Below are 72089 nucleotides of genomic sequence, written 5' to 3'. Positions count from 1 at the left end.
CAGGTGTCCTGCCTGTCCTTCAGCATGAACAAGGACCCTCAGCCCAACAGAGGTGATGCTGGTATTTTAATAAGGATTTAGGATCTTTTTCCTGACCATGTTTAGAATATTTTTGCAATTTTGAGACTTGGTGGCAACAAAATAATTAATAATAATCACCCAACCATAAATAATGGAATCTATTAACAGGCCATATGAATAAACATCTGCAGTTATAGATCATGTCCTCTGGGACAATCTATTTTGTCTTCAGATTTTTCTCATGATGAGTTGAAAATAAATGTTTTCCAGAAGTGTCCATATGTAAGTCTTGCTATCTCCTCAGGAATACCACAAAGAAATTTTCTTCTAAATACCTGAAGACTGTGCTCATGCTCCCTCAATCCCAAGTCCTGGATCTATTCCTTATTTTGAGCTCCTTCTCCATCCTGGTCACTATGGGAGAGGGAGGCAGATAAACAAATGAGAGCAACAGAAGGGAATCAGTGGTGCTATTTACAGGGGTTTACAGATGTACACAGGAAAGGACAGCCACACCGACCAGAAGCGTGATTTCAGATCAATTATTATAGAAAGGCAGCCTGTGAGCCCCAGTCATTCTGACAACCATCTCAGGATGTCAGTCTTTACCTTCTCCCACCCAGGAAGCATACGTCAGTGACTCTTACCTGTGAGTTCAGCCCCACCCAGTTCTAAAGCCAATCCTGCATGAGATAGGTGCACATTAAAAACCTTGTCCCGCCAAGAGTAACTGAAATGGGTCTTCCTGGAAAATATCTATCCCATTATTATGGTGGTAGACACCTGATTGACTTAGTATCCTATTAGCTCTTCAGATCATCCTTTGATTATGCACACCCCAGATAGACAGAGTAATTATTTCATGCCATTTTTTTCTCTTAGGGACTCTAAAGTCTCTATCCCCCAGCCCATACAAGACAATGTGGACATGATGGACAAGAGATATGTTTCTTTCTCTTTAAATTAATTAATTAATTAATTATATTTTTGGCTTCATTGGGTCTTCGTTATTGTGTGTGGACTTTCTCTAGTTGTGGCAAGCAGGGGCTACTCTTTGTTGTGGTGCACTGGCTTCTCCTTGTGGTGGCTTCTCTTGTTACGGAGCACGGGCTCTAGGCATGTGTGCTTCAATAGGTGTGGTGCGTGGACTCAGTAGTTGTGGCTCATGGGCTCTAGAGTGCAGGCTCAGTAGTTGTGGCACATGGGCTTAGTTGCTCCACGGCATGTGGGATCTTCCCAGACCAGGGATCGAACCCATGTCCCCTGCATTGGCAGGAGGATTCTTAACCACTGAGCCACCAGGGAAGTCCCGAGACGATGTTTCTTATGGTTCTAACTGCTCAGTGATGTTCTTTGCCTGATAATATAATCATTTATTCATTCACAGAGTCAACAATCATTTATTCCATGTCAAACACTGGGAATGCAAGGGGAACAACTCAGATGGTTTCCTATTCTCACAGAGACCACTAATAATTGACGTATTCAGTTATTTGTCAGAGGGATTTCACCTTGATGCTAAACCAGCAGAGCATGTAGCTCATCCTTCATTACAGTATCCCAGAGAGGGTCTTCTATGTTCTTACGTGTGTTATATACTGATGTTCTTCAGACAATTATCTACTTCCACTGCTTTGGGCTTACCACTCCCTGCATCCCACCCCATCTTCTTCACCTGGATAAGCCTCCTACTGATAACCCCTTCTCAATTCCCTAAACTTCTCAGCTTCTGAAACTTCTACCTTCATTCTCTTTCAGTTCCCTGACTTGGGACTTGTCATTGCCCAGAACTGCTTCTCCTCTAAAACCCTAACCACTCCTCTCGAAATCTCTGAACAACTTTCCATCACTTGAACTTTCTATCACTTTCCTTTTCCCCAGCCCTTCCTCAGTAAGATCCTCTTTCCTACCACTTATTTCTGTTTTCACTTTTTATCAACCCATTTCCTGATCTCTAAGTCTTGCCAGCCACTTGAGTTGCTTTCTCATCTCAAACTCCCTGACTCTGTCAGGCTCCCAACACACTTTTCTTACAAGGCTCCAACTTTGAATCGGTCAGGCTGATGATCTCACACTGACCTCTTGATTGTAGCTTGACAGGGCACATTGGTGCCGCTTAGCAAATGCAGGTTTTCAATCCAGTGCTTGTCTTTATCCAGGGTCTCCTTCCCTCTCAGTGATTATTTCAGACCCTTACCATTTTTCAGAAGCTTCCTCTCCAATCCAGACTCCCTGACTCCTGTTAAGCAACTTATCCTCCATTTCACCCCCAAAACACTATGAGGTGTAGTGCCCTATTTTCTACCTACCGTAGCTGACATTTATTTTTATTTTCACCTTCTGTCACATTTTTTCCTTCCAGAAATCTGGGAATCATCTTAAATGACTACTTACTCCTTATGGTCACATCCAAAGAGCAAAGTCTTCTTATAGATTCTACAATTAACTCTCTCTCATATCCATCCCCTCCCCTGGACACCCTTTGGCACCCTGACAGTTTAGACTCTCTTTTGCTCTCTCTGGACTGGTGCAGTGGTCTCTTCATGAATCTCCCTGACTCCAGACTTCCCCCATTCTAATTCCTCCTTCAGGCTGCAGTCAGAATGCATGCTCTAAAATGCATACCATCCTTCAATGGTTTTTTTGTTCCCTTAGCATAATGCTCTTTCTGATTGAAAAAGCTTCCTTTTCCTTTCTTCATGTTCTTGACTCTGTTAATAAAATACTATAGTTGGGAGAAAGCTTTTGTCTTTATTTTTTTCTCTCCTTTTCTTTCACTTAATCTTCTACATTATATGTGGAGAAATATATCTCAATCTTGAAGCCTGAGCTCTCTGGTGGATTTGTCTGCCCACAGGCCACATGAAGTCTTTTCTCCTCCACGGGTAAACTCAGTAGGGCAGGTCTGACTTCTGAAGGCTGAAGGTAAAAACATAGGATCTTGGATCCCAGTTGCAAACTAATCTAGATTCCTCAAAGTAAAGCTGATGTTTTGAGCCTTTTCTGAATTCTGTGTCTCTTACTGCAACATTTCAGAATCTGCAGAGGGTGGAATGTGAGTAATTAGCATTTACAAAACATTTATAATGGACTCTCCATCATCTGGATCCTACTGATACCTTCATATCACCTAGTGTCTTCACATTTCAACACCAATATCTCCTGACACCTGACCACCAAGCAGGCTGTGACCAGCCATATCAAACTACCTGTCATTGCTTAAATAAGTAATACTGTTTCATTTGTCTGCATATGCACAGCAAAGTCTTTTCCCATTCTGATTCTCCATGCTACTCATCCTTTAATTCCTGTTCAAGTGTCATCATCTCTCTAAAGTCTATTATTTGCACCAAGTCAAGGTGACCATTTCCTCCACTGTGTTCCCAAAGTTTCTTATACTTTCGTCTCTTACAGCTGTTTTTACGTGTTATTACAATTACTAGACCATATCATTTTGCAGCACCAAACTCTCCCTTATTCATCAATGTACCCCCTTGACCCATCGCATTCACCTAACACACATGGCAGCTAAAGAATTTCTACTGAATATAATAATATGGAAGTTATAGGAAGAAAAACAGGATTAAAAATAAATACCTATAATGAACCAATCTTTGTATAGAGTGATCCAAATATTACAAAGAAGCTAAGATGTTTCATTAGAGAGACAAAATTACCCTGTTTGAAATAGTAGGGAGTGATGTTAGCATATGTAGTTGAGTTCTTGAGTAGTCTAGAGTTGAATAGCTCTTGAAGCAAAGCTACACTTAAGGGCTTCCCTGGTGGTGCAGTGGTTGAGAGTTTGCCTGCCGATGCAGGGGACACGGGTTCATGACCCGGTCCGGGAAGATCCCACATGCTGTGGAGCGGCTAGGCCCGTGAGCCATGGCCACTGAGCCTGCGCATCCGGAGCCTGTGCTCCGCAACGAGAGAGGCCACAACAATGAGAGGCCCACGTACCGCAAAAACAAAAACAAAAACAAAAAAGCTATACTTAATAGCAAGGCAGGGGGACCTGGGAATACTGAGGGTCTTGCTACTCAATCCCTGCCCACCATATCTTAGACTTAAGAACAACTTGATTTCATTACCATAAGGACCTGTTTCCCTTCAACTTCCAAAGATGGGCATAAATGAGGACAAGCATAGAAGAAAAGCAGACCCAAGTCCTAGGTCCTCTGCTTAACACTGGAAAAGCTGGTTTGAAGGAAATAAATCCAGCCCTATTTGCAGAGACTGACACCTTGACTCTGGATTACCATCTTGACTCTGGATCATGGTGCCCACAAGGGCAACTCTGGAGTTGTTCTGTGATCTCTGGCTTCTATATTTTCTGGTCGCTTCCACCTGGAAGGAGAGAATTGAAAATGGCCTATTGCCCCCCACACACCATACCTGGGGGACAAGCATTGCTTGATATTCTAATGTGAAGTGACCCCATTCTTGGTACTTGCCTTTCCTTATGGGAGTTGTTTCCCGTGTTTACATAGTGAAGGGACTGAAGCAGAGACTGATGGAGCTGGGATTACAGCTGAACCAAATCATAACAGCTTGGGAATATTTTGTTTGTTTTCTTTGGTTTTCAGCATCTTTCTGCCAGTTCCGGCCACCTCCCTTTCTCTGGGGACATGCTGAATTCAGCAAGTCCAGCTCTATCAGTTCTGCCCCCTGAGCCCATTGGTTTCTGGTCATATGATAAAGCCTTTGGTGCAGGCAGGACCTTCCTCCTTCCCTCCTCCCAGCACACTTGCAACCAAAGCTGAATATTGCTGTTCTGGGGCTTCCTGCCAGCCTTACGATTCAGCTCACCATCTCCAGCTACCTGGGTCATGGCTTTGCTATTCTTCTTGATCCTTGGTGAGTATTTCTGCTCCTTTTGGTCTAGGCTTCAGAATACTCTGGAACTTTGATTGGGGGAATCCTCTCCTTGCCCATCTGGTGCAGATCTATGTATCATTCAAGGAAAGGCTCTTCCTTGCTCTCCTCCTTTCTCTATACCTGGCAATTATTCTAAATCCCCAAAGCCACTTAATCTATACCCAATTTATAATCCACCTTGATTACCAGAAAATTTCCTATTTCCCTATATTTGCACTAACAAATTTGTACATAAATTTTCCTAAATGCACTATTTATAAAAAGACAAATAAATGGACCAAGGTTAGCAGCAGATAAAGCAAGAAAAGGAAGTAGAACTGCAGGACAAACAACTTTCATTTATCATATTGTGTTTCATTTATCAAATGTGTTTCATATAATGTTTCCCTAGTTTTTCCCAGTTTCTTATTGCTTAGATTAATTTAGAGTAAATGGGGATTTTGGAATCAAAGAGATCTGAGTTTCAATCCTTGCTCTTTGATTTCTTAGCTGTCTGAATTTTAAAGTTACTGTATCTCTCTGAAATCTCATTCTCATCTATGAAATAAAGATAATGGTATGTTCCTCAGACGTTTGTTAGGCACGTTTTCACAAGATAACAGTGCCTTCTAGGTCCCTTCCCTAATCAATCACATCCATTTTAATTATCTTGTTGATCCAGTACATCACTGAAGCCCACACTGGTTTCTCAGTTGGACACTTGTGTGCTCTATGCAGGGTGCTGGCCACATGCTTAAACATCTATATACCCCTTATATCACCTAACAGATAGTCCCACCCATTATGAAGGTGCTGTTGAATTTCTCAGACTTACCTTCAGTCACACCTCCTTCATGAAGCTTTCCTTATCTGTGACACCCATAGTCATCCACCCTGCTACAGAGTATTCAAGTCACTTTTGGGCTATGTCACTTTCACACCTACATATCAGGTTCATCACATTCAGTTTCCTTTGCATGTACACATGTTTTGTGTTCTTTATTAGACATGTAGGGTGTTATGTATAATATAATTTTGAGTTTTAGACAATTGCACACAAGGTCTCGTTGTGTCTGGGAGTGGCCATATCCTGAAAACTAAGGACATGGGGTTATTAAGAAATTATTTGGAAAGCAAGTATTTGGAAGAAAATATTCCAGGACAAGCCAATGAAATACATAGATTTACCTAAAAAGCTCTAGGCTGGAAGTCCAAAGATATTGACTCCTTCAGAAAGATCCTATAAGATGGGATGGCAGGCGGGGTTGGGAATGATGAGTTCTGCAGTTCAAAGGCCACTGACATGCAACAGGTTTCAGGACTCTCTCTACAGCATTAGGAGGGAGCCTAATGAATAGAAGAGTCTGATCATGTAGACATCCTGTAGGGAGAAACTCTGGTGGTTCAAAGATGTGCTGGTGCTTAAACCTGGAAGTTTGGAACTCAATGTAGAACTGCTTTCTGACCTATTAATCAGGGTTCAGCAAACTACAGCCTGCAAACTAAGAATGGATTTTACATTTTTAAATGGTGGAAAAAAATCAAAAGAAGAATAATATTTTGTGACACATGAAAATATGTCAATTTCATTGTCCATAAATAAAGGTTTATTGGAACACGGCCATGCTCATTCATTTATATATATATGGCTGCACTAATTCTACAATGACAGAGTCGAGTAGTTAAAACAGACTATATGGCCCACAAAGCCTAAAATATTTACAATCTGTCCCTTTACAGAAGAAGTTTGCTGACCCTGGTCTAAATGCTGTGTCAGTGAACACAGACATATCCTGCCATTTTTCCCTATGCTCTGTGCTGTTTCCTATGACATTTTTATCTTCCCCAACCAGTGTGTCTGCCCGGAGACCTCTAGCATGCTTTCCTTTTGAGCCCAGATGCTGCATCACCACACTTTTACTTTAGGTGGTAATCACCAATCAGTCTAATTGACTAGAATAGAAAACCAAATCCATCCATGCCTGGGGTAGAGCCAACATCAGATGTAAAGGGAACATGATGGGTCAGTTAGCTATGGTAGAACTGGTTTAGTGGTTCCTAGTCAGTGTCCATGTGTCCTTTGAGACTGGTCATTCCAGGAAGAAAAGGTCCCAACAAGGACTAACTTTGGAAGCTGTGTATTTACCACCCTAACTGTCCCACAAAGTTTGGCAAAGACTTTCTAGAGAGTTGCATTTTTGAACAAAGCCTTGGAAATTGACTACATGATCTCATTCACTTCTATCTTTTTTCCTCAGCCTTTTGTACTGGACTTGGCCTCTCAGGTAAGATTTTTGGGTTCCTAAGAGGGAGGACTTTAAGCTCTGGAGAGTGGAAATTCTGAAACTTCTCTGGGCCATGGAGAGAGCCTCTGGTTCAAAAAAGCCCAAGTAGATTTCCTTTCTGGTTTCCCAACCCACCCACTCAGTCTTATGTGGGTAGATTTCCACATAAGAAAAAAGTTGGGTGGTTTATCTTGCAAAGGGATTCCTTTCCACTTGGCTTCTGTGACCCAAGGCTCTCGGCCACATCTAAGTAGCAGATGGCTTTGTTTCAGGCTCAGAAGACACCTCACCCCCTGGGAAACAAACTTCCTTTTGCCCTGCTGAATTCTACCATTTCCAGTTCTCTCTGCTAGCTTTAATGGTACAATTGAACTAGAAATGCATCAGCTTCTGTGCAGCATATGGCTTCACCAGCAAAGTGCAGGTTGGATTTCAGCCACCACTGGCCATTTCTGTGAGGAGTCTTTGGGCGGAGCACAAACAGCTCAACTGAGGAGAGAAAGGGGCTGCACAGAGAGAATTAGTCTGTGGGAGAGGAAGGCTCTGATGGTCCAAAATCAAGGGGATTGGCTGTGGATTATGAGTTTCTTTGACATTCCCTTCAGCCTAGTCTTTCTCTTGATAGTAGAGGCTTTACCAGAGAGGGGCAGCTACAAACTCCTCTATGAATGTGGAGGATTTTATACCCTGATAGATGCAGTTTGATTCCTTAAAGGAGTGCTGCTTCTGGGTTTCAGTCCAATACTCAGATTACTCGGTCCTTCTTCTCTGACCTCCAGGGCTATCCCTTACTGCAAGTGCCGGGAGACACCTGCTCTCTTTATAGCCTTCTCACATCCTAAGATGTTTCTCCTCCACCCCTGGGTCCCTCTTTCAAGACCTCAGCTAATAAAGTAAGCTAACACACTGCCTAGGACACACTGCCCTGACGAGCCCCTCTGTTCTTCTCTCTAGCTTTCAAGTCTTTTCTCAGACCTTCTCTCCCCTCAAGCTGGATTTCTTTTATACTTATTCTGTGTTCCTCTCTCTCTCTCTCACACTGTCTCTCTGTCTATTTTTAAAAACATATTTCTTCTTTCTTAGGAGGTGTTCTAGTCCTCCACTTCATGAAAATGAACATTTATTTAAAACCAGAGTTTTATCATTCAAAATAAAATGAAATAACATATGCATGATTCTGATAGCTAATATTTGCTGGAGTACACAATAATGCCTATCCAAGCTCTAATCTTAGTTACAATGACCCAAAAATTATTCCTAGATGACTCTTCTTGAATTATATTTGTACTCAGATATACATGCCTTAAACTTTGGTGTGCAAAAATGGAGACTTTTCTTAGTTTTTATAGTTTTATTTTAATTTCTATCTCTAACCTCCATTCTTCATATTGCTTCCCTCAAGAAATTATGGAAGAAAAGGAGAAGAACAAAAACAAATGAACAAACCAAACATAAACTTCCCAGTGTGATTTAAAATCATGTCAGACTTTTTTCACTCAACAGCTTCTTCTGGGGTTGATGCCAAGTTCTAGGGAGTTTATGCAGAGTTGAGACAAGGTAGGCAGTGGAAAATCTTGTCCTGAGAAATTGTATTCCATTTTTTGCAGGGATCTGGGTCATTCCATGTGGCCCATGTTGTCACATGTTATACTGTTCATATTCTAACAGATCACAGACCACCAGTCTGAATGTGGCCCCTCCAGGTTCAACAGACCTCTCCATGGATGCATGGCAAATTTAGTTTTTTTTCTCACTCTATCACTCTGGGGCTGAGAGGACTTGGCGGGATTGCCTCAAGCCTATTAAATATAATCTCTTTGAGGGCAACAATGCTAACTATCTTGTCATCACTATTCTCTGAGTTCATAAAACAATACCTGGAATGTAGTATCCAGAAGTTTATTTCCTGGTGGGCTCTTCCCTGGGCTCCCTACACAACCATCTCTACTCCATGTCTAAGTCTTAGTAGAAAAGAAAGAATTTCTATTAGTCTTTTCTACCTCACAGTTGTAGTCAAGAAGCAGAAACACATCCTGGATTCCTCAGAAATTATCTGGAGGCTCTGTGAAGCATATCTCCTACTCCCAACCCCTTGAATCCTCTAGACTCAGTTTTGGGGCCCTGAGACTCTGAGGCTCTGATTCTTCCTTTGCCCAGTATTCTCTGTATTTCTTCTGAGCTGGGTTCTTGGACATGGGAAAATGTCATAGAAGTAGCAAGGATGAGTGGTGGTGGATCATTGATACTGGGAGAGAGAGTTAGGTTGTTCAGCGCAAATTATATCCAGACATCTTGCCTCAATCTAGCTGCCATGGGGGGAGACAGAGTCATGAGGAAGAAAGGACGAAAACAGATATCATCTCTACACTCCTGTTCTGACCTGGGTTTTCCACTATTTGACAGTGTGGCCATATGACCTTGAATTTCATGAGGATCATTTTCTTCATCAGTGAAATGGTGGGGTAGACTTGATGATCTCTATAGGTCCTTCTTATCCTGACCGCCAGCGATTCTAAAAACTCTGCTGGATGTTCAACCAACCTCTTTCTCTTAATCTTCAAACACCTAGATATGACCGCTGGTTTTCAAAAACTAGCAGTCATATCTAGGTGTCTTGAAATGGAGTTTCTTGGTAGGGTACAATTAAGAGTGTAGCAGGGCTAGAACTCAGAGATGGAGTTCTGAAGCTCCTCTTCCCTTTTGGCCCCTCCTTTCTCATCCCTCAATTTTCCATGCACTGGAAGTGGTGGAAGAATTCTAAGAAGACTGCATACATGCCTGAGTACTCTCTGGGCTCCTCCCAGATCTCCAGCCAATATCTCATTTCTTTGCAGAGTCTTCATCCAGAACGCGACTGGTGGGAGGTCGCCATCGCTGTGAAGGGCGGGTGGAAGTGGAACGGGACGGCCAGTGGGGCACCGTGTGTGATGACGGCTGGGACATGAAAGATGTGGAAGTGGTGTGCCGGGAGCTGGGCTGTGGAGCAGCCACAGGGACACCCAGTGGTACTTTATATAAGCCATTGGCAGAAAAAGACCAAAAAGTCCTCATCCAAGCGGTCAACTGCAGTGGGATGGAAAGTAAACTGATTCATTGTGATCAAGAGGAAGATGTTTTTGATTGCTCCCACAATGAGGATGCAGGGGCTATGTGTGAAAGTGAGTATGGCAGGGCTCAAGAACTATCTGCCAGCTGCCCACACCCCACATGACCACTCTTTGTCCTTATTCTCCACCATGAACTAATGGCTAATTGGCTCCTTGTCCTTCACATCTTACACTTCCTCAGTTGTGGACACTGGAGACAAACATTATCCTCAGGTAGAATTGCTACTCATCCTTGGTTGAGCTAATGATTTTCTCTTAGTTTCAATCTATATGAGAACCTGTTTCTCTTCTTCACACACACAAACATGTACAAATCCAACAACCACTAAACATTTGCATCTAGAGCTCAGGTGGAGTTATGGGGAAGAAATGAGCTCCCAAAGTATAATGCATGCTTTTTCAGTTCTCAAGGAGTCCACCATCTAGCTAGGTAGACAGGAGACACTCATAGGAAACCAACACACAACAACTGTGTGTATATCTATCTAGCTATATATATACACACACATACATATATATGTGAATATATATATATATATATAATTGTTGTTGTTGTTGTATTCCTTTGCTCCATTCATATATTTGCTTTTCTATGTATTAATAATTTCTCTCTCTGTGTCTATCTCCTCCTCCATTAGACTGTGATTTGGCTAAAGGACTAGTTCATGTCTTCTCTTTGTTACCCCACAGTTTGTTATCAGATAAACAATCACTAAATGCTTGCGCCCTGATACTGAGGTCTCATTCTTATTTCTTAGAAAAATTCAGTGTTAGGAGGCCCGTTTTCTGGGAAAGATGTGTTCTTACAAAGAGCAGACGCTTCATCTTTCTTTTCCCATAGTTCCAGAGACTGTGCGGCTGGTTGGTGGCCCTGGTCGCTGCAAAGGGCGAGTGGAGGTGAAGCACCGAGAGCAATGGGGCACCGTGTGCAAAGCAGGCTGGAATCTCTCAGCCGCGAAGGTGGTGTGCCGGCAGCTGGGGTGTGGGAGGGCCACACTGACCCAAAGATGCTGCAACAAGGATACACAGGGCCAAGGGCCCATCTGGCTGAGCGAGGTGTCATGCTCAGGACAAGAAGGAAACCTTCATGATTGCCCTTCTGGGCTCTGGGGGAACAATAACTGCACCCATGATGAGGACACATGGGTCGAATGCGAAGGTAATGCCTATAAGTCCAGCGACTAGGTTCATTCATGAATTTGATTAAATGGAATTCTATTCAACCAATGTTTACAGAGAACTACTCATGCATCACATAACCATGGCAAAGTTATTTAAGTGTGCTGCTCATCAATTGTCTTGTTTTTAAAATGGAGATAATGATACTTACCTTTGTATATGAAAATGCTTTAAATGATATTAAGCGATGTATTAATATGAACTATTATTATATTGAATTCTATATAATAGGAAAAGGACACACCATTCCATGTACTTGTTGAAGTCTCCAATTTTAAAAAACGACTAGAAAGTCATTCATAAATATTAGATTTTTATAAAATAAATGGGAAAGTGAAAAGATCTTAGTTAAGGAAACAGTCCTGGGCCACATGGATTGGAACCTAGAGCAAGGGCTATAATCACAGAAACTAATCATATAATCACAGAAACACAGGTAAAGAGTTTCAAAAGTGCTGATGGGATTTGAATGAGGATGTAGATGATGTTATTTTTTCTTCTTTCCATGCCTCTCTCCATCCCCTGACCCTGCAGATCCCTTTGAGTTGAGGCTGGTAGGAGGAGACACCCGCTGCTCTGGGAGACTGGAGGTGCTGCACAAGGGCGAATGGGGCTCTGTCTGTGATGATGGCTGGGGAGAAAAGGAGGAACAGGTGGTGTGCAAGCAACTGGGCTGTGGGGAGTCAATCTTTCTATCTGCCAAAGCCCGGAGAAACTTTGGCCTTGGAGCTGGCCACATCTGGCTAGATGATGTTCATTGCTCAGGGAAGGAGCAGTCCCTGGAGCAATGTCGGCACAGGTTCTGGGGGCATCACAACTGCAACCACAAGGAAGATGTGGCCGTGACCTGTTTAGGTAAGTCCTGTAGATGGAACCCAAGGGGACTGACATTGAGGGAGTTGAAGAAGAGTGTGGTGGGGGTGAACTCTGAGGATAAGGGTTATTCTACCAGTGCCATACAGCTGCCCATAATTGTCACCTACTTTGTGTGTTCTTCAAGGAATTTAATTGAGACATTCTAGTAGTGAATAGAATGATAATAATAATAATAAACCCCATACCATAGAGTTATTGAATATGAGAACAAAAAGCATTTTGAAAATTATTGAATTAACACTTTTATGTTAAACATGAAGAAAGTAAGAGTCAGTCAGTAAGTAACTTTCCAAAATCATAAAAATTGTTTTCAAATGATAGGGCAGAACTAAAATGACCAGTATTGATTCTTAACTCAGAATTAGTTGTCTTAGATGTCCTCAAACTCTAAGTTTAAACTATAGAAAATTGTCCCATCTCATTCTACCTATTGTCACTCCCCAGATATTAAGTTAACCTGTGGGAATGGGGCTGGGCTGGGGGGCTCTTTGGGAATGCCCATGAGTGTCTTTCTAGAGAAGCCAGGATACTAACCCTGAACTGTAGACCTCTATGGGGGAGTGAAGGAAGAGATCCTGTCCCCGATGTGAGTCCGGAAATGCAAGCATAGCCATTGGGTGACTGACTCAAGAGAGTCACAGTTCTGAAGCCCAGCTTTTTAATCAGGGTGGGAAACTGGCATGCAGGGCTGCCTGGTTAAATGCTCAGCTATGGAACTGGGTAAGAGCTGATAGTGGACCAAAGATATGAAGAGCAGCTAGTGCCCAGAAAAGGAGGGCTTTAGTGACAGAAGACTAGGGTTTGAGCCTTGCTGCTGCCATTCTGAGGCTAGTTAATCTTAGATAGTCACTTAACTACTCAAGACCTCAGTATTTTCACTGTTAAAAAGGGAGACACTTGTCCCATTCCTCTTGAAGAGTTTTGTGATTGTGTGAGGGTGAGAAGTGTTAATATATGTGAATACTGTTTGTGACTCATAGGGGAGCTGGTTGAATTAAGTGCCTGGGACACTGTACCAGATTCTGACATGGTCCACATCAGTGTGAGATATGTGTGTGATTAGGTCTGGGAGGGTCTCTGTTTCCTATTCTGGAACCCAGTCTTCTTTCTTGGCCTCTTTGGGTCTGAATGAAATAATCCCCTCTTGGCATGTCCCCATCCTTACTGTACATTCTTCTTCTCTTTACAGAACCGTAGCCTGGCCTTCTTGATGCTTGACCTGATCCCTGCAGGATCCCTGTGTCTTTTGCTTTCTTCTGGGCCAGAATGGCCTGGCATGAGCCCTGAGACTGCAGGCTTAGCTACCACTCCCTCAGCCCCTCAGCAGGAATCTGAACACTCTGCTTATACTTTGCTCTCAGAGCCAAGCACCCCTATCATTGCCTGGAGATATGAGTTGTTGAATTCTCTCTTGCTGGGGAAGATGAGCTCCCAGTCGCCCTCTCCTCACTGCTGACCCTTTGGCATTGGTTCTGGCCTCTCCTGCTTCTTCTCAACCAGCCTGGCATCCCCAGGCCTGTTACTTTGACCACTACAGGCCCTTTTCAAGACAAGATCTATGTCTGTAAAGAACATGAATGGAATGAGACAACAAAAGAACATTTGAAGGGGAATATGGGTTAACAATTACATGAAAGTTGAGGGAAAGCTTAGAGTCTTTTTGAACGCTTTTTCTTAACCTTCAGGGGATCACAACAATTAACATCTGAATATCCTCCTATTCTTTGATGAGAGTAGACCATTCTTTCAAGAGCAGTGCAGTATCCTGTAATCCTAGACCTTTTCACTACACTTGGAAAAAAAGATCACACTCCCTGAATGCCCATAATAAAATATCTTTGTTGACCATCCATATACATCTTGCCAACATGGTGTACATTGAACAAGAAGAATCTCATAAATTCACTATAATTTTTCCAAGGAAAAATGTATTGGCTATGGAGCTGCCACTAGGAGAAGGGAAAGGAAGAGATGCAGAAAGAGTTTAGGGAGGTCCAGAGTCAGGCCTCATGCCAACCAGATGATATAATTTTAATTCTGTCAACTCGGACTTTAGGATCTGCAAGTCTGAGGCAAGATAGAATGCTACTAAGGAGAGAATCATGACTTAATTCTAAAAACTGACAACTTTAGATTCTGAGGCCAAGTCGAGTACCTGTAATATGCCTACCTTTATGCTTTCTAATAAAGTAGTTCTCACAGTCTCAACAGTTGCCTCTCTCTGTGATATACTCTTTCTACCCAAGAGGAAGCAGGTGTCTCAGCTTTACAGGGATGACCTTTTAGGCAGGATTAGGTAGAAGATGCAATCTGCCAGCAGATGCAATCTTATGTGTAATATAGCTTTCTCCTCTGGATGGAGAACTTTCTCCCTGTCTATTTCCTATAATGGGAAAATATGTAAAGAAACCTAGCTTCATAGAAGAGAAGAAAATGCCTTAACAGACATTTTGAGATCTATCCTGTCTACTCAAAGAGATTTTGCCTTTAACTGATCAGTTATCTCAGGTCCTCCTGGTTTTCCCTACAGACTAGTATCATGTTCCCTAAACCACACAGTATTACATCTAGAATCTAGAGACCTGCTGAACTGCCTTGATTGAGTCATTGGAAAGCTCTTTTATCCTAAGTAGAGTAGAACAGGGTTGGCATTTCACAAAAGGAAATTTGATTTCCCCTTAATTTCTACACTAAAATTTCTTTTGTAAAATTCCTACTTAACAAGACCCCTGAGAACAAATTAGATAAAAATAATACCTCTTAGAGGAGGCCGGGTGATCCAACGCAGAAAGCAAGACATGACAGTAGCCTAACAGGTAGCATTGGACATCTAATACGAATGTGTCACTTAAATAGAGGAAACTGAGAAGCTGAAAGTCAAAGTTGACACTAGCCTATTAGCACTGTCCAGGAGAAAGTTGTTCCCTGACCCAAGAATATGGCTGTTTATCTTGATTTCCAAAGTGGACATGGATGAAATAGTATATCAGAGCCTGAAGAAGTTAGCATAGTGACAGTGACTGACAGTGCTCACAAATATTCATGTTTGTTTCTTCTTCCTGGACATGCCACTAGTCTATCCCAAGTTTGTCTTATAGAAGATACCCCAATCAGACTCCTGCCCCAACCCTAGCAAAGAAGTGCAGTAAACTGGAGCTCTTCATTCAATGAGAATTTTACCCATTGGGTATTTTAGGAGTTGCCAGTTGGCATACACCTTATCCTCCAAGTACCTGTCCTGTAAGTAGCCTCTCCTGACCCTTGCCCAGTTCCAGATCCCTAGCTATTCACAAAGTGCTCAGCATGCACTTGCTCACTACACCTTCTTACAAGAGTCCTGGGCAGCAATGGGCCTCCAGGTCTGTGGAGCTAGAGCCTAACACTAAGCACCCACATAATCTCCAGTGGGGAGGGGACCCACCACTGGGAGTTTACCCTGAGGCTGCAGCTGCAAATTGGCCACAATCAATCTCCATTTGGACTTGCTGCCTGATGGTCCCAGGCTTCTCAAGTAACTAGGGCTCCCAGGTGTCCCTTTGATCTAGGTGGGACCATATGTCTCATTCTCACAGTGGAAATAATTTATGACACTTTCATATCAAGGCAGTTAACAATAGTGTGCCTTCTCAATGCTCTTTCTCTCCTTACCTGCTGGCTTGTTGGAGAAGACCCCAAAGACCTAGGGGAGGGCAGACCCAGAAGATGGAAGGAGCCTGGATCTCTGAATGACAGTGTGGATCTCTGAATGACTCACACTCTGCTGACTGTGTCATGAATAAGAAATAAAGCTTATTTGTGTTAAGTCACTGAGGTGTTGAGGAGGTTTTTACAGCAATTAGTTTAGCCGGACTAAAACAGATATAAATAGTATTTTAAAAAATCAATTGCATTCCTTCAAAGCTCACCAAAAAAATTTCTGATGATCATTTGGCTTCCTCTAAAGCTCCTAGATATCTAATATTCCATGCTAATCAGGAAATGTGAGACTTGGCTCACTCACTGTATTTTTACTATAAATTATATTTTATTTTGGATATTTATTTTTGATGGTCTTCTGACCCACACCCCCCACACACATATGTTTTTTTCTAAAAACTATGCAAGATGCTCCTGGAGAATTCCTTGCCAACATTATTTGTTGTGTATCTTAAGACTTTATTATTTTTTTTAAGAACAATTTTAGGTTCACAACAAAACACAGTGGAAGGTACAAAGATTTCCCATACACCTCCTGCTCTCACATATGCATAACTTGCCCCATTCTCAACATTCCCAATAGAGTAGTATATTTGAACCTACACTGAAATATCATTATCTCTCAGATTCCATAGTTTACATTAGGATTCACTCTTGGTGTTGTTCTATGGGTCTGGATAAATTTATAAATGTGTATTCACCATTAGAGTATCATACAGAATAGTTTTCCTACCTAAAATCCTATGTGCTCTGCCTATTCATCCCTCATGCCCCTCTAACCCCTAGCAACCACTGATCCTTTTATTGTCTCCATAGTTTTACCTTTTCCAGAAAGTCATATTATTGGAATTGTACAGTATATAACCTTCTCAGATTGGTTTCTTTCACTTAGTAATATGTATTTAAGTTTCCTCCGTGTCTTTTCATGACTTGATAGCTCATTTCTTTTATTTATTTATTTAAAAAGTTTTTTTTGTATTATTTTACAATCTACTTTAAAAATTTTTTTTTCAATTATTTATTTATTTATTTATTTTTATTTTTGGCTGCGTTGGGTCTTCGTTGCTGCACGTGGGCTTTCTCTATTTGCAGTGTGTGGGCTTCTCATTGCGGTGGCTCTAGGCACACAGGCTCAGTAGTTGTGGCTCGCAGGCTCAGTAGTTGTGGTGCATGGACTTACTTGCTCCGCAGCATGTGGGATTTTCCTGGACCAGGGCTCGAACCTGTGTTCCCTGCATTGGCAGGCGGATCCTTAACCACTGTGCCACCAGGGAAGCCCTCATTTCTTTTTAGCACTAACATTCCATTGTCTGGATGTACCACTTTTTTTTTGTATCCATTTATCTAGTGAACGACATCTTGGTGCTTCCAAGTTTTGACAATCATAAATAAAGCTGCTATAAACATCTGTGTGCAGATTTTTGTGTGGACATAAGTTTTAAACTCTTTTGGGTAAATACTAAGGTGTATTTTTCAACAATATGAGCATGCCATTCTGGCTACAGTTGATTGATACCAAGAGTGGGCTTATGTGCAAGCTAGATCAATCAACCCTTCCCAGGAGACAGGAACTCTGATTGAAATCAGGTTAGTTTCTCCAAGTAGCTAGACTTGTAACAAATTAACCCAGGAGCTGTGGGTGGTCATTTTCCACATAGATCAGAGAATGAGAGGAAGCCCTTCCACAGAGATACAAGAAATGAACGAACGAGATGCACAGAGAGGGACATAGATGAGAGACATAGAACCCGAACAACATTTGCAATTTCTGGTTCTCATCTTTTCCTGGAATTCAACTGCATTCCTGGTCTTGGGTTCTGTGACAAACTGTTGTAGGTTTATAATATATGTATATTATATATCATGATATGTAATATATATTGTAGTATACATATTAATATATATTAAATTTTTATTGAATTATCTCATTTTTTTCTTTTTTTGGGGGGGCTGCATCAGGTCTTAGCTGTGGCATGCAGGATCTTTCATTTCGGTGCGTGGGCTTCTCTCTAGTTGTGGCACACAGGCTCCAGAGCACATGGGCACTGTAGTTTGTGGCGTGTGGGCTCTCTAATTGAGGCGTGTGGGCTCAGTAGTTGCAGCACATGGGCTTATCGCCCCGCAGCATGTGGGATCTTAGTTCCCCAACCAGGGATCGAACACTCATCCTCTGCATTGGAAGGCTGATTCTTTACCACTGGACCATGAGGGAAGTCCCTATCTCATTGGTTTTTGTATTTCTAACCAAAATAACCCTAACCAATTTTCCTGTTTTAACTTAATAATGTGGTAATTTACCTGTCCTGTGTAAGTTTAGTTAGATAAGCCCATTTATCAGTAATGAATCAATTCTCACTGCATTTATAAAATCAAGTTTATGGATCTGAAAAGATGAGGACTAAGGTCTATAACAGAGGTACCACTACAACGTATTACCCTTGAGTGATTCTGATCGGTTGGATGACCAATCAACTTGTTTACACAGGTGACATTTATAGCTCATGCCCTCCTTATTAAAACACAGATGAATTGAGGTACTGCCATCAAGATGGCGACATAGGTCATTCCAGACTTCAGTCCTCATAAGAAAAACAACTAGCAACTATCCATAGATAAGAACGTCATTGTGAAAATTCCAGAACCTGGAGGTGAGGCTGAAAAAGAACCCCTGGACCACAGAGACTGAGAAGGACTACATTAGAAGGGTAAAGGAGCAGTTTCACTTTGCATCATCCCTCCCCTAGGCTGCCACTGTGCCACACTGAGAGGGTCTCCCTGAGCCTGTGGTTTCTCCAGTAGGAAAAGAGAGCCCAAGGTGGATATCCAGCTCCCCAGCATTGCGAGATGCTTCGCAGGAGTCCCACTCAGATCTTGCCTCATGGGATTCACTTAGGTCCTCAGTATTTCTTCATCAGGACCACCCAGTAATCTATTCTGAGGGGAAGGTCACCTAGACCTAAAGCAATCAGTAAGATGGGCCCACAATTTTATTTAAATTCATGAAGATGCTCTGAAAGTTGTAAGAATGTCCTCATCTCATGATGTCCTCCTAATGCAGGACTTAGATCCAAAACGCTCCTTGGAGGTGCGTGGGAAACTAGATAATGTCACTTTTATTCTTCCCCTAACCCATGCTTTCCCCTCCTTGGGTTTCTTCTTCTTTTTTTTTTTTAATATTTATTTATTTATTTACCTTTTTTTTGTTGTTGTGCTGGGCCTTAGTTGTGGCAGACGGGCTCCTCAGTTGCGACTCCAAGGCTCCTTAGTTGAGGCTTGCTGGCTCCTTAGTTGCAGCATGCAAGTGGGATCTAGTTCCCTGACCAGGGATCGAACCCAGGCCCCCTGCATTGGGAGGGCAAAACCTTATCCACTGTGCCACCAGGGAAGTCCCCCCTTGTTGGGTTTCTTTTCTTTTACTCTGAGGTGAAGGCATCCTCTCATGGGGCTTAACACATGATAATGGGATAGGTGTGCCTAATGGCCCATGTGTTCTCTACAGACTGGCTGTGGGCAGAGTTAGAAAGCACCTTCTTGTTGAGGGTCATGGTCTAGGGCAGCTCTGTCCAATAGATATATAATATGAGCCACATATATAATTTAAAATTTCCTAGTAGCCACACTAGAAAAAAGTAAAAAAAAAAGAACAGGTGGAATTAATTTTAATAATACGTTTTATTTAACTCAATATACCCAAAATGTTATCATTTAACAGGTAATCAATATAAAAAATTAACAAGGTACTTTACAATCTCCTTTTTTCTTACTAAGTTTTCAAAATCCCGTATGTAATTTACACTTACGGTGCATTTCAATTTGAACTAGCTACATTTCAAGTGCTCAGAAAATATTCGTCGTTAGTGGCTATTATGTGTGACAGCACATGTAGGTGTAAGATAAAGTCATTGGGGTTATATCAGCCTTAGTTCTTATCACAGGTAAAACTCTGAAAATTACTTAACATCGCTGAGTTGTAGATTCCTCATGAGTAAAATGAGTAACTTTTCTACCTCAAAATGTTCAAACTCATCATATCTAAAACTTATAATATTTTCTCTTTATTTCCTGAACTTTCTGTTACTGCCCTATTACTATCTTAGTTGGTGGCCTTGTCATTCCACCTTAGGCCAAAAGACAACAACAACAACAACAACAAGTCTCTCTCCCTGCATGTCCAGCCTGTCGCCAAGTTCTCTCAAACATTTCCTTAACTAAGTCCACTTCTCTCCATTCCTACTCCTGCTTCAGAGCTTCATAATGTCCAGGTTATCCTCTCCCTAGTTCATTTTCTGTATGATTAGTAGTGTCTGTCCCCTGACCATGACCTAGAGCAGAGGTCACAAAGCTGTGGGGCTCTACAAAAATGCTTGTTTTCAAAAAATTTTTAAAATTAGTCTTAAACATTTAAAAATTAGTAGATTTTACATAAAATTCCCAAACTCTGATTTCCTTGGACAGTCAGAAGATCTAGCAACATGTTATTTTAACCTCCTGGCAATGACCAACTGAAACAGAGTAGCAACTGCTCCCTTGGATGAGGAACTCTTTCTCCAGCTCATCATAGCCCCACCTGGCCCAACTCACCACCTGGAAAGTACATTCAAAATTCCTAGGATTGCATTTAAAGCCTTTCATGATTTATCCTCTGTGTCTCTTCAGCCTCATTTCATGTTAGTACTTCTTCATATTTTGTTCCAATAAAATCAAACTACAGGGCTTCCCTGGTGGCACAGTGGTTGAGGACCCGCCTGCCAATGCAGGGGACAAGGTTTTGAGCCCTGGTCCGGTTAGATCCCACATGCCGCAGAACAACTAAGCCTGTGCATCACAACTGCTGAGACTGCGCTCTAAAGCCCGCGTGCCACCACTACTGAAGCCTGTGCTCCTAGAGCCCGTGCTCTGCAACAGGAGAAGCCACCGCGATGAGAAGCCTGCGCACCGCAACAAAGAGTACCCGTTGCTCACCGCAACTAGAGAAAGCCCGTGCATAGCAATGAAGACCCAACGCAGCCAAAAATAAATTAAATAAATAAATAAAAATCAAACTACAAATATCTCAGCAAAAATGCCTCACTACTCATGACTTGATGATTTTGTGTGTTTAGAATGTTCTTCCCTACCTAGAAGCTAGCTGAACTACTACTCATTCTTGGAAATTCAGCTTACACATCACATCCTCTAGAAAGGTTTGCTTAATTCCCTTACCCCACCCCTTTCCTGATATAAGTTCAATTAGACTCTCCACTCTGTTACCTCTATACCCATGACTATTCCAGTCATCATGTTAATCACTTCATTGTGTTTTGTTTGCTTATATATCTCTCTTCTCTACTATACTGTGGGTTCCTGGCACTTAAACATGTCTTTAAAAAAAAAATCACTGTAAACCCAGCATGCAGTACAGTGCATGGCACATATTACCGTTTTTAGAGACCAATAAGTAATACCCCTTTCTTACTCACCCAATTTTGGAACAAACTGAGAGTAGCAAGAGTCATGCAGAGGGAATCAAACTTCAGCTTTCTCACCAATAAAAAGTACTTTGGAGGAAGTGACTTCAGTTGTGTGACCTCAGTGGGTTCTCTGATAACTCACTGCTGTACTAGGCAGATTTACCACGCCAGCCACACGCAGTTTAGACACTTATCGGCCTCTGCAACAGGGACAGACTCCTTTTGTATGGACAGTGGCAGATTAGAGCATGGAGAAGTCTGGTAGCACAAAGAGAAAACCCAGGTGGCACTAGGGCAAGCTCGCTCAATTGCTTCTCCTAAATTTATCAATCAAATAAATCACATCTCCTTGATAATATTCTTCCTGAAGTATGGACAGAAAATCTCTTCCTTTTATGAAAACAGAGGAATAGAGGGTGTGTACTCCTAACAGTCCAGAGCAGAGATCCAATAAGTAAATGAGTAATATTAATTTGAAGATGAAATCAAATTGACAATGCATATTAGTAGTACCCAGCCACAAATCTGTTGTGTGACTGTGTTAGCGTTTGCTATGGTAATAAACCATATTGATATCTCATGACTTACAATGTAAACTTTTATTTCTTGCCCAGGCTAACTGAGGGTTGCAGGTCAGCTGAGGTTTTTCTGGGCTCAGCTGGGCTTAGCTACAGGCTGTGGGCTGGGTTCAAGTTTCCTCTGTCATCTCATTCTAGGAAGTGTGTTGAAGGAGCAGTCAAATCAAACCATGAAACCTCAATGAAGTGTCTGAATGGATGCAGCAAGTACCTTGTACATTTACATCACTTTGGCAGGTCCCATAGCCAAGCCAAAAGCCAGTGAATCAGGGATGTCCACTTCTCCCAAAGGATACTTGAGCAAGTCACCTGACAATGAGAAAGCATATATAATTCTCTTATAGGTAGGGAGCCAATAGTTGGAAGTAGTAATCCAATCTATTACAGTGACTTGAAACAAATTTCTTCTCCTCTATGGACCACATTTTCTTCATCTGTAATATATGGGAATGAAGATTCCTGTTTTTGACCACGCATCTGGGCACTATAGCCCAGACAAGTTGACATGGAACATTAACCATCACAGTTTCCCCTGCAGAAAGTGGGGTTTGTTAGATATAACCCATGAGCATTGCAGATCTTTTCTCTGCATTGTGCTCTGTTACTTCACTCTCCAAACTATTGCATTTGAGTTCAAATCACCTCTGTGCCCTCATCACTGCTCCATGGAGCAACAGGTGCTGATTTCCCAACAGAAGCATCTTCTTGTGTAAATTCGTATCCTGATGTTGGAGCCCCAGTGATTTCCCCCAGAGGATTTCACATTCCTCTCCTTTCTAGTGGTGCACCTGTTCACTTACCACCTCCTGAATCAGCTCTTATCCCCATTTACTTCACTAGAATCTTTGTGAGTGGGTTCATGGTTTTTCATTTCATTTTAGTATTGCATAACTTAAAGGCGTGTTCCATTTCTTGGTATATATGTATGTATTAATGTTATAAAAATAAAAGTGTGAGAACTTGATAAATAATGCAATCTTTAAACCCATGGAGAAGGAGGAACAGATTTTTTTTTTTACACCTTTATTGGAGTATAATTGCTTTACAATGGTGTGTTAGTTTCTGCTTTATAACAAAGTGAATCAGTTATACATATACATATGTTCCCATATCTCTACCCTCTTGCATCTCCGTCCCTCCCACCCTCCTTATCCCACCCCTCCAGACGGTCACAAAGCACTGAGCTGATCTCCCTGTGCTATGCGGCAGCTTCCCACTAGCTATCTACCTTACATTTGGTAGTGTATATATGTCCATGCCTCTCTCTCGCTTTGTCACAGCTTACCCTTCCCCCTCCCCATATCCTCAAGTCCGTTCTCTAGTAGGTCTGTGTCTTTATTCCTGTCTTACCCCTAGGTTCTTCATGACATTTTTTTCCCTTAAATTCCATATATATGTGTTAGCATACGGTATTTGTCTTTCTCTTTCTGATTTACTTCACTCTGTATGACAGACTCTAGGTCTATCCACCTCATTACAAATAGCTCAGTTTCATTTCTTTTTATGGCTGAGTAATATTCCATTGTATATATGTGCCACATCTTCTTTATCCATTCATCCGACGATGGACACTTAGGTTGTTTCCATCTCCGGGCTCTTGTAAATAGAGCTGCAATGAACATTTTGGTACATGACTCTTTTTGAATTATGGTTTTCTCAGGGTATATGCCCAGTAGTGGGATTGCTGGGTCATATGGTAGTTCTATTTGTAGTTTTTTAAGGAACCTCCATACTGGAACAGATATTTTAATCTGAAGAAATTGTGAAGGCACACACATGAGCACAGGAAAAGGTGTTAAACAGCACAGTATATGCAGAAACATACCCTTATGCTCTGAGTTTAGAGGGTTCCACATTTCTCATTGAGTTTTATGCCTTGGCCCTGAAACTTTAAACCAATCAAACTCGTCCCCACACAGGCTTTCCCAAGTCAATAAACAAAGCTGTGGCACACTTTTCCTGTTTTTGGCAATTTCCTAGGGGTCTTTGGTCTGGTCCCCAACATTGCTCCCTCTTTCCTCCAGCTTTGCACATCACTGACCATTTGTTTCTTTCTTTTTTAAAGTTTTTATTTTATATTGAACTATAGTTGATTTACAATGTTGTGTTAGTTTCAAAGTGATTCAGTTATACATAAACATATATCTATTCTTTTTCAAATTCTTCTCCCATTTAGGTTATTACAAGACCGTTTGTTTCTTTTCTCAGTCTTCCTCTTCGGACTGGATATCTGGACTTGGAAGTCATTACTGAATAGCCTCTTCCCAGGTCCTTAATATCTTAGCTTCTACACATTCTTATGCCTAGATACTCAAAGATTCAAGAAATGTTGAAAATTAAGATGTCTTATTCCCCTCTAATCCACAATCAGAATTAAATACAGGCTTCAAGTGTGGAGAACTGGTAGCCACAGGTGCTCAAGGAAGAAATGGAAGAGATTATAAATATCCTGATTTCGGGTGAGGGGGGGAACAATATTGCAAGCGCCAGGGTTAGTGATAATGGTGAACTGACCCCAAATGCCCAGAAGATAATTTGCATATGCCTGTTTCCTGTATTTCACTTATAAATGTTGCCCAGGTTGTAATTTCCCATGATTTTATTTTTCAGCTGTTTCATGCTCACTTATTGGTACACTGTGAACGTTTAAATATTCAAGCTAGTATTTTATGGATAGCTTGACCCTGAAAATCATCCTGTGTAACAACTGTCAGACATTACACATAACCTGGGTGACAGCCCATCGGTCCCCGCCTTACTGACTCTTGTACATAGCGTGACCATAGAGACTGCTGTGAGACAAAAGGATGTGCTGATTAGATATGGTCGAGGAGACATCTTTATCAAAGATGACAGACATGCCATCTGAATTTCAGCAGAACCACTGCCTGATGAGATGTTCATCAAAGTCAGAAACTGCCTTTGGGAAACTTCCTTTGAGCTACCTGTGTTCTTGAAGAAGGAGCTGATATACTAACATGCATTATCTTCACATTTTGGAAATAGAACCAAACTATAAACAGGATTATATTTAATTTTCTTGGCCTCCAGAGCTGAGGAAATAGAGATTGGCCATCAGAAGGCTCTTGTTCCTTCTTCTATCTCTGTAAATGTGTGCTTTCAATTGTGTGACTTCTGATCCCGACTTCCTCAAACCTCTGACAAGCCACTGCCTCCCGATTCTAAGGTGAATTCTTTTTTTGATGAGAGAGCACCTCCAGTTCCAGTCCCCTGACCCGGTCCTCATGCTGCTGAGGTGCTTTCTGTTGATCTGTGGTGAGTAGGACAACTCAGAAAAGGGTATGGGTTTCCATTCCCTGGTGCCCGGCTTCCTGAAGAGCATTGGAACTTCTCAGGACTAAGTTTCTGCCAGGCAATGGTCAGGCACGCTCAGATCTTTACTTCCCACTGAGGGCTTAGAGTTGGGCAGAAAGTCATAGACACTGGAAAGCCAGATTTTGGAAGAAAACTATCCTTTTAGTTTTTATCTCATAGGAAGTGTTCTCTTTCTTTCCACTTTTGATTCTGACTTTGTTCTTGGTGGCTTCGATAGCCACAAAGATAATTCAAACAACAAATTGGCCTCTCAGTTCCTTGCCCTTCTTATAATCAACATGATTTTCCTATATCCTTCCTTGACTTCCCCATTTCTACCATCAAACCCTAGAACTTATCATTACCAACGACGGTCCCACTTCCAAAATATTTGACTTCAGCATCCACCTCCCTACCCGACTACATTGTATTTCCAGCTCACTTTCTCTAATGCTCCATATTCAACATGTCTTCCCCTCCCCAGGCTTAGGTTTCCACTGTCAAATTACTACACTCCATGTCCTCACTTCTCACAGTACTTAGATTCTGTAGTTTATCACAATACTCCCCTTGGATATACCTTCATCCCTCTTCCCCATAGCACTTTTCTGACTAGCACACTTTTCTGCATGCTTCACACCTGTGCCTAAGCAGCTGAATGTGACTCTAAGCAAAAGGTACAATCCTGCTGACGTATCTTTCTTTAAATGTAGGACCACCAATCTCGGGTGCCATGCAATCCTCCTATTCTTTCAGAGTCAATGCTCTTCCATTCTTTTTTTTTTTTTTAGCGGTACGCGGGCCTCTCACTGCTGTGGCCTCTCCCGTTGCGGAGCACAGGCTCCGGATGCGCAGGCTCAGCGGCCATGGCTCACGGGCCCTGCCTCTCCGTGGCATGTGGGATCTTCCCGGACCGGGGCACGAACCCGTGTCCCCTGCATCGGTAGGCGGACTCCCAACCACTGCGCCACCAGGGAAGCCCTGCTCTTCCATTCTTGATGACCACTTCCTCATACCCACTCCTTTCTCCTCAAACTTTTCTCTTCTTACTCTTAGTTTATAACGTGAGAAAAATAAAAGCAATCGAAAGAAAATTTCCTCATCTTTATACGGCTGTATTTATCAACCTGTCCACCTCTGCATTTACATACTCTGCCTTTTCTCTCCCTATTATGGATATATTTTCCCTCATCCGAATTGAAGACAGGGCTCTCCACTTGTGCATTGGGTCCCAGACTCCCTTGCTCCATCATCAAAATATTTCTCCATCCTGGATTATTCCTATGAGTATACAAATATGCGATAATATCTTCTATCTTAAAATAATAGAAATGTGACCTCCGTTTGCTTCACCATTCTGCACATCCTTTTATAGTTTTCAGTGAGTCATTATCTTTACTTGATCTCCTCCCATCCTTTCTTTTTAAAATTCATTTTTAATTTACATTACAGTAAGATACACTTTTTTGATGCAACGTCTATGATTTTTGACAAAGATTTAGCGTCATATGACTACCACCACGATCAAAATACAGAAGATTTCCATCACTTCAAAAATTCCTTCATGCCCTCAATCCCTTTAGAGTCAACTCCTCCCTCATTCCTAACCCCTGGAAACTGCTAAACTGTTTTAGGTCCTTATTGTTCTTCCTTATCCTTTATTGAATCCACTTCAATCAATCTTTGTCCTCACCACTCCACTGAAACTGCTCTTGTTAATATCAACAACTACCTCTATGTTGCCTCACCCAGGATTCAATTTTTATTTCTCATTTTATTCAGTATCTCAGGGGTATTTGACATAAGTTGATCATTCCCTCTCCTGGAAATACTTTTTCACTTGGCTTCTAAATACTGTATTCTGCTGGTATTCTTTCTAACTTAATACCTGCTGCTTTACTGACCTTGAAATGTTTGAGTTTCTCAAGATTGGTACGTAGACTTCTCTTCTCCATCCATACTCATTCCCTAAGTTATACACTTCAGTCACTTTAAGTTTAAACAGCTTAAAATCAAGCTTATTTATCCAACTTCGATCCCACCTTTGAACACCTTTCATATATTCAACTGCCATTCAACTGTCTAATGTGCATTTTAAACTCAACATGTCCTAACAGATCCTTTGATCTTCCACATGAATCACCATCACCATAGGACTTAACCTATTTCTCCCCACCACTTCTCCATTTTTGTAAATGTCACCACCATTCTTCTGGTTGCTATGGCCAAAAATCTAGGAGTTATATTTAATTCCTCTCTGTCTTTGACACTTTATATCCAATCCATAAGTAATTCCTATTGATTCTACTTCTGAATATATACTGAAATCTGTCCCCTTCACAGCAACAATACTGCCTAGCCTGAGCCACCATCCTCACTCTTCCAGACTAAACTCCCACTAATGTTCTCCCTGCTACTCTTGCATGTCTGTAGTCTGTCCTTTCTACAGTGGAAGAATGATTCTACAAATGCAAATTAAGTCAGAACTGTCCATCGCTCTCCATTACATCATGAACAAAATCCAAAGCTATTACCAAGCCCACAAAGCCTTCTGTGACTGACCCCTGCTTACTTCTCACACACCAGTATCAACCACTGTTCCCCTCACCTAGTCAGTTCCCAGTGTACCTGCCTTCTCATTCTTCCTAGGACAAGCTCATTCCTTCTCAAGGTCTTTGCGCTTGCTGTTTCTCTGCCAGGAATGCTATTTCCCAAATATTCAGAAGGCCTGTTCTCTAATTTCATTCATGTTTCTACTCAATTGACATATATCTAAATAGTCAAGACCATCCCAAGATACTCTGTAACTTATTTTTCTACTGTATTTTTCTTAGAGCATTGACCATTCTCTAAAATCATGTTACATATATATTTTTTTGATTGGCTCTCTCCCACTATAATGTAAATTCCTTGACAGAAAAGATTGTCATTCATGTTCATTCCTGCAAACTAAGTGTAATGTACAATGTCTGGCATATACTAGGCATTCAAAATTATTTGTAGTATGGATGAATAAATAAAATGTGATTTTCATGCTAGCCCTCATTGATTCCCTTCTCCTTCCTGAGGAACTGATTATTCAAATAAACTTTTTTTTTTTTTTTTTTTTTTTTTTTTTGCTGTACGCGGGCCTCTCACTGTTGTGGCCTCTCCCGTTGCGGAGCACAGGCTCCAGACACGCAGGCTCAGCCGCCATGGCTCACGGGCCCAGCCGCTCCGCGGCATGTGGGATCTTCCCGGACCGGGGCACAAACCTGTGTCCCCTGCATCGGCAGGCGGACTCTCAACCACTGCACCACCAGGGAAGCCCTCAAATAAACATTTAATATAAACAGTAGGCATCTCAGACTGAACTGAACTAAAATAGATAATAATAGTGAGATAATATTTATTAAATGCTAGATAAATTTCAGGCATTCTTCTAAGCATTTTGTGGATATCAATTCATTTAATCTTCACAAAACTATGTGAGGTAGGTCTATTATTATCTCCATTTTACAGAAAACTAAAGCACAGAGAGGTAAAGCATTTTTCCCAGAGTCACACAGCTTGTAAGAGAAAGAGTCAGGATTCAAGTCTATGTCATCTGGCTACAAAGGCTGCGTTTTCCCCAGGATTTTCTTTTCTTGACCATTATGCCATAATATTATGGTCAAATCCTTGGGATAAGAGAGAATCTTTGGAGAAATCTGAAGTCCTTCTCTGGACCTAAGCCTCCTCTGCCCTGAAGTTGTTAAATAAAGGGGTGTCATGTCTTGAGCATAAGCCTGTCCACCCTCCTTGCCTGACTGCTCTTACCATGAGTCAGCAAGTCTAGAGCTGGATCATCAGACTTTTGAGAGAGGGAATGAGGATGATGGGCTTGAGGAAGGGAGCGGCTAAGTAGTTATACAACAAAGGTACCATCTCATAACCACGGTGAGAGAAGTTATTGTAAATTACAATCATAAAACAGAACTCTGTGTCATTTTGTAGGCAGGTGATTGATGTGGAATGTGGGGAAAGGAACAGAGAGAAAGGAGGAAGGAAGCAGGGTAGGGAAGGGGGAGAAAATAAGAAGATAGGAAGGGGAAAAGAGAAAAAGAGAGGGAAAGAGAGAAAAAAGAGAGGAAGGGCACAAAAGAAGGACGGTGCGTTGTTGGGAAAGCCTTCGTGGGAGTTAAACTTTGGGTATGTTTGGGATTTGCTGCCCTGTACTGATCTCTGCTAAATTCTCTCCCAGCTCCACTCTGTGAAGCAACTGGTGAGTTGCACTTCCTTTTCTTCTTCAAGGTCTGCAGGTATCTTGTCACTTGAGCCAGTGCAGGAGGCCTGTGGATAGCTGTTTGATATCCAGTATACAGATGACAGCAGCCCCCTTGGGCCCAGGGTGCTTGTGTTCACAGCAGTCTCTGCACGTGACATGTACATGCTCAGCTGATGGAGCAGATCTTGCTCTGACCTTCTCAAGACCACAATCTTTTTTTTTCTGGGACGTCCCAGCTTAGGGAGGGTTGCACAAGGAAGTCAGGGGGTGCTGAAGGTTGATGTTATAGAAAAATCTCTGCCCTCTGGCAGAAGGGCTCCAAGGCCCCTGTGTACTCCCAGCTGGGTACTCCACCAGAAGTGTTGGAAAAAATGCCAAAGTCACGCCTCCACGGAGAACAACATTACAGTCAATGCGTGGGCCATGTACAAACTGTAGACTGCTGCCTTCTTCCTGTTTTCGGCCTTGCTCTGCAGCCACATTGTTACCCCGGTGCGTTTTCTCTCTTAGATTCTGATTTATGCAAACTTACTTCATTAGTTTGCTCCTGATTCAGTCTTACTTGTACCAGATGAGGAGAGGAGGAAATTTTCCCCCAGAAGGAATCATCCACTGAAGTATGTTTAAATCTAATATATATGAGGACTGCTGTCTTGTGCTTAAAATAATAAGCACAGGGTTAAAAGAGATTATCCTGCTACTTCAACACAGGCTGCATGTGCAACTAGGAACACAGGGTTTGGAATTCCTACGACAAGAGATACTCAGAACCAGCTCAGGCTTCTGGTTTCCTCACCTGATGTTTATCCAAGTCTAACTCATGCCTTATGTTAATTCCATGATACCTTGTGCTTGGCTCTGCTTTTACTCTGCAAACGTGCCTGACCAGTCATAGCCTAAGCAAAAGTCCAAAGCCACATCCAGGATGAAGAAACAAAGCTTCTGCCACCAGGAATTTGCCAGGTAGTCTCTATGCCTGAGAATTTTCTGAAACAAGCTCCAAGCTGCAAGACTGAGCTCTGGACCCATGCAAACTGCCCTGTCCAGTGTCCTATTCCATCCCCACCCCAGACCCATTCAAAAGAGTGGGTTACAGGTGCCTAGATGCCTCTTTTATTCACTTTTTCTGCTATGCACCCAAAGCTGTGCTGCTCCTCAGTCCTCTGGGGACTACAGTTTTCCAAGGAGAGAAAGTGATTAATGCACAGGGTATTCCAGGCCTCAGCACAGGGCAAATATTTTGGTACCACAGTTCAACTGAATTTTTAAAAGTCCTAGGGTAAAGCATTCCAGTTGGAAGGCTTGGAGATTATAGATACTGGACTGGGAATCACCCCTCAGTGATCTAGAACACTTAGCATTTTCATCTGATGAGGAGACAAAGAGGCTTTTCTTAGGAATACTCTTAAAACTTCCAAAAGAACAGAGGCTCTGAGGGTTGGATAAACAAATGCCCCGAGAGCAAATGCAATCAGGGCTTTCAATGTTTCATGGTCTGCTGCAACTGGGATAGATAAGGAGATGAGATGAAAGCAGAACACAACTTTACTCATCTTTAATTCATCCGGAAAAGAACCCCTATGGCCAAAAAGGGATACATGCTTCCTATAGGGGTTTGTATAGAGGTCCCAGATCAAGGGATCTGGGCCATGTGGATGTATGGATGCAGGGTATTTCTAGACAAATGCATGCCTCTTCCTTCCATTAGGAATAGCAATAAAAGGGGCAGGAGAGAAACAGTACGGAACAAATAGAGTTCCTCTGAGTATTTCCCAGATTGATTCTCCATGTCTCATATTCTATCTCTGAAAGAGATAGCATGGGTCTGAAACATCAGGGGAATGGGAACAGAAGAAAATGACCAATATGGCTTATAACAAGGATGAATGAAATATATTTTCCTAAAACTTCAAGCTTCACCATCTCCAATGCCAACTCTAGTGACAGTCATCAGTATCCCTGCATTGTCTCCAAAAGTGTTTTCAGTCCATGGATAGAAACTTCAAAGAGTATTAACCAAGTCAAAGGTAAGGGTTGCCTTGTAGAAGGAAGTGATGCTGCACAGGGGCAGGAGGTGCTGGGGGCGAGCAGTTGAAAGCCCATGTGCCATGTCGAGGCAGGGCGGTAATGTGAGAAGTGGTCTGCATGTCCAATGAGCTGGACCTTTGAGTCTTGCTGAGAGCAAATGCTGAGAACACAAAGTGCCACCCATCAGGATCTCTGAACCCCATTGCCCTAGAATATGTGTTTAACTCTTCCCTCTAGAGCTCTTCCTGATACTCAGCCCCTCTCAGCCCATAGAGGGGAAGTCAATGACCCTGGCCTGTGAGATCCAGCCCTTCCACAGAAGTTAGATGTTCAGCTCCAGTTCTACTTCTACAAAGATGGCAGGCCCTAGGGCTGGACTGGGACAGCATCCCAGAGCTCTGGATTCCTGCTGTGTGGAGGGAAGACTCAGGGTCCTACTGGTGTCAAGCAAAGGCAACACTACTCGGAGTCAAAAGGAGCTGCAGAGTCCAGATCCAAGTACACAGTGAGTTCCGGTGGGGGCCTCTGCTGGGGTGGGCTGAGAAGGGCAGAGGTACGAGGCTGGTCTTCCCTGACTGTTGCGTTCTGCTCCTGCATGCATGGATGCTGTTTGAGACATGTACCTGAGCTTCTTTTTATCAGAGTTCTTAAGGGGTCTTCCCTTATCCTTGCTATTCGCATTCAAGCAAACAAAAGAATTTTTAGGAAGCCCTTACCGTGTGTCATCACTGTGCTGGAGGGTGTGGAGGAAATAGCTGCATAATATATTGTCCCTGACTATGAGAAGCTGATGCCTAACTGGCCTCCTAAACAACTAGGGTGAAATTGGTGGTGTCATAAAGGTCGACTGTTAATAGAAACTACAAAGAAGGGAGAAATCTGACTGAGGCGGTAAGAGGAGGCCTTGAGGAAAAGGCTGTGGAGGAAGGGCTTATGGAAGAGAAGCTGAGGTCTGATTTTGACAGATAAAAAGGAATGAGGGTGTTTTGTGATTCTGAACCGTGTTATTCCATATAACATGGTTGACGTTTCTGACATCCTCTCCCACTCTCAGACAAAGACGTAGCCATGATACCATAAAGCAATTGCTAATACATTCCGAAAGCTGGGCTTTCCCAGACTTCCTCAAAACTCAACTCCGTGAACCTAGACCACTACAAAAAACCTCTGGACAGTTCATATGCCATAGGCCCTGTTCTAGTGATTCACACATGTTGTTTTTACTTTTTTTTTTGAATTTTATTTTATTTTATTTTTTATACAGCAGGTTCTTATTAGTTATCTATTTTATACACATCAGTGTATACATGTCAATCCCAATCTCCCAGTTCATCCCACCCACCCACCCTGCCCACCGCTTTCCCCCCTTGGTGTCCATAAGTTTGTTCTCTACATCTGTGTCTCAATTTCTGCCTAGAAAACTGGTTCATCTCTACCATTTTTCTAGGTTCCACATATATGTGTTAATATACGATATTTGTTTTTCTCTTTCTGATTTATTTCACTCTGTATGATACTCTCTAGGTCCATCCATGTCTCTACAAGTGAACCAATTTTGTTCCTTTTTATTCCACTGTATATATGTACCACATCTTCTTTATCTACTAGTCTGTGAATGGGCATTTAGGTTGTTTCCATGACCTGGCTATTGTAAATAGTGCTGCAAAGAATATAGGGGTGCATGTGTCTTTTTGAATTATGGTTTTCTCTGGGTATATGCCCAGTAGTGGGATTGCTGGTCATATGGTAGTTCTATTTTTAGTTTTTGAAGGAACCTCCATACTGTTCTCCATAGTGGCTATAGCAATTTACATTCCCACCAACAGTGCAAGAGGGTTCCCTTTTCTCCACACCCTCTCCAGCATTTGTTGTCTGTAGATTTTCTGATGATGCCCATTCTAACCAGTGTGAGGTGATACCTCATTGTAGTTTTGATTTGTATTTCTCTAATAATTAGTGATGTTGAGCAGATTTTCCCTCTTGGCCATGCCTTCTTTGGAGAAATGTCTACTTAGGTCTTCTGCCCATTTTTTGATTAGGTTGGTTGTTTTTTTAATATTGAGCTGCGTGAGCTGTTTATATATTTTGGAGATTAATCCTCTGTCCATCAATTCATTTGCAAATATTTTCTCCCATTCTGAGGGTTGTCTTTTTGTCTTGTTTACAGTTTCCTTTGCTATGCAAAAGCTTTTAAGTTTCATTAGGTGCCATTTGTTTATTTTTGTTTTTATTTCCATTACTCTAGGAGGTGGGTCAAAAAAGATCTTGCTGTGATTTATGTCAAAGAGTGTTTTTCCTATGTTTTCCTCTAAGAGTTTTAGTGTCTGGTCTTATATCAAGGTCTTTAATCCTTTTGAGTTTATTTTTGTGTATGGTGTTACAAATTTTAAGATATTTTGTTCTAGTTCTGTAAAAAAATGTCATTGGTAATTTGATAGGGATTGCATTGAATCTGTAGATTGCTTTGGGTAGTATAGTCGTTTTCACAATATTGATTCTTCCAATACAAGAATGTGGTATACCTCTCCATCTGTTTGTGTCATCTTTGATTTCTTTCATCAGTGTCTTATAGTTTTCTGAGTACAGAGTTTTTACCTCCTTAGATAGGTTTATTCCTAGGTATTCTATTCTTTTTGTTGCAGTGGTGAATGGGATTGTTTCCTTAATTTTTCTTTCTGGTCGTTCATTGTTAGTGTATAGGAATGCAAGAGATTTCTGTGCATTAATTTTGTATCCTGCAACTTTACCAAATTTATTCATTAGCTCTAGTAGTTTTCTGGTGGCATCTTTAGGAGTCTCTATGTATAGTATCATGTCATCTGCAAACAGTGACAGTTTTACATCTTCTTTTCCAATTTGTATTCCTTTTATTTCTTTTGCTTCTCTGATTGCCGTGGCTAGGACTTCCAAAACTATGTTGAATAATGGTGAGAGTGGACATCCTTGTCTTGTTCCTGATCTTAGAGGAAATGCTTTCAGTTTTTCACTGTTGAGAATGATGTTTGTTGTGGGTTTGTCGTATATACCTTTTATTATGTTGAGGTAGGTCCCCTGTATGCCCACGTTCTGGAGAGCTTTTATCATATATAGGTGTTGAATTTTGTCAAAAGCTTTTTCTTCATCCATTGATATGATCATATGGATTGTCTCCTTCAATTTGTTAATATGGTGTGTCACACTGAGTGATTTGCATATATTGAAGAATCCTTGCATCTCTGGGAAAAGTCCCACTTGATCATGGTGTATGATCCTTTTAATGTGTTGTTGGATTCTGTTTGCTTGTATTTTGTTGAGCACTTTTGCATCTATATTCATTAGTGATATTGGTCTGTAATTTTCTTTTTTGGTAGTATCTTTGGTTTTGGTATCAGGGTCAGGGTGGCCTTGTAGAATGAATTTGGGAGTGTTCCTTGCTCTGCAATTTTTTGGTAAGAGTTTGAGAAGGGTATTAGCTCTTCTCTAAATGTTTGATAAAATCACCTGTGAAGCCATCTGGTCCTGGACTTTTATTTGTTGGAAGATTTTTAATTACAGTTTCAATTTCATTACTTTTGATTGGCATGTTCATATTTTCTATTTCTTCCTGGTTCAGTCTTGGAAGGTTATACCCTTCTAAGAATTTGTCCATTTCTCCCAGGTTGTCCATTTTATTGGCATAGAGTTGCTTGTAGTAGTCTCTTATGATCCTTTGTATTTCTGTGGTGTCCATTGTAACTTCTTTTTCATTTCTAATCATTGATTATTAGAAATTATTTCATTTCTAATCTAATTCTTATTGGCTATATTTTATCAGTTTTGTTTATCAAAAAAACAGCTTTTAGTTTTATTGATCTTTGTTTCTATTTCATTTATTTCTGCTCTGATCTTTAAAATTTTATGATTTCTTTCCTTCTACTAACTTTGGGTTTTGTTTCTTCTTCTTTCTCCAGTTACTTTAGGTGTAAGTTTAGATTGTTTATTTGAGATTTTTCTTATTTCTTGAGGTAGGATTGTACTGCTATAAACTTCACTCTTAGAACTGCTTTTGCTCTATCCCCTAGGTTTTGGATCATCTTGTTTTTGTTGTCATTTGTCTCTAGGTATTTTTTGATTTCCTCTTTGATTTCTTCAGTGATCTTGGTTATTTAGTAACATATTGTTTAGCCTCCATGTGTTTGTGTTTTTTACATTTTCTTTCCCTGTAATTTATTTCTAATCTCATAGCATTGTGGTTGGAAAAGATGCTTGACGTGATTTCAATTTTCTTAAATTTACTGAGGCTTGATTTGTGACCCAAGATGTGAACTATCCTGGAGAATGTTCCACGTGCACTTGAGAAGAAAGTGTAATCTGCTGTTTTGGGATGGAATGTCCTATAAATATCAATTAAATCTATCTGGTCTATTGTGTCATTTAAAGCTTGTGTTTCCTCATTAATTTTCATCTGGATGATCTGTTCACTGTTATAAGTGAGGTATTAAAGTCCCCCACTATTATTGTGTGACTGTCTATTTCCTCTTTTATACCTGTTAGCAGTTTCCTTATGTATTGAGGTGCTCCTATGTTGGGTGCATATATATTTATAATTGTTATATCTTCTTCTTGGATTGATCCTTTGATCATTATGTGGTGTCCTTCCTTGTCTCTTGTAACATTATTTTAAAGTCTATTTTATCTGATATGAGTATTTCTACTCCAGCTTTCTTTTGATTTCCATTTGCATGGAATACCTTTATCCATCCCCTCACTTTCAGTCTGTATGTGTGCCTAGGTCTGGAGTGGGTATCTTGTAGACAGCATATATATGGGTCTTGTTTTTGTATCCATTCAACGAGCCTGTGTCTTTTGGTTGGAGCATTTAATCCATTTACATTTAAGGTAATTATCGACATGTATATTCCTATTACCATTTTCTTAATTGTTTTGGGTTTGATTTTGTAGATCCTTTTCTTTTATTGTGTTTCCCACTTAGAGAAGTTCCTTTAGCATTTGTTGTAGAGCTGGTTTGGTGGTGCTGAATTCTCTTAAGTCTTTCTTGTCTGTAAAGTTTTTGATTTCTCCATCGAATCTGAATGAGATCCTCGCTGAATGAGTAATCTTGGTTGTAGGTTCTTCCCTTTCATCACTTTAAATATATCATGCCACTCCCTTCTGGCTTGTAGAGTTTCTGCTGAGAAATCAGCAGTTAACCTTATGGGAGTTCCCTTGTATGTTATTTGTCATTTTTCCCTTGTTGTTTTTAATAATTTTTCTTTGTCTTTAATTTTTGTCAGTGTGATTACTATTGTCTCAGCGTGTTTCTCCTTGGGTTTATCTTGCCTGGGACTCTCTGCAGTTCTTGGACATGGGTGGCTATTTCCTTTCCCATGTTAGGGAAGTTTTCACCTATAATCTCTTCAAATATTTTCTCTCTCTCTTCTTCTTCTGGGACCCTTATAATGTGAATTTTGGTGCTTTAAATGTTGTTGAGAGGTCTCTTAGGCTGTCTTCATTTCTTTTCATTCCTTTTTCTTTATTCTGTTCCATGGCAGTGAATTCCACCATTCTGCCTTCCAGGTCATTTATCCGTTCTTCTGCCTCAGTTATTCTGCTATTGATTCCTTCTAGTGTGTTTTTCATTTCAGTTATTGTATTGTTCATCTCTGTTTGTTTGTTCTTTAATTATTCTAGGTCTTTGTTAAACATTTCTTGCATCTTCTTGATCTTTGCCTCCATTCTTTTTCCGAGGTCCTGGATCATCTTCACTATCATTATTCTGAATTCTTTTTCTGGAAGGTTGCCTATCTCCACTTCATTTAGTTGTTTTTCTGGGGTTTTGCCTTGTTCCTTCATCTGGTACATAGCCCTCTGCCTTTTCATTTTGTCTGCCTTTCTGTGAATGTGGTTTTTGTTCCACAGGCTGCAGGACTGTAGTTCTTCTTGCTTCTGCTGTCTGCCCTCTGCTGGATGAGACTATCTAAGAGGTTTGTGCAAGCTCCCTGATGGGAGGGACTGGTGGTTGGTAGAGCTGGGTATTGCTCTGGTGGGCAGAGCTCAGTAAAATTTTAATCCACTTGTCTGATATGGGTGGGGCTGAGTTCCCTCCCCATTGGTTGTTTGGCCTGAGGCAACCCAGCACTGGAGGCTACAGGCTATTTGGTGAGGCTAATGGTGGACTCTGGGAGGGCTCATGCCAAGGAGTACTTCCCAGACCTTCTGCTGCCAGTGTCCTTGTCCCCACAGTGAGCTACAACCACCCCCTGCCTCTGCAAGATACCCTCCAACACTAGCATATAGGTCTGGTTCAGTCTTCTATGGGGTCACTGCTCCTTCTCCCAGGTCCTGATGAGCACACTACTTTGTGTGTGCCCTCCAAGAGTAGAGTCTCTTTTCCCCCCAGTCCTGTCAAAGTCCTGCAATCAAATCCCACTAGTCTTGAAAGTCTGATTCTCTGGGAATTCCTCCTCCTGTGGCCAGAACCCCAGGTTGGGAAGCCTGATGTGGAGCTCAGAACCTTTACTCTGGTGGGTGGGCTTCTGTGGTATAATTGTTCTCCAGTTTGTGAGTCACCCACCCAGCATAATGGGATTTGATTTTATTGTGATTATGACCCTCTTACCATCTCATTGTGGCTTCTCCTTTGTCTTTGGATGTGGGGTATTTTTTTTAGAGAGTTCCAGTGTCTTTCTGTCAATGATTGTTCAGCAGTTAGTTGTGATCCCAGTGCTCTTGCAAGAGGGAGTGAGTGTATGTCCTTCTACTCCGTCATCTTGAACCAATCTGACCCACATGTTGTTTAATTGAAGCATCACAACTGTAGGAGATAACTGTCATTATCTTCTCCATTTTCCAGATGGGAAATTGAGTCTCAGAGAAGTTAAGTAATTTGATCAAGCATGCACAAGAAGAGTTGGAACCAACATTCAAACCCAGGCAGTGTGATTTGTAACCTAGGCTTGTAAAAATTACACTATTGTGCCTTGAAAAATGGGAGTTTGAGAGATCAGCGTTCTGGGTATCACACTGTCCTAGGCAGGGAGAAGACACTGTAACCTCCATGGGAATATTATGATGTCTTTCTTACCCTACCACCATCAACCCAACCAATGCCAATTCCAAATCAGCAGGACCCCCTTTGCCCACTAGCTCCCTGCCCCACCTTTAAACAATATAAGCTGTTGACTTCACCAGAGGCCTTTGCTCTCAGGACTGTCGCACATACCCTGTCCCTGAAACCCTCCCTACTCAGGGCCTTCCTGTGTCATCTTGTGTTCATGTAGGACTCCCCATCAGTAATGTGAGCTTGGAGATACAACCTCCAGGTGGATACATGATGGAGGGAGAAAAGCTGGTTCTTGTCTGCTTGGTCACTGGGGGCACAGGAGATATCACCTTCTTCTGGTACAAAGGGGCCCTGGGTTTAAACCTGGAAATGAAGACTGACGGTGACGTTTGGGATCTCTGTGGTGAGGGAGAGTGACTCTGAGCAATATTACTGTGCGGAGGACAATGGCTATGGCCCCAGGCTCAGTGAGCTGGTGAGTATCACTGTCAGAAGTAAGTTCCACTGCCTTTCTGCTCAGCCAGCATGTTCCCCTGGGGCACCCTGAGGAAGTTAACTGGCGCTGAGCCTCTGTGTGAAGGGATTGTGAGTCTGTCATCATCAGAGACCCCCTCTGACAGTCTACTGTCTCTCTCAGTTCCAGTGTCTCACCCTGTCCTCACCCTCAGGGCTCCTGGGGCCCAGGCTGTGTTGGGGGATGTGGTGGAGCTTCACTGCGAGGTCTGGAGAGGCTCTCCCTCGATCCTGTACAGTTTTATCATGAGGATGTCGCCCTGGGGAGCAGCTCAGCTCCCTCTGGAGGAGGAGTGACTTTCAACCTCTCTCTGACTGCAGAACATTATGGAAACTACTACTGTGAGGCCAACAATGGCCTGGTGGCCCAGTGCAGTGAGGTGGTACCACTCAATATCATAGGTATAGCTCATGCTGTGGAACTACTTCGGTCAATGTCTCTTTCTCAGCATTCTGGGAGAGTTTTGCTGACCCCACAAAGTTTCTGGTGATGTGCTACCCAAGACGAGGCTTCTATGGGTAGTCCTGTCCTGGGAGATATATCCGAGGGGGCATGGGGGACACCAAAACTGGTGCCTCTCTTCTCTCAACAATGTGATAAGCTGCAAGTCCCTAGGTGCATAAGTAAGTCCTACCTCCCCAACTCCCCCAGGAAGAGCAGACCTTTCCTCAACCCACACTCAAGATATCTGCTCTCCAAGCCCAAGCCCTTCTCCTTGGCAGCTCATGTATAGGTCTCTCCCTTCAGTGCCTACGGAGGACAGAAAAGAAGTTCTTACTTCAGGAGTCATGGAGGTGCTGCTTGGCATCTCTGGTCCCACCACTATGGCCCTATTATTTTGCTGCTGGCTCAAGAGAAAAATAGGTTTGTATTTATAGAGATTGGTATTTTGTTACTGTGACCTTTGTTTTCACTGAGATAAGGCAAGATTTGTGACATATATACTAATAAAGATAATATATCCCATTAGCCACCTTGCCTATAGATCTGCTCATAGCCATCCCCACTGCCCCAGCACATGGAATGGCACCTATTAAAGTAGTGAAAGTTTTTAGTAAAGCCCTTCATCCCCACATATTATCAATTGAGGTTAAACTGATACCTTGTACTTCTGTGGTTTAATTTTTATACAAAAATGTAACTACTTAAAATAACTAATCAGCCACTTAGAAGAGAAATACAGTTAGCAGTTCCAGCTATACTGACAATCTCCCAGGTAAAGTCATTGCACTAATTCTTATTTGCCTTAGAATATTGTCACATGGTTTTTCTTCTCCCTGAAATATTTACCCACACATCCAGACATATGCTTTTTGCTGAGTGTTTCTCACTTTTCAGCTTAAATGTCATTTTCTCCAAGAGCCTTCACCTGACCACACAGCTTACAATTCTCTTCTATTATGCTTCCTCAGAGTACCAATAACTTCACACGTTATTACAATTGATTATTACCTATTTATTTGTATGTTTAATCTTGGTTTCCTGTTCTCCATTGAGCAAGTTGGAGATGGGGCAAGAGAGGACAATGTGAGATTCTTACTTAAATTCCAAGCTTTTTGGGCATCTTTGGAGACGTCACCCCAACTATACTGTGTCTATGGAAGTGCCTTTTGTCATGATAGGATTAGGTCGTATGGTTCTAAAACCAAAACCCAAAAATGTTATAGGTGTGTGGGTACAGAGCCTTGGGCTCAAGTCCAATTCTGGTATTAACTGTCTTTGGGAAGCTCGCTTAACTATTCTGGACCTAAATCTCTTCATCTGCAATATGAAGGATCTGCCCAAATAATTGCCAGGATGTCCTCTGAGCACACAGTGACATCTTGCAATGGGCATCCTGGAACAAGGCACATTCCCTGCACAGGGGCTGTATGAAAGCACTGAAAAAGAGAGTTCCCTCATTGACATGTATGTTCATTTGTTTGACTTGCAGGAAGTCGTTCAGCCAGGGATCCACTCAGGTGAGACCTCTGCTATCTCTGTGTGCACAGTTAATGTAGAAAAATCTATTTCAAACAATTTTTTGAATTGTTCTCTCTCATGAGCTTTTTTCCATATTTTGTCATATGCAAAACTGCTACTCCAGTGTTCTTCCACTGGTAACTTCATTTGCTATTCCTCTTCTTTTATATATTAACTAATTAATTTAAATCCTTTCATCATTTTTCCTAATTTGTCTCCCTCACTAAATCTACAGAATAAGACAGTTCTATTATATTGACCAGTTTCGTGCATTTATTCAATCAACCAGTATCTGAGAGTCTGTAAGTCATTTTGTTGAGTGCTAGAAAGCATGAAAATATGGAGAGATCTTGAGAGTTTTAAGTATCCTAGAGTAGTTAAGATATACACACATTTCCATAATGCAGGCCAGAGAATAAGTAATAAACATACTGAAAAATTGTTGATCAAGTTCCTTAGAAGAGGAAAAGATTTTTTAAAATTTATTTTTGATTTTATTTTATTGAAGTATAGTTGATTTACAATGTCATGTTAGTTTCAGGTGTACAGCACAATGATTTAGTTATATATTCTTTTTCAGATTCTTTTCCCTTATAGGTTATTACAAAATACTGAGTATTGTTCCCTGTGTTATGCGATAGGTCCTTGTTGGTTAGAAAAGGAAAAGATTTTTAAAATACTTCCATCGGGGGATATCAGTGTTTAGTTGATACATTTTAAACTGTTATTATTTTTGCCAACAAAAACCATATTTTTTTCCAAATCAGAATAGCACTTTTTCAGTGATGCACATGCAAGAGCATTTTCTTCTTTCCCTTCCTCAAGCTGCTTGTTCTGCTTAGCAACCGGTTTCCATCTGGAGTGAATCAATAATTTTTCATTCAATATTTACCGAGCACTTATGATGTGAATGGCACTATTCTGGGTGTGGGCAATACCACAGTAAGCTGTCAAATAAGAACCGTACACTTGTGGAATATATACTCCAGTGATACTCTGCAATGCCCTACGCAAGCATAGGGCTTGTATCAGACAGCTGTGCTGATTTCTGATTTCCCCATAAATTAGCATTCTATTCAGGACACTTTGTAACATGCTTCTCTCCTTCAGTGTTTTACTCATAATCCCAGATAGTTGTGTCTGGGACATCTAGGATGCTATCCCAGATAGATAGTGTGTGTTTCTGTGTTTGCAGGAGCCTTCCCAGCCCTGTACCCCAAGAATCCACCTACCTCAACTCACAAGCCCCAGAGCAGCTACACCCTAACTATGAAAATGGTGAGGCTTCCCAAATGACCTGGGCCAAAGTAGGCAGACCAAGCTGGGGAAGAAGCAATAAGGTGACGTCTATTAACCAAATCTGACCCTGCTGTGTCCCAGCTACCTCTACAAATAAATGACTTATCTATCTTCATGGCTGTGATAGGTGGTAGGTATGGAGTGAGTTAAATGGCAGGAAGAAGGGACTGTGTCATGTCACGATGCCTCCTTTTTTCTCTTTCAGTGAATGCTGTAAGTGGGGATGAGGTTTATTCTTTGGTGTACTGTGTGCAGCAGGAACAGCAACCGGCAGCAGGTGAGACATGAGGGAGTGAATTTGTCTCTGACTTTTGTCTTTCCTGGAACCGGGAGGATAATCAGTGACTGTGTATGGCAACATGGCTCTGTTCTTTGGTGCTGCTGCTTCTGCTCTTGGAGCTGACTATGAGCATTGCTGTGCCTTATATGAAGATTGGCCTTTGGTCTGGAAACTATCTTGAGTAGATGCCAGTGCTGATGCTAACTTGGCCTCCTGTATATCTCACTCCCCAGTCAGATGGCAGCATTGGAGACGGTACCAGCTATGTACTCCCTGTAGCACCCCAATACAGCTGCCTAGTTGTGGCTGTTGTCCCATCCCTTACCTGGTAGACACAGAAATGCTGAGAGGTACAAATGCCAGGAGGGGCTGGTGGACCCTCACTCCCCCTAGGTACTAGTTTTCCTCTGTACAGTAAGGAGTCATATTTGTGATAGGCAGAAAAGTGAGGCAGAAAATATTAATGGAAGTAAGTCCATGGGAAACAGACAGGACAGAAAGAAGCCTTTAACACTAATTTAATGAAGGACTTTAAATGGAATCTCACATATGTTTGTCTCCACAGAAGAACCCCCTGGGATGCATACTGGGGGATAAGGTTAGAATCCCTGTTCTTTCCTCCATGCTCTTTCTCTCTTTCTTCTGGGGACAGGTGCTCAAATTTTTAAAATTATGGCCACTTAGGAAAAACAAGATATCTCATGGTCTATCTCCTACCTTATCTCCTCACACCACAGGGATAAAAATATTTGATTATAACAGTAAAGTGTCATTGTACAAGGTAATGTTAGAGGCTCACGTATACTTTTTTTAGCAATGGACATATGGAAGGTTCGTAGCTAAACTGTAGTGCATGCTTAGTCTAAAAATTCTATAGATTTGAAAATCTTTATCCTGAAATACTGTTGAACCATACATACATCATTTTGTGTTTAACCAAACAACGTGTCAAAAACTAAATTAGTATTCAATAAAGGTAACCTAAGTGATTTTTGTCATTAAAAAATCAGTAATTTCTGAACCTTGATCAATTCAAGACTTCACTGATGATACAAAAACGCTTTTGGGGCTTCCCTGGTGGCGCAGTGGTTGGGAGTCCGCCTGCCGATGCGGGGGACACAGGTTCATGCCCCGGTCTGGGAGGATCCCGCATGCCGTGGAGCGGCTGGGCCCATGAGCCATGGCCGCTGAGCCTGCGCGTCCGGAGCCTGTGCTCTGCAATGGGAGAGGCCACAACAGTGAGAGGCCCGCGTACCACAAAAAAAAAAAAAAAATGCTTTCAGAAAATTGCATAAATTCCAACTCTGCACGTGTGCAAATAGAGGAGGTGCTTTGTATTTGAGTCTAGTATGGTGTGGCAGCCAAATATCTCAGGACAGAGTTCAAGTCCTTGATAAACTCCAGTAACAGGCTAAATTTAGTTTATGAATACAAAATTATGACATCCTTGAAAAATTATAGTCCATGGAACAGCCTAACAATGACTCATAAAAATGAGAGAAGGCTTTGTATGGGTCAGTTTGCAGCTCATCAGGAGCATCTCAGAGCCCAACAGTGGGACGCAGGCCCTTTGAAAATGGTGGCCTAGGGCCACAGTCTTCCAAGAGGCTCCAAATTTTGTCTTGAGTGGTGCACCATGATAGGGTGCATCCAGGCTGACTGGAAGCGGACTGGGGAAGAGAACCTGTGGGAAACATGTTCAACTTGTCTTCCCTGCTCAGGTTCTATCCATGTATCTTTGCTTTTAGAACTCCTCAGCCATCTATTCTAGGCTGAAGAAGGCGGATCTTACAGATGTGGACTATGAAGATGCTATGTAAAGTTATAGAAGATTCTGCTCTTGGGAAACCATGCATGACCCTATACCTCCGAACTAATATGTCCTTCAGAGACCCTGTGAGAATCAGCGTTCCAGTACACCTCATCCAGGTGCTTACCTCCACGAGATTATTCCTGCATCTACTGTGAAGTGAAGTTGGCTCAAGCTTTGAAGAGATCACCCAGGAGAACCAACATGAACTCAGGAGTGGGAAGAACTTTGTTACTAGAACCGGATTCCTATTGGTTCTTTCAGGTACAGGTCAAACTCTGCTCTGAGTTCTTTTTACAAGAGGAAACAGGACAGGAATAAAAGAACTTGAGGTCATGGGGTAGAGGGAAAATGAAGCTTAGAAAGCATGAACCCAAAGTTAGTTATTTTGTGGGACTGCTCCATACAGAAAGCTGTGTCCATAATTTTTTGTCCAAGTGCTTTCTCTGCTTAGACAGTGCAGAGTTCCAGCCCTGCCCCTTATGTTAATCATCCTGTTTCTACATAAAATATGTGACTCAGTGAATTTGGGGGTCACTGTTACCAAACTAAAATTAAAGCAAAGTTACATAAAATACCATTGCACTTATACTAAATTTTAATGACATATTTTGTATGTCAGGCCAATCTAGGTGCCAATCTAGACGTCCCCATATTTATAAGGAGATACAATCTCAGTAGGTTTCACTACATCCAAAGTCTGTATTTGTTGCAACTTCTAAAAGCTTTAGGAATATGTTTTCTTCCTTAATTCACAAACTTTTTGAAAACGTGATAATATGGTTTGAAGTCTGTATTTTAATTTTAAAGCAATCATAAGCTAACACATAAATTAAAACATTTTAAAAGTATATAATGTAAAATTTAGTCTTCCCTATAAGTTACCACAAGTGGTACCCATTGTTAAAAGCTTAGCATTGTTAAAATCTTAGCTCTGCAGATATTTTTCTATTTTTCTGTAGAAACACTTCTACGTACATGTGAATATATAGGTATTTAGAAGTATACCTATTTAATAAAATATCATGAAATATTTTAAAGTCTGTATGTAGATTATTGTACTATTTTAAAAGCTGTGTAGTATCCTGTTATATGATAAATCATAATATATTTTTTCTTTTTTTTTCTTTTGCTAAAATATAAGTAACATAAAATTTACCATTTTAACCGTTTTTCTTTATTTTCCAGTTATCAAATTCTTTTTATTCATTTTTTTCCTCATTTGTGTTTCTTCTATTTTTCTCTTTTTTTAATTGAGGTAATGGTTTATAACATTATATAAATTTTATGTGTGTATTATAATTTGACTTCCATTTACACTACAGTGTGCTTAACACCAAAAGTTTAGTTTCAGTCGACTACCATATAGTTGGCTCCCTTTACCCACTTTGCTCTCCCCCACCTTCTTTTCCTCTGGTAACTGCTAATCTGTTCTTTGTATCTATGTGTTTGTTTTTGTCTTGCTTTTGTGAGTAATGTAAGATAGGAGTCCAGTTTCATTATTTTAATATGAATATCCAGTTTTCCCAACATCATTTATTGAAGAAAGTATCCCTTCTCCACTGAATATTCTTGGCTCTCTTGTCAATTATTAATTGACCATATATGCCTAAGTTTATTTATGGGCTCTCAATTCTGTTTCATTTGTCTATGTGTCTGTTTTTATACTAATACCATACTGTTTTTATTATGATAGCTTTGCAATATAGTTTGAAATCAGGAAGTGTGATGTCTCCAGCTTTGTTCTTCTTTCTCAATATTGCTTTGCTTATTTGGGGACTCTTGTAGCACCAAACAAATTTTAGAATTCTTTGTTATATTTCTGTGAAAAAATGTCATTGGGATATTGATAAGGATTGCATTAAATGTATAGATGGCTTTGGGTAGTATGGACACTTTAACAATATTAATTATTTCAATCCATGAACAAGGGATATCTTTCCATTTATTTGTGTCTTCTTCTATGTCTTAATCAAGGTCTTATAGTTTTAAATATACAGAACTTTCACCCCCTTGGTTAAATTTATTCCTAAGTATTTTATTGTTTTTGATGCTATAATACATGAGATTGTTTTCTTTATTTCTTTTCAGATAATTTGTTGTTAATGTGTAGAAATGCAACTGATTTTTTGTGTGTTTATTTTTATCTTGAAATTTAACTTTATTTTATTACTTCCAGAAGATTTTTGGTGGAGTCTTTAGGGTTTTCTATATATAAATCATGTCATTCACATACAAAATTTTATTTCTTCCTTTCTGATTTGGATACCTTTTATTTCTTTTTCTTGTGCAATTGCTTTGGCTAGGGCTTCCAGTATTATGTTGAATAGGATTGGTGAGAATGACCACTCTTGCTTGTTTCTGATGTTAGAAGAAAAGTTTTCAGCTTTTCACCTTTGAGTATGATATTAGCTGTGGATTTGTCATATATGGCCTTTATTATATGGAGATACATTCCTTATATATTCAATTTTTAAAGTTTTTTTTATCATGAAAAGTTTTGTCAAATGTCTTTTCTGCATCTATTGAGATGATCTTATAGTTTTAATTTTTAGTCTATTAAATTGATATATTACAGTTGTTGATTTGCATATGTTGAGCCATCTTTGTATCCCAGGAATGAATTTCACTTGATCATGATATTTGATCCTTTTAATGTGTGGTTGAATTCAATTTGCTAGTATTTTGTGGATTTTTTTTTTTTTTGCATCTATATTCATCAGGGATATTGGCCTGTAGGTTTTTTTTTCTTTTCTTTTCTTGTAGTGCCCTTGTTTTGCTTTGGTATCTGGGTAATTATGGCCTCATAAAATGTTTTTGTACATGTTTACTTCTCTTCCATTTTTTGAACAGCTTGAGAAGAATTGGCTTTAATTCTTCTTTAAATGCTTTCTAGAATTAACCTGTGAAACTATACAGTCATGGGCTTTTCTTTTTGGGGAAGTTGTTGATTACTGATTCAATGTCCTATTTATTACAGATCTCTTCAAATTTTCTGTTCCTTCATGATTCAGTCTTCATAGGTTGAATGTTTCTAGGAATTTATTCATTTTTTCTGTGTTGTCCAATTTGTCAGAATATAATTGTTTATAGTAGTTTCCTCTGATCCCTTGTATTTCTGTGGTATTAATTGTAATGTCTCCTTTTTTCACTTACAATTTTATTTATTTGAGTTCTCTTTTTCTTGATTAATCTAACTACAGATTTGTCAATTTTGTTTATCTTTTCAAAGAACCAGCTCTAGCTTTCTTATTCTCTTCTATTGTTTTCCTATTCTTTATTTCATTTATTTTTGCTTAATCTTTATTATTTCCTTACTTCTGCTAACTTTGAACTTAGTTTTTTCTTGTTTTTCCAGTTCCTTGAGGTACACTGCTAGGTTGTTCATATGAGGTCTTTCTTTTATGTTTTTTTAAATGTAGGCTTTGATAGCCATAAACTTTCCTCATTAGACACTTTTTGCTGCATTCCCAAGTAATGGTGTGCTATGTTTTTATTTTATTTTGTCTAAAGATATTTTTTGACTTCTCTTTTGCTTTCTCCTTTGATCCATTTGTTGTTCAGAAGTGTGTTGTTTAATCTCCATTTATTTGTAAAATTTCCAGCTTTCCTCCTGTTATTGATTTCTAGTTTCATACTATTGTGGTAGGAAAAAAAATACTTGATATAATTTATTTCTCCTTAAGTTTGTTGAGACTTGTTTTGAGGCCTAACATATTATCTAGCCTAGGAAAAGTTCTATGTGTACTTGATAACTGTGTGTATTCTGTTGCTGTTGGGTGGAATGTTCTATATATGTGTGTTAGGTTTATTAGGTCTGTAGTGTTGTTCCAATTCGCTGTTTCCCTATTGATTCTCTGGATGATCTATCCACTGTAGAAATGGGATAGTTAAGCCCCCCACTATTATTGTTTTGGTGCTTTTTTCTCCTTTAGTTCTGTTAGCATTTACTTTACATATTTTGGCATTCCAATGTTGGGTACGTAGATATTTACAATTGTTATATCTTCTTGATAAATTGACCCCTTTTAGATTATATAATGACCTTCTTTGTCTCATGTTATAGCTTTTGACTTAAAGTCTGTTTTGTTTGATATAAATATAGCTTCTCTCTTTAGGTTTCATTTACTCAGAATATTTTTTTCATTCGTTCATTTTGATCCTATGTGTGTCCTTATAGGTGACATGCTTCTATTGTGAGCATATATAGTTGAGCCTTGTTTTATTATCCACTCAGCCTTTTGATTGAGGAATTGAATTAATTTACATTTAAATAATTCTTGATATGTAAGAACTTACTAATGCCATCCTATTCATTATTTTCTGCCTTTTTGTAGCTTCCTATTCTTTTCTTCCTCTCATTGTTTTCCTTTCTGAATTGATGATTTTTCATAGTGGTATGCTTAGATTTTCTTTTTGTCTTCTGTGTATCTACTGTAGGTTTTTGCTTTGTTGTTGCTATGAGGCTTACATAAAATATCTTATAGATATTACAGTCTATTTTATGCTGATAACAAGTTAACTGCATACAAAACTTCTACCCTTTTACTCCTTCCACATTATGTTTATGATGTCACAATTTACCACTTTTTGTATTGTGTAGCTATTAACAAATTATTATCATTATATTTATTTTTATACTTTTGTCCCTTTAACTTTATACTAGAGTTAAGTTATTAACACATCACCATATTGTAGTATTACAGTATTCTGAATTTAACTATATATTTACCCTTACCAATGTGTTCTATGTCTTCATATGCTTTTATATTCTTTATTAGCATCCTTTCACGTCAACTTAAAGAACTTCTTTCATCATTTCTTATAAGGCAGGTCTAGTGGGTAATGAGCTCCTTCAGCTTTTGTTTGTTGAAGTCTTTATCTCACCTTTGTATCTGAAGGACAACTTTTCCCAGTAGTTTTCTTAGTTGTTGTTGTTGTTTTTTCTTTTCAGTATTTTGAATATATCATCCCACTTTCTTCTAGCCTGCAAGGTTTGATAATATTATGGGTGTTCCTATGTATGAGATTTTTTTTTTTTTTTTGCTATTTAAATATTCTTTCTTTGCCTTTGCTTTTAGACAATTTTATTATCATGTGTTTTGGAAAAGATTGTTTGGGGTTGAAGTTTTGGGTGACCTATTAGCTTTATGAACTGGATGTCCAAATCTCTCCCCAGATTTGGGATGTTCTCAGCCATTATTACTTTAAATGAGCTTTTTGCCCCATTCTCCCTTTCTTCTTTGGGGATTCCAATAATGAATAGATTATTTCTCTTAATGGTAGTTCATAGTTCACATAGCATTTCTTCACTCTTTTTCATTCTTTACTTCTTTATTCTCCTCTAATTAGATAATTTCAAAGGATGTGTCTTCTATACTTCACAGATTCTTCTGCTTGATCTAGTCGATTATTGATGCTCTCTGTTGTATTTATTTCATTTATTGTATTTTTCAACTCCAGGATTTTTGTTTGGTTCTTTTTAAAGATTTCTGTCTCTATGTTATATTTTGCATTTTGCTCATGTATTATTTTCCTGAATTCATTGAATTGTCTTTCTGTGTTGTCTTATAGTTCACTGAACTTCCTTAGAATAGTTATTTTGAATTTTTTACTGCATAAATCACAGATCCATATTTCTTTGGAGCTGGTTATTGAAAAAAATGATTGTATTCCTTTTGTAGTATTATATTTCCTTTATTTTTATATCTCTTGGGGTCTTGCATTGCTGTCTTCACATTTGAGGAAGCAGTCTCCTTCTCCAGTCTTTACTGGCTGACTTTGGGAGAAAAATACTTTCTGTCAGCCAGTTAGGAATTCTAAGGCTTTCTTAGAACTTTTCTATGGGTGCACCTGATCCACATTTCGTGTCTCTTGTAAGAGAATTCTTAAGCTTGTATGACTTCTCTTGATCTGCCAGGCCGGGTGCTGCCAGACTCCTTTTTGCTTTCTCTAGGGTGGTCCTGAATGCTTAAGTTGTGTCATTTCTCCCAAGTCCACAGAGCTGGTTCAGCTTTCTGTGTGTGCTCACTAGCCATCTTCAAAGGATGATTCTTGCAGCTATTGGGAACATACATAAAGAACCATTCCTACAGCAGGGGAATGTGTGAGTGAGGCCTGTGGAGTGCTATTGGTGCCTGTGGGCCAGTTGGAGGGATCTGCAGGTGAGGCATCCCCTGTGATTCACAGGCAGACATCCTGATGGATTCTGTGATGCAGTTAGTAGCACTCATGTCCCTCTGGTCCTCTCTGAGAGCCCTATCTGCCACTTTCCCAGTTGCTACCCACCACTCGGTCACACAGCACACCTCAATATTCCCCTTCAATCTATCCAATATCTGAGTTTTTTGCTCTGAGAGTGTGTCAGAAATTCTCTGCTGGACTCCTGGATTTCCACAAGACTCTCTTGTTCTTTGGTGATTGTCTAAACTGGTGGTCTTGGAGGAAAGACAGAAGAAATTTCTTATTCTGCTATGATGATAATGTCACTGTGGTCCAATTTCTTTCCTTATGAACTTTTACTTTCTAGTTCTTTTTGCTACAATCTGTGAGTTCATTTGTCCAGAAGGTTCAAAAGCAGAATTTAAGACTGATAGTTTAGATTTGCTCTCAATAGTTTTAATACTTTATTCCATGGTCTTCCTGCTTCTATTGTTGCCTTTGAGAAAATTTCCCTCAGTTTAATTGTTGTTTCTTTGTAGTTAATCTGTCTTTTCTCACTGGTTGCTTTTAAGTCTCTCTATCTTTGGTCTTATGTAGTTTCACTCTGCTGTGTCTAAATATGAATTTATTTTGCTTGAGATAAGTGTTTCTTAAACCTGAGGATTCATGGCTTTCTTCAAATTTAGAAAATACTTAATTATTATCTCTGTTATTATATTGCCTCATCATTGTTTTAATTCTATCCTTCAGAAATTCATATTAGAAGTTTTCTGGACCCTCTGACTTTGTTCTCATGACTCTTAATTAGTCTTCCAATTTTTCATTTCTTTATTAGCCCTGTTGCATTCTGGGCAATTTCTTAATCTCTATCTTTCAGTTTACTAATTGTTTCTTCAGCTATATCAGTTTAACCAATTTCTTTCTTATTTCAATGACTACATTTTTTTTTCTTTTCCGGTACGTGGACCTCTAACTGTTGTGGCCTCTCCCATTGCGGAGCACAGGCTCTGGACATGCAGGCTCAGCGGCCATGGCTCACAGGCTCAGCTGCTCCACGGCATGTGGGATTTTCCCAGACCGGGACACGAATCTGTGTCCCCTGCACCAGCAGGTGGACTCTCAACCACTGCGTCACCAGGGAAGCCCCCCCTTTTTTTTTCTTCTCAGAGATATTAGTAGCAAAATTTTTAAAGCACGGTTTCTGAAGAGTTGTCTGGTTTTACATTTTGGTCTCACCATTTACTAGTCCTGCAGTTTGGGTCAACTTAATTAACCTTTGTGTGTTTTTCATGCTTAAAATTGGGATAGCAATTGTATCTAATATATGACGTTGTTTTGCTAATTATGTAAAATCATTTGTTTAAAATGCTTAAAAGTATACTTGGCACACATTAAGTTTTCAAAAATATTATTATTATAACTTTTCAAATTTGTCTTTTTATTATTTATAGTATTTTACTGTTATGTGCTTAATACAATTGATTCTTGAACAACATGGGTTTAAACTGCATGGGTCTACTTATATATCTTTTTTTTTTCAATACATGTACTACTACATGATTCATAATTGGTTGAATCTGCAGATGCAGAACTACAGATATGGAGGACCAGCTGTAAAGTTATATATGGATTTTCGATTGCATGGAGAGTTGGAACCCTTAACACCTGTGTTATTCAAGAGTCAACTGTACTTTATTATTTTAACAACCTTAAAATAGTTTAAATACATTTAATATACTATAATTCTTAGATAGTTCTTCTGAAGTTTTAGGTATTTAAAGCCTGTATTTATTGTATATTTTGAATCTTGTTCTTCATAAGTTGATGAGTTTTGTGATTTTAGATTAAGAAGCTTTTTGTGCAGTGTAGGAATTCCATGTGACCTGGGTTTCTGACTGTGTCCCTCAAAAGCCATTTTGTATTTACTTCTTCTAAGCCCTGGGTGGTCACTGGCCCAGGACCAATTTTTATAATAATTCTTTATTTGGGATTTCCCAGGGCACACACAGGAGCATGGCACAGTCCTGGGCTTTGTTGTTTCAGAGGAAACTTTCTATTTTCCCCAAGCTTGTACAAACACAAGCTTACTTGACATCTATCTGTGCTTGTGGGTAATTTTTTTTTCCTCACCAAACCACTCATTTATTAAAAAGAAAGTCTTGTGATGTTTTAGTTTCAAGTTTCTGCCTTTCGTAGGTCCAAAATTTTGTCTATTGATTCCACATAGACTTTAAGTGCAAAGCTCATACAAATTAGTGTAGTATTTTATCTCCCACTCCTCCTAGGGGAACAGTAATGTAATTTACATGTTTAACATTCTGCTTTCACTTCCTTTTTTATCTGTAATAGGGGAATTTCCCTTCTTACCTATTTGGCTATGCATTTTAAAAATTATGTAAAATTTATGCATCCCTGAATGAATGTATGAATGCTTTTTCTGACTGGGAATTATACCTTTGTGAACTGGGAAAGAGTTGCTAGGAGAGCATGTTAGAAGAGTGAGCAAAAACCTCTGAAGGGAAATTGAGATTGAAAGCCAGGGTATAATTTTGTGGTACTTGTTTATTTTCTGTCACCAACAATTGATGTTCAACTGCCAGGAAGATATGCACAGGAAGCTGCTCTGGGTGATGCTATTAAGGGTTGGTATAGTCAATGACCCATGGTCCACAGTTCTTTTTGGTAATTGTCCTTCCTCCATAGAAAGTCATATCCCGTCCACATTTCTGGAAACCCCACAAACATACAATTAAAACAGAAAATAGAAAGCTTCAGATTGAATTTTGTCTGATTCGTGGGGGCCCCTCTGCACCTGCCGTCCCCAGGGAGTCTAGGTCACTTACAGGGCCGTATTTTCACACCTAGAGGGAGGATGGTTCCTTGTTGCCGATGCTGCTCAGATATCTGCCAGGAGACTCACTAAGTCTTCCTGTGCCTCTGTCTCCCCTCCTCTCCAAGACTAGGTTTACCTCTACTCCCCACCCCAGGAATAGCAATGCCTTCTTTAGAAGGGGTTTATAGAAACTTCTACTAATACTGAAGAAACTGGTACTCCTCATGAAGAAGAAAAAATTGAGTTTGGTAAAATTCCAGTCTCTAAAAACAATCACTATCTGAAACTTAAACTTCCTCCTGCCCTTCTCTAATTAAGCAAATATGGGGATACTTCTTTTAGAAACTGTGTCTCTGGAGCATCTCCATCTTTATATCTGCCAGGGAGGTGATAGAGAACAGCTTCCAGGCATTCTTTTTTTTTTTTTTTTTTGCAGTACGCAGGCCTCTCACTGTCGTGGCCTCTCCCATTGTGGAGCACAGGCTCCGGACACGCAGGCTCAGCGGTCATGGCTCACAGGCCCAACTGCTCTGCGGCACGTGGGATCTTCCCCGACCGGGACACGAACCCATGTCCCCTGCATCAGCAGGCGGACTCTCAACCACTGTGCCACCAGGGAAGCCCCAGGCATTCTTACTCAGTCTGAATTCCATGTCATGCTGTTTGGCCTATGCAGGGCCCCAGTAGACTTCTAGAAATTAATTGATTGCATTGTAGAGAATCTGCTGGGCAGAAGGGTCTGGTTCTGCCTAAATAATGTCTAGGTGTTGTCTGTTAAGACAAAATCAATATTTCCACTAGCCAATTCTGCTCCAGAAGGTCTCCAACAAACATTATCACCTCCAAAAGTATATATTTATTACCCTGGACATAAAATTCCTAGGTCAAGCCCCACTCAAGAGAGACATATGTTGTTCAAGATAATTACAGTAACTATTAAAATTACTGCTATAACTACTACCACACAATGATGATGACCATGACAATGACTACTTCTATGGCCATGTATGCAGCATATTTATATACATTATGACACTTATTCTGCCATAGTGACCTTGGAGCCCCAAGTTCAACCAGATATATTCAGAGATCTCTGAAGTTTACCAGCCTCATTTTTTTACCCTAACTGTCCTAGTAGTCAACTTCCTCAAATGGGAGATGTTATTTATTTTCTTCTGAATTGTATTTCATGAAGATTCTCTTCTTCTCTGTTTCAATCCTGGAATCCCCCATCTTGGCACTATGCTCTGTGTCCCATTCAAGACATTGAACAGAATTTGCAGAGACTGCTTTTGCTCTGCGTCCAAGATAGCATCCTTCTGCCTGCTGCTACCTGTGGAATCTCTAAGTCAAGAGTCTACATGGCTGTGCCAAGAGGCTTTTATATCTATGTGTAACTCTGCTTCCCTGTGGTACCTGTGACTCCATCTGACTGGTAGCTAAATATCTTTGTAGAGGGATAGTTTTATCTCTCACTTTGGTTAAACATATATACACACAATTTCACTTTTGTCATTACAGTCTTAAACGTTAAGTTACCTTTCCCTCCACTGAACCATTTAGCTTCCTAATCTCTGAATGTGATCCCTAGTTTGCTTCTCACTTTAGGTATGCTTCCAGTCTATGTCTATCCATATGTAAATGCCTACCATCTGTCAAATACAGAGCAGCACCCAGATGGAGCATGTCAATCATTTCAGAGGACTTGTTGTCACAACTGTGACCCATCAACCTCACTATGACAACACTTGTCTCTAACGACCCGTTATTTCTCTTTTCTACCTGCAACACTCACTTTCACACAAACTATGAATTCCGCCCCACACCATTTGGTAATACCTTAGGAAATATTAACTTCCAACCTAACAGGATACATTTCCATAGAAGACATATTGGAATCAATGAAAGGTTGTGAATATTTTGAAAAATCTCCTCAGATGTTTATGAAAAACTTATACCTACCATGAACTCCTCCACCAACTTTTGGTTGCTTCTCTCTCTACTCTCTTCCCTAATTTGCTTCCATCCATCAGAATCCTATGACTTCCTGGCTGGCCAGGATGAGGAGGAATTTACAGGCCACCTAGGAACCTTTCCAGTAGGCAAGGACTTGAAGATCAGCTCTGGCCCCTCTTCTAAACATAAATAAGCCATTTATGCAGAAAGTTAAAGTAGCATTGCTTGATATACTTTAAGGTTAGAAAGGTCAAAAAACCCAGGCCATTTTTTAAATGAATCTTTTAAAAATATATAAATAGCATATGTTTATTGTAGGAATACTAGAGAACACTAATAAGCAAAATGAGGAAAATAAAAATCACCTTTAATTACATTATTCAGATATAATTACAGTAAAGACTTGATGTTTATTGTCTCAGACATTTTTTTACTGGAGAGCAAGAGAGTGGTGTGCAGCAGATAAACTGCATTTAGTAGCCACTTTCCCCTTAGCAATATATCATGAGCATCTTTTATTGCTATTAAATATTCTTCTACAGAAGCATTTTAATGGCAGCTTGGTAATCCATACAAAATTTATTTTCAAACTGCCTTTGTTAGGTGTTTTTAGCCTTTTCTTTTTACATGATTATAAAGCTTCATCACATCATATACATACATCAGCATTTCCCAAAGTAAAACTAAGTTTATAGTGAATGATACTGTTAAGTATTCACCTGAACAGATAACATTGAGTCTATGATTATTATTTCACTATCAGTCTCCAGGTTACAAACACCTGTGATTTTGTGATTTAAAGTTTCATGCAGCAAAAGGTCCAAAAAGGCAACTTGCATCTGCCTGGACAGGCTGATCTGAGCAGATTGTTCTGTATAACATTTCTGAGGACTACATACTATCAGAATGAGAGTGACAATAGGCTTTGACATGATGCATGCTTTGCAGGGTGTAGCCGTATTAAGACCAGCTCATGATATAAAAAGCAGTATGGATTAGGAATAGGGAAGGGGATAATGCAATGAGATAGAGCAAGTGCTTTGAATCTTAGTAAAAATCGCATTCTACGAAGTTAAAAATTGACTAAGGAAAAATTTCACCTAAGAAACCTGAGTCATTGCAACAATGGCTCTGTTATCTTAAGAAACATTGAGAGACGCTACATCATAGCAAGACATCAAAGTGTTTAAGAGTCAGACTATGGAACTGGACTGCCTAGGTTTGCCCAGTTGTTACTACTAGAAATTGACCATATTGGTCTTGATCAACTTACTTGCCTTTTCTGGTGCCTGTTTCCTCAATTGCGTAAAAGGGATAGTGCTGACTTCACAAGCTTACTGAGGGTATTAATGACTTTGTGGGCATAAAGCACTTTGAACTTATTCAACTTATTAACAGCCATATATAAGTGTTAGCTATCACCAGTGTCAAGATGTGGAATTTCTCTGGCATTGAGAGGATCGTCTTTAACTCTCTAGCACCTATGGAAAAGAAGATAGTGGTGAGACATTGAAGAGCTCTTCTACTTCCTTTTCTTGCTAATTGTGCAAGACTTACTTTAAAACGTAGTTTTCATTTCCTGAACATGGGACTCAACAGGTGGCTGAGGGAACATCTTCTCAAATAGCTAAACTAAGCCTTCACGCTCTTATGGTCATTACTAATCATCTTCAGTGAGTTAATATGAGTTAGAACTGAGGTGGAAGCAAGATGAGATCTCCAACTCTTGAAAGGTCTAAGGATTTATCAGAGCCCAGGGACCAGTAGAAATGCTCTGCTTCCTGCTTAGATTTCATAGTCAAATACAAAACAGTTGCCCCAGGAAAATCACATTGCCATACATCCTAATTCTTAATGTTTAAGGCAGGCCACTTTACCATTTGTTGATCATGAATTGAATGAATGAATGAATCTGATTCTCTTAGATCTCAGAGAGTAATACGTTCTCATAAATAAAATTTTCTTAATTTCAATGCTTAATAGTCCTCCATGAAAAGTATTTAGATAGTTATCTACAAGATTTTGGCTTAAAAGATAAATTGAGACCCTTTGCTAATGTCCTTTTGCTTAATCATGGGCTATGAGGGAGAGGAAGTCTGCTGCTGAGAAACAAGATTCCTTTCGCTACATACAGTAGGCACTAAATAAATATTTGTTAATTGAGTAAAAGGACTCTCACATAAAATATGACTAGAGAAAACATCAGTTCAGGGTGGGTTCAACTCTCATAAACTCTCACTGGGTATGTTTCCTGATGAACTCTTTGTGACTTGAGACCGTGTTATCATGTAGCAGTGTGTCTACCCCTTGAAAAGCATGGGTGAGAAGGCAGTTGGTGGGGAAGAGGGGAAGCAAAATGAAATGGAGAGAATCACTAAACATCCAACATCCATGGGACTTGCTTCTGGCAATCCCTTTGGGGAAGAGAAGGTTTGCAATTTGCCTCATGATTGTAAAATTAATGAGGGTTAAAGCAACTATGCTCCAACAAAAATTAATTAAAAAAAAAAAACGAATGCGGATTGGTTGTATGTTTGAGAGAGATTGAATTGTTGGTGATAATGGAGTAGGGGAATAGAAAAGGAGGGAAAGATGGAATGTTTTGAGCAATTTAGCAGAGTAATATAAATTTCTAAATTGTGATGCAAATGCTCCGTGTTAACCTTGGATTTTTGATCCCCTCACAGCTCTGCTCAGTGAACAGGCAGGTGAGTCACACTTTGTGTTTGTTGGTTTTGATCTGTGGTATATCAGCCACCCAGCTACCACAAGGTCCTATAGAGATGGATGTAGAAAGACTGGAGAGATGTCTACATGTTACTGCTCCCCGGGCCAACCTGCTCCAGCATCACACAGTTTCTGCTCCCGACACTTCCTGTGGCATTTGGCTCTGGCTTTGCCGTGATATTTTTGGAGTTATTGCTTCTCTTATATGACTGACCTCTGCTTCCTGATACTACATATCCAAATTCTGGTAATCATGGTATAATTGAACAGTGATAGAAAGAATATTTTCATCTGAGATATAACCTAGTTCCTTACCTTGAGGTCAAAACCCTCAACTATAATCCTAAAATATAATGCAGATGTCACAGATAGAACATAGTCTGGTACCATAAATAAGTGACGAGACAAGGTAGAAACTAGAGAATCTGTGACCAATCTAAGAAGAGCAGCCCCAGGGGAGGATATTTGTCCTTGGCAATGATTTTTTTTTTCACTATAATCAGTCACCTAAGAACTGAACCCTGGATTTAAACTCATTTCCACCTAATTGTATGTTGAATAAATGGACAAAAAATTTTGAAACATTTCAGTAGAAAGTTCTGAAAATTAAAGATACTGGATCTTGGGGGGACCTTCAAGATGGTGGAGGAGTGTGACATGGAGATCACCTTCCTCCCCACAGATACATCAGAAATACAGCTACATGTGGAACAACTCCTACAGAACACCTACTGAACGCTGGCAGAAGATCTCAGAATTTCCAAAAGGCCAGAAACTCTCCAACTATCTGGGTAGGGCAAAAGAAAAAAGGAAAAACGGAGACAAAAGAATAGGGATTGGACCTGCACCTCTGGAAGGGAGCTGTGAAGGAGGAAAAGTTTCCACATACTAGGAACCCCCTTCACTGGTGGAGACAGGGGGTGGGTGGATGGGAAGCTTCAGAGCCAAGGAGGAGAGTACAGCAACAGGGGTGCAGAGGGCAAAGCAGAGAGATTCCCACACAGAGGATTGGTGCCAACTAGCACTCACCAGCCTGAGAGGCTTCTCTGCTCACCTGCTGGGGTGGGTTGGCACTGCAAGCTGAGGCTCAGGCTTCAGAGGTCAGATCGCAGGGAGAGGACTGGGGTTGGCTGCATGAACACAGCCTGAAGGGGGCTAGTGCAACACAGCTAGCCGGAAGGGAGTCCAGGAAAAAGTCTGGAGCTGCCTAAGAGGCAAGAGACCATTGTTTCAGGATGCGTGAGGAGAGGGGATTCAGAGCACCGCCTAAACGAGCTCCAGAGATGGGCGTGAGCTGCAGCTAACAGCGTGGACACCAGAGATGGCCATGAAATGCTAAGGCTGCTGCTGCAGCCACCAACAAGCCTGTGTGCAAGCACAGGTCGTTGTCCACACCTCCCCTCCCAGGAGCTTGTGCACACTCCCACTGCCAGGGTCCCGTGATCCAGGGACACTTCTCCGGGGAGAACATATGGCGTGCCTCAGGCTGTTGCAATGTCACACCAACCTCTGTTACCACAGGCTCGCCCAGCATTCTGTACCCCTCTCCCCCCAGCCTGAGAGAACCAGAACCCCCTAATCAGCTGCTACTTTAACCCTGTCCTGTCTGGGCAGGGAACTGATGCCAGAGGGTGACCTACATGCAGAGGCGGGGCCAGATCCAAAGCTGAACCCCAGGAGCTGTGCAAACAAAGAAGAGAAAGGGAAATTTCTCCCAGCAGCCTCAGGAGCTGCAGCTTAAATCTCCACAATCAACTTGATGTACTCTGCATCTCTGGAATACTTTAATAAACAACAAATCAACCCAAAATTGAGGTAGTGGACATTGGGAGCAACAGTAGACTTGGGGTTTGCTTTCTGCATCTAATTTGTTTCTGGTTTTATGTTTATCTTGGTTTAGTATTTAAAGCTTATTATCATTGGTAGATTTGTTTATTAATTTCACTGCTCTCTTCCTTTCTTTTTATACATATATATTTTTTCCTTTTTCTCTTTTTCTGAGTGTGTGTGTATGCTTCTTTGTGTGATTTTGTCTGTATAGCTTTGCTTTTGCCATTTGTCCTAGGATTCTGTGTGACTGTTTTTTAATTGTTTTTTATTTTTAGTATAGTTTTTAGTGCATGTTATCATTGGTGGATTTGTTTTCTGGTTTCGGTGCTCTCTTCTTTCCTTTTTTAAATTACTGTTTTATTTTTAATATTATTTTTTATTTTAATAACTTTTTATTTTAATTAATTAATTTATTTATTTTCTTCTCCCTTTTCTTCTTAGCCATGTGGCTGACAGGGTCTTGGTGCTCCAGCTGGGTGTCAGTCCTGAACATCTGAGTGGGAGAGCCAAGTTCAGGACACTGGTCCACCAGGGCCCTCCCAGTCACACATAGTATCAAATGGTGAAAGCTTTCCCAGAGATCTCCATCTCAATATAAAGACCCAGCTCCACTCAATGACCAGCAAACTACAGTGCTGGACACCCTATGCCAAACAACTAGCAAGACAGGAACACAACTCCACCCATTAGCAGAGAGGCTACATAAAATCATAATAAGTCCACAGACACCCCAAACCACACCACCAGACGAGGTCCTGCTCAACAGAAAGGCAATATCCAGCTTAATCCACCAAAACACAGGCACTACTCCCCTCCACCAGGAAACCTGCACAACCCACTGAACTAACCTTACCCACTGGGGGCAGACACCAAAAACAATGGGAACTATGAACCTGCAGCCTACAAAAAGGAGACCCCAAACACAGTAAGTTAAGCAAAATGAGAAGACAGAGAAACACACAACAGATGAAGGAGCAAGGTAAAAGCCCACCAGAACAAATGAAGAAGAAATAGGCAATCTACCTAAAAAAGAATTCAGATCAATGGTAGTAAAGATGATCCAAAATCTTGGAAATAGAATTGAGAAAATACAAGAAATGTTTAACAAGGACCTAGAAGAACTAAAGAGCAAACAAACTATGATGAAACCACAAAAAATGAAATTAAAAATTCTCTAGAAGGAATCAATAACAAAATAACTGAGGCAGAAGAACAGATAAATGACCTGGAAGATAAAATAGTGGAAATAACTACTGCAGAGCAGAATAAAAAAAAAGAATGAAGAGAATTGAAGACAGTCTCAGAGACTTCTGGGACAACATTAAACACACCAACATTTAAATTATAGGGATCTCAGAAGAAGAAGAGAGAAAGAAAGTAACTGAGAAAATATTTGAAGAGATTATAGTTAAAAACTTCCCTAATATGGGGAAGGAAATAGTTAATCAAGTCCAGGAAGCACAGGATAAATCCGTACAGGATAAATCCAAGGAGAAACAAGACACATATTAATCAAGCTATCAAAAATTAAATACAATGAAAAAATATTAAATGCAACAAGGGAAAAACAACAAATAACATACAAGGGAACCCCCATAGGGTTAAAAGCTGATCTTTCAGCAGAAACTCTGCAAACCAGAAGGGAGTGGCAGAACATATTTAAAGTGATGAAAGGGAAAAACGTACAGCCAAGATTACTCTACCCAGCAAGGATCTCATTCAGATTCGATGGAGAAATTAAAACCTTTACCAACAAGCAAAAGCTAAGAGAATTCAGCAACACCAAACCAGCTTTACAACAAATGCTAAAGGAGCTTCTCTAGACAAGAAACACGAGAGAAGGAAAAGACATACAGTAACAAACTGAAAACAATTAAGAAAATGGGAATAGGGACATACATATCAATAATTACTTTATATGTAAATGGATTAAATGCTCCCAACAAAAGACACAGACTGGCTGAATGGATAAAAAAAACAAGACCCATATATATACTGCCTACAAGAGATCGACTTCAGACCTAGGGATACATACAGACTGAAAGTGAGGGGATGGAAAAAGAAATTCCATGCAAATGGAAACCAAAAGAAAGCTGAAGTAGCAATTCTCATATCAGACAAAAGAGACTTTAAAGTAAAGACTATTACAAGAACAAAGAAGGGCACTACATAATGATCAAGGGATCAATCCAATAAGAATATATAACGATTGTAAATATTTATGCACCCAACATAAGAGCACCTCAGTACACAAGGCAAATATTAACAGCCATAAAAGGGGAAATTGACAGTAACACAATCATAGTAGGGTAGTTTAACACCCCACTTTCACCAATGGACAGATCATCCAAAATGAAAATAAATAAGGAAACACAAGCTCTAAATGATACATTAAACAAGATGGACTTAATTGATATTTATAGGACATTCCATCCAAAAACAACAGAATACACTTTCTTCTCAAGTGCTCATGGAACACTCTCCAGGATAGATCATATCTTGGGTCAAAATCAAGCCTTGGTAAATTTAAGAAAATTGAAATCATATCAAGTACCTTTTCTGACCATAACGCTATGAGACTAGATATAAATTACAGGAAAAAAATCTGTAAAAATACAAACACATGGAGGTTAAACAATACACTACTTAATAACCAAGAGATCACTGAAGAAATCAAACAGAAAATAAAAAAATATCTAGAAACAAATGACAATGAAAACACAATGACCCAAAACCTATAGGATGCAGCAAAAGCAGTCCTAAACGGGAACTTTATAGCAATACAATCCTACCTTAAGAAACAAGAAACATCTCAAAAAAAGCAACCTAACCTTACACCTAAAGCAATTAGAGAAAGAAGAACAAAAATACCCAAAAGTTAGCAGAAGGAAAAAAATCATAAAGATCAGATCAAAAATAAATGAAAAAGAAATGAAGGAAAAAATAGTAGCAAAGATCAATAAAACTAAAAGCTGCTTCTTTGAGAAGATAAACATAATTGATAAAGCATTAGCCAGACTCATCAAGAAAAAAAGGAAGACTCAAATCAATAAAATGAGAAATGAAAAAGGAGAAGTAACTGACACTGCAGAAATTCAAAGGATCATAAGAGATTACTACAAGCAACTATATGCCAATAAAATGGACAACCTGGAAGAAATGGACAAATTCTTAGAAAAGCACAACCTTCTAAGACTGAACCAGGAAGAAATAGAAAATATAAATAGACGAATGACAAGCACAGAAATTGAAACTATGATGAAAAATCTTCCAACAAACAAAGGCCCAGGACCAGATGGCTTCACAGGCGAATTCTACCAAACATTTAGAAAAGAGCTAACACCTATCCTTCTCAAACACTCCCAAAATATAGCAGAGGGAGGAGGACACCATCAGCCTGATACCAAAACCAGACAAAGATGTCACAAAAAAGGAAAACTACAGGCCAATATCACTGATGAACAAAAGTCCTCAACAAAATACAAGCAAACAAAATCCAACAGCACATTAAAAGATCATACACCATGATCAAGTGGGGTTTATCCCAGGAATGCAAGGATTCTTCAATATATGCAAATCAATCAATGTGATACACCATATTAACAAATTGAAGGAGAAAAACCATATGATCATCTCAATAGATGCAGACAAAGCTTTTGACAAAATTCAACACCGATTTATGATAAAAACCCTCCAGAAAGTAGGCATAGAGAGAACTTACCTCAACATAATAAAGGCCATATATGACAAACCCACAGCCAACATCATTCTCAATGGTGAAAAACTGAAACCATTTCCACTAAGATCAGGAAAAAGACAAGGCTGCCCACGCTCACCACTATTACTCAGCATAATTTTGGAAGTTTTAGCCACAGCAATCAGAGAAAAAAAAAAAATATAAGGAATCCAAATCAGAAAAGAAGAAGTAAAACTGTCTCTCTTTGCAGATGACATGATACTATACATAGAGAATCCTAAAGATGCTACCAGAAAACTACTAGAGCTAATCAATGAATTTGGTAAAGTAGCAGGATACAAAATTAATGAACAGAAATCTCTTGCATTCCTATACAATAATGACAAAAAATCTGAAAGTGAAATTAAGGAAACACTCCTATTTACCATTGCAACAAAAAGAATAAATATCTGGGAATAAAACTACCTAAGGAGACAAAAGACCTGTATGAAGAAAACTGTAAGACACTGATGAAAGAAACTAAAGATGATACAAATAGATGGAGAGATATACCACGAACTTGGATTGGAAGAACTAACATTATGAAAATGACTATACTACCCAAGGCAATGTACAGATTCAGTGCAATCTCTGTCAAACTACCAATGGCATTTTTCACAGAACTAGAATAAAAAATTTCACAATTTGTATGGAAACACAGAAGACCCTGAATAACCAAAGTGATCTTGAGAAAGGAAAACAGAGCTGTAGCAATCAGGCTCCTGGACTTCAGATAATACTATAAATCTACAGTAATGAAGACAGTTTGGTACTGGCACTAAAACAGAAAGATAGATCAATGGAACAGGATAGAAAGCCCAGAGATAAACCCACACACATACGGTCACCTTATCTTTGATAAAGGAGGCAAGAATGTACAATGGAGAAAAGACAGCCTCTTCAATAAGTGGTGCTGGGAAAACTGGACAGGTACATGTAAAATTATGAAATTAGAACACTCCGTAACACCATACACAAAAATAAACTCAAAATGGATTAAAGACCTAAATGTAATGCCAGACACTGTAAAACTCTTAGAGGAAAACATAGGAAGAACACTCTTCAACATAAATCACAGCAAGATCTTTTTTGACCCACCTCCTAGAGAAATGGAAATAAAAACAAAAATAAACAAATGGGATCTAATGAAACTTACAAGCTTTTGCACAGCAAATCAAACCGTAAATAAGATGAAAAGACAACCCTCACTATGGGAGAAAATATTTGAAAATGAAGCAACTGATAAAGGATTAATCTCCAAAATATACAAGCAGCTCATGCTGCTCAATATCAAAAAAACAAACAACCCAATCCAAACATGGGCAGAAGACATAAATAGACATTTCTCCAAAGAAGATATACAGATTGCCATCAAACAAATGAAAGTATGCTCATCATCACTAATCATTAGAGAAATGCAAATGAAAACCACAATGAAGTATTACCTCAGAATGGCCATCATCAAAAAATCTACAAACCATGAATACTGGAGAGGGTGTGGGGAAAAGGGAACCCTCTTCCCCATTGGTGGGAATGTAAATTGATACAGCCACTATGAAGAACAATATGGAGTTTCCTTAAAAAACTACAAATAGAACTACCATATAACCCAGCAAACCCACTACTAGGCATATACCCTGATCAAACCATAATTCAAATAGAGTAATGTACCACAATGTTCATTGCAGCTCTATTTACAATAGCCAGGAGATGGAAGCAACCTAAGTGTCCATCGACAGATGAATAGATAAAGAAGATGTGGCACATATGTACAATGGAATATTACTTAACCAAAAAAGGAAATGAGATTGAGTTATCTGTAGTGAGGTGGATGGGCCTAGAGAGTGTCATACAGAGTGAAGTAAGTCAGAAAGAGAAAAACAAATATCGTATGCTAACACATATGTATGGAATCTAAAAACAAAAAAAAAACAACAAAAAAACAAGTTCTGAAGAGCCTAGGGGCAGGACAGGAATAAAGATGCAGATGTAGAGAATGGACTTGAGGGCACAGGGAGGGGGAAGGATAAACTGGGAGGAAGTGAGAGAGTGGCATGTACATATATATACTACCAAATGCAAAATAGATATCTAGTGGGAAGCAGTTCATAGTACAGGGAGATTAGCTCAGTGCTTTGAGTCCACTTAGAGGTGTGGAATAGTGAGTGTGGGAGGAAGACGCAAGAGGGGAGAGATATGGGGATATATGCATATGTATAGCTGATTCACTTTGTTATACAGCAGAAAATAACACACCATTGTAAAGAAATTATACTCCAATAAAGATGTTAAAAGAAGATAAAAAACAAAGATACTAGATCTTATTCCAGTAACCAGCTTATTCCCGTTATCCAGGCCACTTGGTTGTTTCATCTAGCAAGCTCAGAAGAAGGAACAGAACATGATTTTACAATACAATGTGGTGCCGTTAAAGACTGGATGAAAGCATAAGGGGTGGGAAAGCAAAATGTTCACTGAGGACAAGGGTCCCCTATGTGAAGTCACCAATGGAGTGAGCTAAGAAGTAGGAGCTTTAGCAGAACACCCTGTATCCATGTAAAAAGTTATGTTTACCTTGACATTCCCTGTAATGGACTGAATGTTTTAGCCTGTTACCCATTCATATGTTAAAACCATATTCTCAATGTGATAGTATTTGGAGGTGGAAGCTTTGTGAGGTAATTAGATAATGAGGGTGGGCTCTTCATGAATGAGATTAGTGCCCTTATAAGAAGAGGCTGGAGAACTAGTTGGGTCTCTTCCTGCTGTATGAGAATACAAGTCAGCAGTCTGCAACCTGGAAAGGGGTCCTCACCAGAACTGGACAATGCTGGCACCCTGATCTTGGACTTTCAACCTCCAGAACTGTGAGAAATAAATTTGTGCTGTTGGTAAGCCCCCTAGTTTATGGCATTTTGTTAGAGCAGCCCAAGTTGAATAAGATATCTCCTCAGGAAAAATAAGATGCATCTCTGAGTGACTAAGGAATGGGTTGAAACTTCTATCTTGTCTAAAGATGAAGAGGTTACACCTGACACATCTCATTGCCTAAGAATAAGGGAGATGGTCAGACATTGGATTCTCTGCAGAAATGAAAAATCCTGTTCCCCCCTCCCCTCTCTTTCAGACTGGTTCACTGTCCTGGCTCCCTCTTCTGTCTTTGAATGAAACAGTGTAGTTCTGATATGCCAAAGAGAAAAGGCTTGGAAAATAAAGACAGTGACTTATTACAAAGATAGAAAAGCATTATTGCTTTTACAGATGAAGTCTCAAGCTTTCCTATCCAAAATGCATTTTGAGTGACAGTGGCAAATATTACTGTACTGTTACTGGAAGAAAACTCTAAAAACAGAAATAGTAAAGAGTAGTAAGGATTGAAGTCTTAAGTAAAACTGTCACTCCTGTGGGAGCTGGGGTGGATAGGAGACAGTGGTAGCAGAGCAGGTGGGTACTTCATAGGGGAAAGCTACCCATACATCAAACATGAACTGGAGTGCTTGTGGTTTGACCATGTAAGGGAGACATGGTACGTGGCATGTCTGGTTCTGAATGTCCTGTTTGCTGGAGTTGTTTCTCACCAGGTACTTTTCAGCAGGAACTGTAAATCTTACTGCTCTGAAAACTGTTGTGATCCTTCTCTCCAGAGCTGTTTCCATGTCCTGGGCTGACAGTCAGCTCTTCTGGGCCCATTGAGGAGGGCCCAGTGACCTTGATCTCTCTTGAAAGACCCATCCTTCTCCACAGAGCTCAGATGCCCAGCTCCAGTTTGCTTCTTCAGAGATAGTAGGACCCTGGGGTTAGGCTAGAGCAGCTCCCCAGAGCTCTAGTTCCCCACCATGTGGAGTGAAGACTCAGGGTCTTACTGGTGCCATGCAGAGACAGTGACTCACAGTGTCAGAAACTGGAGCCTCCAATCTTAAATTCACGGGCAGAATAAGTATCAGTGGGGCTGAGCATGGGGAAAAACATGAACACTGTAGCTTCAGCATGGATGGCTAGTCTTTTGTTTCTTTGTTCAACTTCTGTCCTTGTGGAAAGTAGGAGCTGGACTAGAGAAACTCTCCAAATTGCTCTTGGCATTTCATAAGAATAACAAATGGACTAAGCTCCTTATAATCTTTCTCTTCTTATTAAAGTAATATCATCAATCAAATCTTCATTGATCACCAACTGTGTGCATTGGCATTTAGTAGAGGGTTGGGAACTTTAAAAGACAAGGCTCCTGCTCTCCAAATGTCTCCACATGCTGGATTGCAACACATATGGGGCTAAAATGAAGAGTCAGAAGAGCAGAAATCAAAGTGAACTGGAGTGATCAGAGGAGAGGGTGACAATTTGTGTTGATCCTTGAAATTGGGAATAATGGAGGAATTTTTATTGACATTATTAGGAACAGTGCCTTTTTCAAGGTAGACTGATGCTACCAGTGAACTTCTTAATTCTATGCAAAAGGTATGTGTCTGCACAGTGACTCATCCAAAAAAAATGTTTCTTCTCTCATGTAGTGGATGATTCATCATGATTCTTTAATGATTGCTATCCATGAAATTAGCCCAGATCTGGGTTAGGACCTGAAAGTATCTGTATCCACATTCTTCAAGGATAATTACCATGGATTCCTTACCATTGTATACTTGTAATATGTTACATAAGCAATACCCATATTCCCACTCCTTGTATTAGAGGCTGAAATAAGTCTACCTTCTGTTCCCAGAGTCTTTCATAGTCAGGGTTCTCATATGTCATCTTCTATTCAGCTAGAAGTCCTGGGCTCTAATGTAAGCTTAGATACCCAGGTCCCTGGGGGACAAGAGACTGAAGGAGGGGATCTCACCCTACTCTGCTCAGTGGCTGAGGGCACAGGAGACATCACATTTTCCTAGCACAGAGAGGCCACAGGAACAAGTCTGGGACAGAAGCCCAGCATTTCCTGTCAGCAGACCTGGAGATCCCAGCTGTGAAGGAGTACAATGCTGGCCAATATTACTATAGAGCTGACAATGGCCACAATCCCATCCAGAACAAGGTGGTGAATATTTCTGTGAGAAGTAAATTTCACTCCCATTCATCTCAGACAGAAATCCCCCAACAAAGAGCCAGGAGTCATGAGGAAATTCCAGGAGATCCTAGTGATCAGTGATGTGGAGAACCACCAACAACTTGAGGATGGGTTACCTTCACAAGTTAAACTGCTGACATCTTTTTTTTTCATAGCAGAAAACACAAAGGTGGTTGGGTTGGCATTAGAAGTAAATAAGATGAGAACGACAAATGATCATGTCTCTAGACAATTACCCAGAACTGATATTTCCCCAAATTTCTAAAGACACTTTGAAAAAACAACCTCTGATTGCTCTAATGGGGATACAGGAATGGAAGGAATACACAATGACCAAGAGCCAGGCCCAATGCTGAGATCCTGGTATGGGAATTCATGAGTCTAATGCAGCATCACAAATCCTCTCTGATAGCCCTTTTTGGGTCTGTTAGTTCCAACATCTTGTCCTGTCCTCACCCTCAGGGGTCCCAGGACCCAGGCTGTCATGGTGGATATGGTAGAGCTTTGCTGTGAGGCTTGGAGCTGCCCCTACATCCCCCACCCCAATCCTGTACCGGTTTTATCATGAGGACATCAACCTGGGTAGCAGCTCAGTGCCCTCTGGAGAAGGAGCATCCTTCAACCTCTCTCTAACTGCAGGGCATTCTGGAAGCTACTCCTGTGAGGCTGACAATGGCCTGGGGGCCCAGTTCTGTGAACTGGTGCCACTCTCCATCTCAGGTGGGTTGATGGTCCCTGGATACAGGAGTAGTATTATAGTCAATGGCTTTTTATTGGTACCATACTTGGGTTTCAGAAAATAGGTGGAGGTCGAGGTGATGTCTGCTCTATGGGGGGAGTTGGAGAAGGTGAGCTCCCTCAATGCCTGACTGCTTTTCTTCTCTCCACACTAACCTGAAAAGTACACACTATGCTTAAATTTACATGAATTTATATTTACTGTTTCTGCATAGTATTGGCAAGGATTCCAAGACCCATTACTGCTATAGATTGGATTTGAAAAAAAAAAGAGAGAAAAATGAAAACCTTCAAAAATCTGATCATTTATTTTCATGCTTCACAATTTTCTAAGGCTCCATGTAGTGGGCAATGTTGCCATATTACTAATTTTACAATTTGTCATTTTTCCCTGTGTGTAGTCACTTGAGACTAAAACCATTAGCACATTCCTCCATGCTTGACTTTTAAATAAAAAGTCCAATTATTAAATGTAATTTAATAATTTTCAATAGACAAAATTAGTTTATATGCAATGGAGTAAAATATAATTAAGAGTTTTATTTAAATAAATGAAAACAACTTAGTATAATATTTTATCTTTTATTTATCTATTTCTTCTCAGTTACCCAACTCATGACAAGAACAGTGACTCCTTTTTGAATTCTTGGATCTATTATATGGATCATAAGGGGCCATCTTCACCTGCGTGTCTGGTGGTTGATGCTGGCTATAGGTTGGGACCTCAACCTGGACAGTCAATTAGAGTGTGTATGTGTGACCCTTCAATGTGGTCTGGACTTCCTCATAACATGGTGGCCTCAGGGTAGTCAGACTTTTTATATGTTGGCTTAAGCTTCAAAAAAAAATGTGATAGTAAATCTATAACATCTTATCAACTAATTCAAAAATTACAGTATCACTTCCACCACAGTTTTATTGGGTCTTAGCACCTAACAAACTTGTCCAGATACAAGGGGAGGGAGTATAGACTCCACCTCTAAATTGAGGAACTGTCAAAAATTTTACAGCCATATATATATTTTTTATTGAAGTATAGCTGATTTATGATATTGCATTCGTTTCAGGTATACAGTACAATGATTTGGTTCTGCTTCCGGTTTTTTTTTTTTTTGCAGATCATATTCCATTATAAGTTATTACAAGATATTGAATATAATTCCCTGTGCTATACAGTAAACTCTTGTTGCTTATCTATTTTATGTATCATAGTTTGTATATGTTAATCCCATACTTCTAATTTATCCCTCCCTACCTCTCTCTGTATCCTCTTTGGTAACCATAAGTTTGATTTCTATGCCTGTGAGTCTGTTTCTGTTTTGTATATTTATTCATTTGTATTATTTTTTAGATTACTTACATGTAACTGATATCATATAGTATTTGTCTTTCTCTGCCTGACTTGTTTCACTAAGCTAAGTATTCTCTAGATCCATTCATGTTGCTGCAAATGGCAGTATTTTATTCTTTTTAATTTTACAATCATATTTTAAACATTTCCACACACACCAGCATGAATACCAGTCCATGTCTCCCAATCCCACAGGACTGTGCTAAAGCACAAGCCTCCCTGCTGCCCTTTGTGGACTTGGCAAGTGCCCTTTTAAACAAGTGGTTTCAGAAGCCAGGTTTTTGTCCCTGGGCTCCTTTCTTCTCTAATCGTGTCTCAGAATTCTTCGCTGTCTTATTATCTCTTCAGTACCTTGAAAGAGACTTTTAAAAGAATTTCGCCCAGCATTTCTAGTGATCCTCAAAAGAAAGGTTAGTTCCGTTTCTTCTTCCATCATTACTGGAAGTGTAAATGCATCCACCTTTTATAACCAACACTTTCATAAAGGTGTTATGTTTTTAGCCTTTTCAGCATAACTTTATCTCTTTGTAATATACAATTTTTAAGACCCAAAACTTAGAGAATACCTCCAAATGATATATCATACTGATCCCTACTGATATTCTACTAGCCAAAAAATGTTACCAATGACTAATTATTGGGTCTATTATGTATGGAAAACTTACACATATTATCTGGAATTATTTTAAAAAAAGTATGTTTTAAGTGTGTGATATTGTCCATGGTTAACAATCTTGGGGAAGTAGTTTGCCATGTTCATACAGTCAGTAGAGGATAGAGCTAAGACCAGAATCCATATTTCCCTGACTGCAGAGGCTTAAACCTGACTTTGTTGCACCTCCTCACTTTATTTTCCTCTTGTAAGTTTCACCAAATTTAGTAAGGCATCATTTATTAATCTGTAAGATACAGCATCTATATTAAACAGTATAAAGTTTCTAACAAAAGTTAAAGATAGAACTATTGTATGATCCACCAATCCCAGTTCTGTGTATTCATCCAAAATAATTGAAATCAGGATCTTGAAGAGATATTAGCACTGCTATGTTCATTAAAGCACTATGCGCAATAACCATGATGTGGAAGAAACCTCACTGTCCATCACTAGATATATGGGTAAAGAAAGCATGGTATATATGTTACTGAGTCCAAGTTCCCTCTGCTCGCTGCATG

At 40.0% G+C, this 72089-nt stretch overlaps 2 protein-coding genes and 1 pseudogene across 2 annotated transcripts; all 3 read left to right on the top strand.

The window, feature by feature from the left end:
- The first annotated feature begins 4729 nt into the window (after positions 1–4729).
- CD5L (CD5 molecule like) lies at positions 4730–14512 on the top strand. Its single transcript, XM_067713886.1, has 6 exons — positions 4730–4878; positions 7137–7163; positions 9998–10321; positions 11112–11429; positions 11984–12304; positions 13515–14512. The coding sequence occupies exons 1-6, from the start codon at positions 4851–4853 to the stop codon at positions 13520–13522; spliced, it is 1026 nt and encodes a 341-aa protein (XP_067569987.1). The 5' UTR covers positions 4730–4850; the 3' UTR covers positions 13523–14512.
- Positions 14513–31492: 16980 nt separating this feature from the next.
- On the top strand, positions 31493–42722 carry LOC137209183 (Fc receptor-like protein 1). The gene is given in 12 exon segments (XM_067710509.1): positions 31493–31637; positions 31876–31950; positions 31953–31994; positions 31997–32143; positions 38877–39036; positions 39038–39153; positions 39297–39407; positions 39410–39574; positions 39921–40037; positions 41107–41134; positions 42331–42413; positions 42640–42722. Coding segments are annotated over 12 exon segments (1272 nt in total).
- Positions 42723–42793: 71 nt separating this feature from the next.
- LOC137209182 (Fc receptor-like protein 2) lies at positions 42794–71431 on the top strand (annotated as a pseudogene).
- The last annotated feature ends 658 nt before the right edge of the window (positions 71432–72089 follow it).

Source organism: Pseudorca crassidens, chromosome 2 (genome assembly GCF_039906515.1).
Source record: "Pseudorca crassidens isolate mPseCra1 chromosome 2, mPseCra1.hap1, whole genome shotgun sequence".
In the NCBI taxonomy this organism is placed as follows: Eukaryota; Metazoa; Chordata; class Mammalia; order Artiodactyla; family Delphinidae; genus Pseudorca; species Pseudorca crassidens.
This window is presented reverse-complemented; position numbering and strand designations above follow the sequence as displayed.

Excerpts from the sequence above, each read along its gene's own strand:
- CD5L (XM_067713886.1), top strand. The coding sequence starts at position 4,851 with ATGGCTTTGCTATTCTTCTTGATCCTTG. Across the intron at positions 7,164-9,997 it reads TACTGGACTTGGCCTCTCAG|AGTCTTCATCCAGAACGCGA; the intron begins GTAAGATTTTTG and ends ATTTCTTTGCAG. Across the intron at positions 11,430-11,983 it reads CACATGGGTCGAATGCGAAG|ATCCCTTTGAGTTGAGGCTG; the intron begins GTAATGCCTATA and ends CTGACCCTGCAG.